Genomic DNA, 72,089 nt, shown 5'->3' with positions numbered 1-72,089 from the left:
AACCTTACAGCAGTGCCCTGCACCAAAATGTTGTAAATAAGGCCCTTAGTACCTCTCTGAATCAGATGTTTACTAGTAAATCTCATTGGCCCAACTGTACAAATTAGAACTATGCTTTAGCATTCTCAACTGTCTGCCCTGTTCTTAATACTTTACTTGTTGATAGCCCTTTTGACTTCCATAATTCGATTCCCAGTTTTCTGGATAAGAATATTCCAGTAAAAACCTATCCAAGTGCGTCATTCACAACTTCTACCCCCCTGGCTTAGCCGAAATGCCAAATGTAACTAAAAAACTACAACATATTTGGTGCCTAGCTTCTTCATCAGTCAGCTGATCTGCTCATCTCCAGGCACTTTTAATCCTATAAAAAGTAGTATGCATTATGTACTTTGCCTAAAATGCTTCACCAATTTCTCTGGTCAAATATTTGTCATAGGAGCTTTTCAAAATTATGAATTATTTTATTATGTTCAGAGTGCTGTTTTCTATCCTTTGCTTTGGTGACTTTCTATATTTTTTTTATACAGAATCAACAACATTTACATGTACTTTCCTGCCTCTACCTTCTTACTGGGATCTAAATTCATTACCAATTACATAGATCTTTACTGAAAGACTCTCCCGCTGCAGGAGAGAATGCTGAGAGCCAAAAGGAGGAATTATTTGCTAGTAAAAGGAAAGAGGAAAGGCTGAAGAAGCACCCCACAAGCAAGATATCCACACAAGTGAGAGGTTGGGGGGTAAGTCCAGGTGGGGAGAAACAATTTACAGGCAAGCTTAAAACTGTGCAAAAGGAGAAGGTCATTAATTTAATGGAAAGAGGTAAAAAACAACTCCCAGACCAGCCCTTAAATACTCCCCCCAATTTGTTTGACTGCTGATTATAGTGTGGAAGGGACTTACCCCCAAACCCAGGTGTGCAGATCCAAGGAGAGGGCTAGGAAGGAGTTGCAAAGGAGAGAGAGAATGCAAAAAAGGAATGAAATCTTAGTAAGTTAAAAACTACCCCTACATTAATATCCTTCTTTAATGTTTTACCCTCGTGGTGACTCTCCGAGAGTAAGAGACAAGTGTTATAGAGAGGGTGGGGGATAAACCAGTTCTATCAATGATGGCAGTGGAGGGGAGTAAACCTAGCCCAGAGTGGACTAGTCAAGAAACAGCTCTAATGGTGTTAGTATAGGGCAGGCTAGGCTCCAACTGGTTGATACTACACAAGATAAGGATAAGGAAAAGGAGAAACTTCTATCGAACATAGCTTCAAAAGTACTAGGGAAAGAAAAAACAGATGTAGAGGTTCCTGCTAGCTCCTTAGAATCAAGGGGGCTTATGCATGAGAAACTAACGCAGCGCGGTGCCGCAAGTAATTTTGTTGCGCCATTCTAGGTTAGTTTCGAGGCACAGAGATGAAACATTTTTACAACACCATATTGCATATCTGTGCTCTTCCCTGCGCTGGCAGATAAACTGCTGCCATGCGACGGCGCAGGCAACCTTGCACCATGGTGCAAGGATGACTGCATTGTCGGGAGATTGTTTTTGTGCAAGAAGGGGCACCTTTCGGCACAAAAGAAATCACTTGAGGTGATTTACTCTTCCAATGCGTGCTGTAGAATGCAGGATGGCTTTAAGTGTGCTTGTAAATATCACGCAGGAGGTTGTGCCTCTGGTGCGTCACACACCATGAGGTACCGATGGCACAAGGGGCTCATGAATTAGCCCCTATGTTTTCTTTGCTTACCGTTGATATTAGGAAGGGTTTCGTGGTATCAGAAGCAAATCAAGGTGAGATATGGAGTTTTTGTGAGGCCCTTGAGAAAAATATTGATATTTTGTTTGTAAGGACGCGAGCGCTTGAGACTATGGTGGAGGTGTTGAAAGAAGATCTAAGCAATAGTAAAATGGAGATACGGGCACTACGGTGGGATGAGCAAAAACTGCAGGAGAAACTGGAGCCTCTGGAAAATAACTCAAGAAGAAATAATTTGAGGATTTTGAATGACCGGGAGGGGAAGGAAGGTGATGACCTATAAGCTTTTGTGGTCTCCCTTACAAAGACAACAGTTCAGATTGATGAGAGTGAGGAGGATATCGCAATGATTTTCAACAGTTACACCGAGATCCCTTCAGAAACAATCCGAACAGAGTAAAGCCGCGGAAGATCCTCCTCACCTTTCAGACATATGCTCTAAGAGAAAAAAATCCTTTTATGTGCATTAAAATTGGAGATATTAAGGGGAAAAGACTTCTCATTTGAGATTACATCAGATCTATCACAGGTCATCATCATCATCATCATCAAAGCCACTTTAATCGATTGATTAAAATCACAAAAGTACATCACAATATTACAAATTGTTAAAAACACAGGTACAATACAATAACAACATTATAAAAATTCATCCCGACAAATACAAATAACACTAAGTTCATAAGATAGACTGTACATCAAGTTTTTTCCTTGCCCGAGCTGCAGCAACCAGGAAATTGGCAATGTTGAAAATAATCCAAGGGGATCTATCACAGGTCACTTTAGATAGACAATGGGAAATGGGAAAGTGCTTAGACGCATTTAAAAAAGTATGGGCGACAGCACAGCTTAAATTCCCTGCATCCCTTAGAGTTTTGCACAATAATAAAAAGCATATGTTAGGAAGTTCAAAAGTGGCAGGCGACCTATTAGAGGTTATCAAGATGGGAGAAGCGGGAAAACTAGGTGATTATATATGTAAAAGTAGAGTCATAGGCCAGGGGGTGCCCTGGTTTTCTATCAAGGAGGTAAAGGGGGTATCAAGGTGGTCATATTAATTATATCTATGTTTATGGTTCGGTGGTGGGGGCCTGTGGTGCTGGAAAAAAATGGGACTAACATCAGGTCCAGAAGGAAGTATGGATGGGTTCTCTAAGGGAAGGTGGGGGGTTAAGGGGGTGCACTGGATGGGGAGCATGCGGGAGAAAATGTATAAAACTTACCTCAAAAACCCCAGGGAGACATCAGGTATTTAACAGAGATATATGTGCCCAGGTGAAAGGTAGGGAGAGAAAAGCAGGGACATGACGATCCAGGTATTAACATGGAATGTCAATGGGTTACATACGAAATGGAGGAGGCACAAAATATTACAGTACCTTAGAGATTCTCCTTAAGACATTTTGATGCTAGAGGAGACACATCTGGTAAAAAAGGAGTGTGTTGAAATATTTAGAAAGCAAAGATGGGTACAACAGATGGTATGTACAGATCAGAGCTCTAATATAAGAGGGGTAGTAATAGTGGTGAAAAAGGAGACAAAAATATGGATCTTGAATGTGAGGGTGGTAACATAACATAAGTATTTGTAAAGTGCACGTTCACCCCTGACGGGGCATCTTGGCGCTGAATGACAAATGTTTATTGTTACCCAACTCAATGGTACTCATTTTATCAACCTCAAATGGGTGAAAGACTGGGTGTACCTGCTGGGATTTGAACCTGTGACCATGAGGTCGAACACAGGCCCCTGCAGTGGATGCATTAGTCAACTGAGCCACCAGACTCGGCTGGTAGGTGAATCATAGCAAACATAAACATTGGTGATAGATTACTAACATTAGTAGGATATTACGGTCCAAACTACGATGACTCTGAGCCACTATAAACTGTGTTCATCAATCAGTTAGACTTTCCATGTCCCGTAATTGTGGCAGAAGATTTTAACATGATAATGGACCTGAACTGATATAAATAAAAAAAGCAGAGTTAGACCTACTCCCAAATCGCATGCATTTTTTAAGTCTATGCTAAAACAACATGCTCTTTGTGATTTGTGGAGACAGCGGGTCGGGTGTTTGCAGGGTGCCTCATTTCATTATAAGAAATATGGGCGTAGATCAAGGATAGACAACTTTTTAGTAGATTGGAGCCTTATAGTGGATATCCTAGATATTATGTATAAGGCTGGAATGGCAAGATGAGCATGGTGGCATGGTGAGCAAAAAAACGATGGATTTAGGTCCAGATCTCTGTACTGGGGTGAATGTATGACATTGTTCTGCATTCTGTCCATCAATTGCTGTATTTGCATTTGTCACCCGAGTGGGACGGGTATGGCCTGACGTGGGTCCCGTGCTCTCTGTGCCACTGGAATCAAGCTATCCTGGCTGAAGAGGGGTGAAACCCCAAAACCGGTCCTAGGATGCTTGTTTCCAGTCCAGGGAGGACCTGGCTTGGCAGTTCGGGCTGGACTGTTCCCATAAGGCACAGGGTCAAGACTAATTTGCATATGGCTGGGTTCAAACTGGAATGGCATGGTGAACAAAACAACAATGGATTTAGGCCCACATCTCTGCACTGGGGTGAATGTATGACATTGTTCTGCATTCTGTCCATCAACTGTTGTTTATGCATTTGTCACCCCGAGTGGGACGGGTATGCCCAGACATGGGTCCCGTGCTCTCCATGCCACTGGAATCAAGCTATCCTGGCTGAAGAGGGGTGAAACCCCCGAAACCGGTCTTAGGATGCTTGTTTCAATTTAAGGGAGGACCTGACTTGGAAGTTCGAGCTGGACTGTTCCCATGAGGCACAGGGTCAAGACTGATTTGCATATGGCTGGGTTCAAACTGGAATGGCGAGCAAAAAAAAGGATTTAGGCCCAGATCTCTGTACTGGGGTGAATGTATGACATTGTTCTGCATTCTGTCCATCAACTGTTGTTTTTGCATTTGTAACCCTGAGTGGGACGGGTATGCCAGACGTGGATCCCATGCTCTCCATGCCACTGGAATCAAGCTATCCTGGCTGAAGAGGGGTGAAACCCCGAAACTAGTTCTAGGATGCTTGTTTCCAGTCCAGGGAGGACCTGGCTTGGCAGATCGGGCTGGACTGTTCCCATGAGGCACAGTGTCAAGACTGATTTACATATGGCTGGGTTCAAACTGGAATGGCATGGTGAGCAAAAAAACGATGGATTTAGGCCCAGATCTCTGTACTGGGGTGAATGTATGACATTGTTCTGCATTCTGTCCATCAACTGTTGTTTTTGCATTTGTCACCCCGAGTGGGACGGGTATGGCCTGACGTGGGTCCCGTGCTCTCTATGCCACTGGAATCAAGCTATCCTGGCTGAAGAGGGGTGAAACCCCGAAACCGGTCCTAGGATGCTTGTTTCCATTCTATGGAGGACCTGGCTTGGCAGTTCGGGCTGGACTGTTCCCATGAGGCACAGGGTCAAGACTGATTTGCATATGGCTGGGTTCAAACTGGAATGGCAAGGTGAGCAAAAAAACGATGGATTTAGGCCCAGATCTCTGTACTGGGGTGAATGTATGACATTGTTCTGCATTCTGTCCATCAACTGTTGTTTTTGCATTTGTCACCCCGAGTGGGACGGTTATGCCCAGACATGGGTCCAGTGCTCTCCATGCCACTGGAATCAAGCTATCCTGGCTGAAGAGGGGTGAAACCCGGAAACCAGTCCTAGGATGTTTGTTTCCAGTCCAGGGAGGACCTGGCTTGGCAGTTTGGGCTGGACTGTTCCAATGAGGCACAGGGTCAAGACTGATTTGCATTTGACTGGGTTCAAACTGGAATGGCATGGTGAGCAAAAAAACGATGGATTTAGGCCCAGATCTCTGTACTGGGGTGAATGTTTGACATTGTTCTGCATTCTGTCCATCAATTGCTGTATTTGCATTTGTCACCCCGAGTGGGACGGGTATGGCCTGACGTGGGTCCCGTGCTCTCTGTGCCACTGGAATCAAGCTATCCTGGCTGAAGAGGGGTGAAACCCCGAAACCAGTCCTAGGATGCTTGTTTCCATTTTATGGAGGACCTGGCTTAGCAGTTCGGGCTGGACTGTTCCCATGAGGCACATGGTCAAGACTGATTTGCATATGGCTGGGTTCAAACTGAAATGGCAAGGTGAGCAAAAAAACGAATGATTTAGGCCCAGATCTCTGTACTGGGGTGAATTTTTATTTTATTTATTTATTTATTTAGTGTTTTCTATAGCGCGAACATGACCCTGCGTAGGGTATCAGAGCGCTTTACAGCTGTATTTCGGTGAAACAGAACCATATACGTTACAAGTCATTAGATGCCTACCAAGTTTAGAACAGAACATTAGGCAACAGAAGATAATATATACACATATAGTCATCGGTCAACAATTGAATTACCAAGAGTAGTTTAAAGTCATAGGCTACATTTTGAACAAGTATATACAAGCCCATATAAGGTTAGTGAGCGGCTAGCGGGCACATGGAATAGTCATGATAGGTTTGTAGACAGTGACAAAGCTACTGCTCTATGTACTTATGGGAGAAATGTCCTCATATAAAATGCTTTTGCTTCCTTTTTGAATACCGTGATGGATGGAATTCTTCTAATGTTAGGGGGGATAGCGTTCCAGATTCTTGGAGCTGCCCCGGAGAATGCTCTATCGTAAGTTCTTTTCTTACAAAAACTAGCTGGTTTCAATAGTAGGTCTGCATGGCTCCTGGAGAATCGGCACCCTCCTGATAGCGTGAGTTTTTGTGCAAGGTAAACTGGAGTTTTGTGGTGTAATGCTTTGTGCGTGATGCATGCCAACTTGAATTGAATTCTTGCTTCGAAGGGAAGCCAGTTAAGGGCTTTCAAGTGCGGGGTGATATGGTCGAATTTTTTGGATCCAGATATAAGTCTTGTGGCAGCATTCAGACATGCTTTCAGTGGTGCTGTTGAGATCTTGGGGAGCCCGGCCAGAGTTGTGCAACCATACTCAATCCTTGATATGACCAGTGCCTGAACTGCTATTTTGAGATCTGTTTCATTTAGGAATGGTTTTAGTTTCCGCAGGTAACTTAAATGGAAACGGGCGTTTTTTGCCATTGTGTTAATATGTGCTAACATGTTCAGGTTTTTGTCCAGAGTAATTCCCAGGGATTTAGTGGAGTCGACAATCTTCAGAGTACATTTTAGAGCAGTGATAGTGTTGGTCCATTCTACTATATTAGATTTGCTTTTTTGGGGTGTAATCAATAGGAATTCTGTTTTCTTGGGGTTTAGCTTCAGGTGGTTCGCCGTTAACCATTGGATGGTTCTCGATAGTGCATGGTTCATGGTCTTTATCTCTTCTGATGATGTGACCTTGATGTACAGCTGGGTGTCATCTGTGTACATGTGAATGTATGACATTGTTCTGCATTCTGTCCATCAACTGTTGTTTTTGCATTTGTCACTCCGAGTGGGACGGGTATGCCCAGACGTGGGTCCTGTGCTCTCCATGCCACTGGAATCAAGCTATCCTGGCTGAAGAGGGGAGAAACCCCAAAACTGGTCCTTGGATGCTTGTTTCCAGTCCAGGGAGGACCTGGCTTGGCAGTTCGGGCTGCAGTGTTCCCATGAGGCACAGGGTTAAGACTGATTTGCGTATGACTGGGTTCAAACTGGAATGGCATGGTGAGCAAAAAAACGATGGATTGAGGCCCAGATCTCTGTGCTGGGGTGAATGTATGACATTGTTCTGGATTCTGTCCATCAACTGTTATTTTTGCATTTGTCACCCAGAGTGGGACGGGTATGCCCAGGCGTGGGTCCCGTGCTCTCCATGGCACTGGAATCAAGCTATCCTGGCTGTAGAGGGGTGAAACCCCGAAACCAGTTCTAGGATGCTTGTTTCCAGTCCAGGGAGGACCTGGCTTGGCAGATCGGGCTGGACTGTTCCCATGAGGCACAGGGTCAAGACTGATTTGCATATGGCTGGGTTCAAACTGGAATGGCATGGTGAGCAAAAAAACGATGGATTTAGGCCCAGATCTCTGTACTGGGGTGAATGTATGACATTGTTTTGCATTCTGTCCATCAACTGTTGTTTTTGCATTTGTCACCCCGAGTGGGACGGGTATGCCCAGACATGGGTCCCGTGCTCTCCATGCCACAGGAATCAAGCTATCCTGGCTGAAGAGGGATGAAACCCCGAAACCAGTCCTAGGATGCTTGTTTCCAGTCCAGGGAGGACCTGGCTTGACAGTTCGGGCTGGACAGTTCCAATGAGGCACAGGGTCAAGACTGATTTGCATATGGCTGGGTTCAAACTGGAATGGCATGGTGAGCAAAAAAACAATGGATTTAGGCCCAGATCTCTGTACTGGGGTGAATGTATGACATTGTTCTGCATTCAGTCCATCAACTGCTGTTTTTGCATTTGTCACCCCGAGTGGGACGGGTATGGCCTGACGTGGGTCCCGTGCTCTCTATGCCACTGGAATCAAGCTATCCTGGCTGAAGAGGGGTGAAACCCCGAAACCGGTCCTAGGATGCTTGTTTCCATTTTATGGAGGACCTGGCTTGGCAGTTCGGGCTGGACTGTTCCCATAAGGCACAGGGTCAAGACTGATTTGCATATGGCTGGGTTCAAACTGGAATGGCAAGGTGAGCAAAAAAACGATGGATTTAGGCCCAGATCTCTGTACTGGGGTGAATGTATGACATTGTTCTGCATTCTGTCCATCAACTGTTGTTTTTGCATTTGTCACCCCGAGTGGGACGGTTATGCCCAGACATGGGTCCCGTGCTCTCCATGCCACTGGAATTAAGCTATCCTGGCTGAAGAGGGGTGAAACCCGGAAACCAGTCCTAGGATGTTTGTTTCCAGTCCAGGGAGGACCTGGCTTGGCAGTTTGGGCTGGACTGTTCCAATGAGGCACAGGGTCAAGACTGATTTGCATATGACTGGGTTCAAACTGGAATGGCATGGTGAGCAAAAAAACGATGGATTTAGGCCCAGATCTCTGTACTTTGGTGAATGTTTGACATTGTTCTGCATTCTGTCCATCAATTGCTGTATTTGCATTTGTCACCCCGAGTGGGACGGGTATGGCCTGACGTGGGTCCCGTGCTCTCTGTGCCACTGGAATCAAGCTATCCTGGCTGAAGAGGGGTGAAACCCCGAAATCGGTCCTAGGATGCTTGTTTCCATTTTATGGAGGACCTGGCTTGGCAGTTCGGGCTGGACTGTTCCCATGAGGCACATGGTCAAGACTGATTTGCATATGGCTGGGTTCAAACTGGAATGGCAAGGTGAGCAAAAAAACGAATGATTTAGGCCCAGATCTCTGTACTGGGGTGAATTTTTATTTTATTTATTTATTTATTTAGTGTTTTCTATAGCGCGAACATGACCCTGCGTAGGGTATCAGAGCGCTTTACAGCTGTATTTCGGTGAAACAGAACCATATACGTTACAAGTCATTAGATGCCTACCAAGTTTAGAACAGAACATTAGGCAACAAAAGATAATATATACACATATAGTCATCAGTCAACAATTGAATTACCAAGAGTAGTTTAAAGTCATAGGCTACATTTTGAACAAGTATATACAAGCCCATATAAGGTTAGTGAGCGGCTAGCGGGCACATGGAATAGTCATGATAGGTTTGTCGACAGTGACAAAGCTACTGCTCTATGTACTTATGGGAGAAATTTCCTCATATAAAATGCTTTTGCTTCCTTTTTGAATACCGTGATGGATGGAATTCTTCTAATGTTAGGGGGGATAGCGTTCCAGATTCTTGGAGCTGCCCCGGAGAATGCTCTATCGTAAGTTCTTTTCTTACAAAAACGAGCCGGTTTCAATAGTAGGTCTGCATGGCTCCTGGAGAATCGGCACCCTCCTGATAGCGTGAGTTTTTGTGCGAGGTAAACTGGAGTTTTGTGGTGTAATGCTTTGTGCGTGATGCATGCCAACTTGAATTGAATTCTTGCTTCGAAGGGAAGCCAGTTAAGGGCTTTCAAGTGCGGAGTGATATGGTCGAATTTTTTGGACCCAGATATAAGTCTTGTGGCAGATCTTGGGGAGCCCGGCCAGAGTTGTGCAACCATACTCAATCCTTGATTATGACCAGTGCCTGAACTGCTATTTTGAGATCTGTTTTATTTAGGAATGGTTTTAGTTTCCGCAGGTAACTTAAATGGAAACGGGCGTTTTTTGCCATTGTGTTAATATGTGCTAACATGTTTAGGTTTTTGTCCAGAGTAATTCCCAGGGATTTAGTGGAGTCGACAATCTTCGGAGTACATTTTAGAGCAGTGATAGTGTTGGTCCATTCTACTATATTAGATTTGCTTTTTTGGGGTGTAATCAATAGGAATTCTGTGTTCTTGGGGTTTAGCTTCAGGTGGTTCGCCGTTAACCATTGGATGGTTCTCGATAGTGCATGGTTCATGGTCTTTATCTCTTCTGATGATGTGACCTTGATGTACAGCTGGGTGTCATCTGCGTACATGCGAATGTATGACATTGATCTGCATTCTGTCCATCAACTGTTGTTTTTGCATTTGTCACTCCGAGTGGGACGGGTATGCCCAGACGTGGGTCCTGTGCTCTCCATGCCACTGGAATCAAGCTATCCTGGCTGAATAGGGGTGAAACCCCAAAACCGTTCCTAGGATGCTTGTGTCCAGTTCAGGGATGACCTGGCTTGGCAGTTTGGGCTGGACTGTTCCAATGAGGCACAGGGTCAAGACTGATTTGCATATGGCTGGGTTCAAACTGGAATGGCATGGTGAGCAAAAAAAATATGGATTTAGGCCCAGATCTCTGTACTGGGGTGAATGTATGACATTGTTCTGCATTCTGTCCATCAATTGCTGTATTTGCATTTGTCACCCCGAGTGGGACGGGTATGGCCTGACGTGGGTCCCGTGCTCTCTGTGCCACTGGAATCAAGCTATCCTGGCTGAAGAGGGGTGAAACCCCGAAACCGGTCCTAGGATGCTTGTTTCCATTTTATGGAGGACCTGGCTTGGCAGTTCGGGCTGGACTGTTCCCATGAGGCACATCGTCAAGACTGATTTGCATATTGCTGGGTTCAAACTGGAATGGCAAGGTGAGCAAAAAAACGAATAATTTAGGCCCAGATCTCTGTACTGGGGTGAATTTTTATTTCATTTATTTATTTATTTAGTGTTTTCTATAGCGCGAACATGACCCTGCGTAGGGTATCAGAGCGCTTTACAGCTGTATTTCGGTGAAACAGAACCATATACGTTACAAGTCATTAGATGCCTACCAAGTTTAGAACAGAACATTAGGCAACAAAAGATAATATATACACATATAGTCATCGGTCAACAATTGAATTACCAAGAGTAGTTTAAAGTCATAGGCTACATTTTGAACAAGTATATACAAGCCCATATAAGGTTAGTGAGCGGCTAGCGGGCACATGGAATAGTCATGATAGGTTTGTCGACAGTGACAAAGCTACTGCTCTATGTACTTATGGGAGAAATGTCCTCATATAAAATGCTTTTGCTTCCTTTTTGAATACCGTGATGGATGGAATTCTTCTAATGTTAGGGGGGATAGCGTTCCAGATTCTTGGAGCTGCCCCGGAGAATGCTCTATCGTAAGTTCTTTTCTTACAAAAACGAGCCGGTTTCAATAGTAGGTTTCATGGCTCCTGGAGAATCGGCACCCTCCTGATAGCGTGATTTTTTGTGCGAGGTAAACTGGAGTTTTGTGGTGTAATGCTTTGTGCGTGATGCATGCCAACTTGAATTGAATTCTTGCTTCGAAGGGCAGCCAGTTAAGGGCTTTCAAGTGAGGGGTGATATGGTTGAATTTTTTGGATCCAGATATAAGTCTTGTGGCAGCATTCAGACATGCTTTCAGTGGTGCTGTTGAGATCTTGGGGAGCCCGGCCAGAGTTGTGCAACCATACTCAATCCTTGATATGACCAGTGCCTGAACTGCTATTTTGAGATCTGTTTTATTTAGGAATGGTTTTAGTTTCCGCAGGTAACTTAAATGGAAACGGGCGTTTTTTGCCATTGTGTTAATATGTGCTAACATGTTCAGGTTTTTGTCCAGAGTAATTCCCAGAGATTTAGTGGAGTCGACAATCTTCGGAGTACATTTTAGAGCAGTGATAGTGTTGGTCCATTCTACTATATTAGATTTGCTTTTTTGGGGTGTAATCAATAGGAATTCTGTATTCTGGGGGTTTAGCTTCAGGTGGTTCGCCGTTAACCATTGGATGGTTCTCGATAGTGCATGGTTCATGGTCTTTATCTCTTCTGATGATGTGACCTTGATGTACAGCTGGGTGTCATCTGCGTACATGTGAATGTATGACATTGTTCTGCATTCTGTCCATCAACTGTTGTTTTTGCATTTGTCACCCCGAATGGGACGGGTATGCCCAGACGTGGGTCCTGTGCTCTCCATGCCACTGGAATCAAGCTATCCTGGCTGAAGTGGGGTGAAACCCCGAAACCGTTCCTAGGATGCTTGTTTCCAGTTCAGGGATGACCTGGCTTGGCAGTTTGGGCTGGACTGTTACCATGATGCACAGGGTCAAGACTGATTTGCATATGGCTGGGTTCAAACTGGAATGGCATGGTGAGCAAAAAAAATATGGATTTAGGCCCAGATCTCTGTACTGGGGTGAATGTATGACATTGTTCTGCATTCTATCCATCAACTGTTGTTTTTGCATGCTAGTAAGTTAGACCGTTTTGAGTTTGTGGATAAAGCAGGGAAGTTATTAGCTTGAAAGATTAAGGCAGATCAATATAAAAATCAGGTTAAGAAAATCAAAGGAGGGGCAGTCAGGGGCTATGCTGACCAGTGAGACAGAGATGGAAGAAGCATTGAAAGACTACTTCTGGGATTTGTATTCGGAAGAGGGGATGGTACTAAAAGAGGAGGTGAATGACTGGTTGGCAGACTCTTTTAAACTCCTGGACTCAACGCAAAAGAAAATTCTAGACCAGGCTATCACAGAGAAGGAGGTTAGGATGGCAGTACAGTCAAGTAAGGTGGGTAAAGCTGCAGGGCCCGATGACATACCGGTGGAGCTATATACAATTTTAGGGAAGGTGTTACACCCATTTTTGACAGCAATGATCAGGGAGATTTTAGATCAAGGTGCACACCTATCGAAATTACGGGATGAGGCAATATTTACACTTATTTTGAAGCCAGATAAGGATCCCACTAGCTGTGAATCATATGGACCAAAATCACTTCTGAATACTGATTATAAAAATCTTTACAAAAACCCTGGCAGGGTGAAAAAATAAGATAGCCGTAGAGATGATAAACAAGGATCAGAAGGGATTCATTAAAGGAAGATACTTACATGAGTTACACACAGACTTGTAGAAGCTATCGATTTTGCAACTACTCATTCGACCCCCCTAGCAGTTACAACTTTAGATGCTTCTAAAGATTTTGATAGGGTAAGGTGGTCATACCTGTTTATTGTTTTGAAACCATACAAGCTCAGAGATACATTTTGTAGACCAATCCAACTAGTATATCAGGATCCCTCAACAAGAGTTTTAGTGAACGGGAGCCTATCCTCATCTTTTAAAATATTTTGAGACGCACAATAGGGTTGGCTCCTACCCCCCTCTTGTTTAATCGCTATATGGAGGCCTATGAACATAAACTTAGGATAGCAGCCTACATTCCTCCTTCTTCACATGGTGGTTAGGTAAAGAAGGTAGCATTATATGCGGATGATCTCATGCTTTTCTCCTCAGACCTTGCAGTGGCTCTGCCGGCCACCTTACAGTTGGCCTCAGAGTTTGGCAAAGTGTCCGGCTACCTAATGACTGAGAAAAAAACAGAGGTTATGGTATGGAATCAAAGAAAGGATAACCCGTTAATTAGGAAGGAAATGAGATATCTCGGTTTAAAAATTGAGCACCATATAAATAACATTTCAGAACTAAATCTGGGCAAAATATCAAGAGAAACAGTGAAGTTTATGAAGGGCTGGGAACACCTTCCTTTAACGATTCTTGGGCGGGTTAATCTGGTCAAGATGGTGTTACTGCCAAAAATTACTTTTGTATTCAATACCATCCTCCTGAGTTTTGAGAAAGCCTCAATAGATAAAATCCAGCACGTGATAAACATCTTTATTTGGGCATATAAGGGGATTAGGATCTCATGGAAAAAGTTGCAGAGATGAAGGGAGAAAGGGGGATTATCCCTATCAGACATTCAATATTATGCTTGGGCCTTCCAACTAACAAACTCCAAAATGCTTTTTAACATACCGGATACATCAGAAGTAGAAACTATGCTCTTGTCAATGATATAAGAAAACAAGGTGGGTGTAAACAGATTTCTTTTGAAATTTGGAGACCGAAAATGCTAATTTAGATATGAACACAACAGCAGCGGTTTATTTGTTCAATTACATTAATAATGACTAATACCTGCATCCCAAGCCATTCATCTGGCTTTGGGGGCCTGGAATAGTCTGACTTGTCACAAATGTAGGAGTGTGAAGGATATTAACTATGTATGTACTGTCATTGGCATCGCTGGCATGGGTTATGTGAGGTACAAGCCGCAATGGCCTCCTGACGAGAGCCCCAGCATTTATCCTTTCACATATTAAGCATTGGTCAAAACTAGACTATTATTCCTACTCAGCCCCTATTTGGGAATCTCCAGGGACACCGGAGTGTCTTAAAGACAAATTGTTGCTACAGATAAGAAATGCAGGTGTATGTGCCTGGGGAGATCTTACTCAAGATGGAAACCTGAAACCTGATACCATGGAAGGAGTTAAATGAGCAATTGGGGAGCATACTATCAAGATTTAAATATATACAATTGAAAAGTTGGGAACAAAGTCAGAAGCTGCCCTTGGGTATTGAAAATGGCTTGGAAGAGTAACTGGTTGGAAAACCCACAGGAAGCAGAGACGTTTCTTTTTGGTATTGGGAACTACAAGATACCTTGGATGGAGACTTCAGTTTGGCAGAAGATGCTTGCCCAGGGAGCAATTACTAAATACATGGCAAGTTTTGATGCGCACATTATATTCCAATGTTTTTAAGGAGAAATCACATCTTTTCACTCCATAGGGCATATATAACACCTGAGAAGCTGTCAAACATGGGGAAGGGAAGAACAATGGTATGGTAAAGTGTGGTCTTGAAAACGCGACGGATGTTCATATGTTTTACCAATGCCTGGGAATCAGAAGATTTTGGGATGAAGTACAATTGACGGTTTCAGGTATTTTGGGGCTACATATTAAGGTAAGCCTTTCATGGATCATTTTTGGGGTAATGGAAGGAGATCTAGGAATTGCTAGAGACCTGCTGTTTTATGCAATTTTGTTGGCCAGAAGAGAAATCTGTTGAAATTTTGTGGGAGGCACCCCTCCTCAACACTCGGAGTGATTAGATTTCCTGTATTATATGTCTAAAATGGACTTATTAGGGACAGACTCTAAGAAGAAAAGATTTTGGGCTCTGTTACAAAATTGGGCTAGGGTGCAGTGGGAAGTAATGCTTATTGAAGATGCAAGTGACTACAGTTTTGCCCAATGATAACACCTGTATAACTATCTTTTTTGCTGCAATGTCTCTCCCCCTGCTCAAAATTGACGCATCTGCCATACATCGGACACTCTGAGAGAGATGTACCTGCAGGGAGAAAATCTCTATTTTCTGATGCCTGCTTGAGGTCTGCCTCTTTCCCGCATTAATGGGCTAAGTTACTAGACATTGGAACCTGAGGTGAAAGAGGACACAAAAAAAGAAAAGAAATGAAAAACTGTGGGCAGTCAGTGCTAAAACATGCAATGGATCTAGGGGTGATATCTGAGCCACTGATCCCTCTCTGAGCCTTTAAATAGTCTAGTCTACAAGCAGGCAGCTCTGAACGCAGCCCAGTCCTATCCGCAGCTCCCTGCCTCACTGCTGCCTGTGCCTGGCTCTGGGTGTCAGTGACAGCCTATGCCTTAAGAGCCAAGAAGACCATGAGTCCTATTACTTAAGTAACGTTACGCAAGTTACTTTGTTGTCATGTATTTATTGCGAAAGAGTGACCGCTGACACTGGAGATGGAAAATGCAGGAGTCTACTGAAAATTAAAGGAATGATACGTCAATTCAGGGTTTGTGCCCCAGTATATATTTTGATAGGGGTGGGTGGACCTCCGTGGAATCTTGCTGAGTTTTTTTGTAAATCAGCAGAATTTTGTGAAGTAAAACATTGCAGGTTCTGCCCACCCCTACACAGAATGCTCATAGATGAAGGCAGTTGTGCTGCTACGATAAGACACATACTTTTCAGTATCCATGTCCTTTCCCTGGCCCACATCATCCTCTCTTTTGGTTTCAAGCTTATGTTCTATTTATATGATACTCAGCTCTCGATCAAACTTGATGACCAATCTTTGCAGCTATTGCTAACTTTCAGCATTATTTACTAGTCATGGTTTCATGGAGGAATCAAAACCTATTGAAACTCGACACAGACAAACATAGATTTTTATGGCCAGTGGCAATACCAATCTCTCCGTCTTGCTCCTGATTACTTGTCTCCACAGCTGGGTTCTCACCACCACCTTGTTCTTCACCCTCACATTCTTGGGCCTAAAATAGTCATGTTTAAATGAATGTCTATTGTGCAAATAAGCTTTTCATAACACTGTCGCTGTTATCTTGAAGCCAGATTCACACATCATACTAATAATCATCCTCTCTGCTACTCTTCTTCCAGGTTGTTAACAATTCCTCAGCTTAACTATGCACTTATAGAGAGCCATGGGATTTCCTTCTTGGTGGCCAGATACTGGAATCCTCTGACTCAAAATCTTTGGTCTTATGATCGTATTCTCCTTTACTGAAAAGCCTTAAAAATGTGTCTCCTACAGTTCCTGGTAGATCATGTATTCTTGACCATGACTGGTGTGATCACTTGCATGATCCTAGCTCCAAGCTATCATTCTGAATGATCATGTGCTCTTCAAAATGTTATCAGGTTAGGGGTATCAAAGGAGGCTTTGACTTCGAATACCAGGATGTGAAACAGTTATTTGAAAACTTCACAGAGGTCTGTTAAAGGACACTCCCCATTTTTATGTCATCTAGAATACACTTAAAGAACAACCCTCTGTTCTATGCTCAAATGCACATGTAGCTCAGCTAACACACTGAAACCATTCCAAAGTATTCAACAGGCATCCTACACAATGTCCCTGTTCAGTATCACCAACTCATTATCTTTGTGTATATGGATCAACAGTTAGACACAAAAACAACTAGAGGAGGATGGGCTCCAGAAGCCAAACTGTTCCCCTGCAATATATCTTACAAGATTTACAAGGCTTATATATCAGTTTTCAGCACTAGTCATACCAGAGCCCTGGAGTGTCAAACAGAGCAGTTTCAGTCTGCACCCTGTGTATGCAGTGTAACTATCAAGCATGAAAGTGTCCCAGCGTAAACTTGCTGAAGATCACACAGGTTGTGACCAGTGGTGAAATTTATAGAACATGCATTAACATCACAGAGCAATGACCAGGGATGCTGGTATCACACAAATGTATCAACACTGACTACATGTCAAATACAACTTACAGGCATCATCTGTGTACTGAACTTGGTATAGACAGACTGCTCAGTGTTACACAAACAACCTTCCAACTGATGAAACAGAGCCCTTCTTCAGGCTTGTTATACAGCCACGCAGTGGCAGCAGCTGCCTCCACAATCAGTGTCCCACCTGGTATGTGTCTCAGTGCCCTAGGGCTTTCTGCCACACCTGCCCCATGCATCACTCAGGTTATTGCACACTACCAGATGCAGGAGCTAGGATGGAGCAGAAACCTTCATGGAGCTACATGGTACATTACCTTTCTCTGCTGTACGTCAGAGAGTATGCTTCCACACATGCTTCTCCTCCCACCTTTCACTTTTGCTGGAGTGCTATGCAGGTGATGCTGAAGGGAGTGCCCATCCTGTTGAGCCTCACGCTGATGAGTGCAGGGAGACCCATTTAGACTCTCCATGGGTAAATGCACAAGGCTTTAAGGGACTGTTGTTGCAATCAGGATTGACTCAGATTCTCCACATTACCCAAGTCTATAGGATAAGCAACCCATAGCCCATATCACTTCCTGTGGTTTCCTCTCACTTTAGTAATGCGACATTGGAGCCACTGGTGGCTTTGCTGGTCATCACGTCATCATAGCCTTGGCCCTTCTAAGTGAAGGGGATTCCCATCAAGATCCTCTTGGGTTTGCTGAACTGCTTTTTTGAATGCTGCTGTGAAAATATCATGATGTTTCTAGTGGCCATCTTTCATGCAGTAATTGCCTGGCAAATCATGCTGCCTCTAATCAGCCATACTTCTTATGACTGAAGTAACATGAAACTCTTTTTAATGAAACAACACAATTTTCTTTTCTTTTCCTTGAAAAGGTGGTGTGTGTCATAGCCAATGATATCTAACAGAGGTATGAGGTTTGAGTATTGCTTATTGAAAAGATGGTGTATATAGCAGCACAATCATGTTGCAGCTCATGGTCTTTTCAAAGTGCATGAACTGAACTGCAAAGGAACTTTTTGAGAAGTGAAAGCACACTCCTAATGTCCTATCACAAGTTTGTAGAGATCAATATCAACATGTGGGGGAAGCCCAATCTCCTCTTTCAGTGCTGTTTCCTAAAGCTCTTTTTTTGCTCTTCACATAAGGCTGTCAAGCTCAGACAGCAAAATTAAAATAAATATTAATTGGATTTTTTTCTGTAGAAACAAGTATTTAAACAGAACATACCAAATAAAGCCAATGAAATCTGTATTGTAAAATTTGAAATAAACAAATGTTGAGGGTGGGTTCAACATGTGTAGACATTAGACATTCAAAAGGACCCTCACTCACCAACCTAGTTGGTGACATGCTTCATCATCGGGTTCCCACCAGAGAGGCCGAGTGCCTCTCTGGTGTGCTGCGACGCCTGAATTACAGCGGAGCTGGTTTTTGAATGTGAAAGGAAGTGAAATTAAAAGGTAAATGATTTTAACCAAAAACAAATTTAATCATGGCAAACCAAAGACCAATAAAAACACGTGAGTTGGACAAGAGCTGGTTGGTTAGGTTAACCAGAGCTCAACCAATTTACAACAAGGTCGACATGTTTCTGCTTATCATGCCCAGTTGGCTAAGCTTTCATCAGGACCACAAGGACCTCCACGGTGGTATGCGCACGCTAAGGCGCACCCTAACCTGTGGAGATCAGATGGTAAAACTTACAGTTCTACCGAAAAGCCATCCTATTATTCCGGGGCTAAAAACGTCTGTAAGAGAGAAAACAGACAAAACACACATAAAGACATGAAGAGACATAACTTTGTTGGTTGCATTATTATTCTTTACGTGATTGGGTGAACAAATAATTTGATAATCCCGTGCTGTGGAGCGGGAGTGGGTGTCAAAATAGCAATTATAGCCAAAGAACGCCCAAACACGAGTGATTACTCGTCGCAAGCAGGGGACCAATAGAAATATCAAGGTGTTTCTATAAGGCCCTATACACTGATTGTGCCTGCGTTTGATTACATTGTGTGGTGTCAAGTCAGCAGACAATGTGCAGGTCTTTTGCGCCGGGATGCCCCTGGGTAAGCTGAGCGCATTATAAATTTCATATTATTATTATTATTATTATTATTAGTAGTGGCTATTTAGCCGCTGTGTATGCCGAAGAAATAGCGGACTCATGAAGGTGATAGGCATGCTAAAAACGAGTGTCTGAGGTGTTTGCCAGGCGCCGTTGCACCAGAGCATGTCTAGCGTTAAAAAGTTGTTAAAAGCAGCTGCATGGAAGAATAATATTGATCCTCTTACTCATGTACTTGGTGCTACTAACATCATGGGTCCGAGAGGGGGGTAGTGAGCTATAGTATCTGCCAGGATGGAAGACAAACAATAAATTATTTTTATCTGTTAAGATACTCAATACAAGCTGAAAGGAACCTAGTGCTGTATCAAGGAATGGTTCGCCAACTTACTTCCATGCTCACACACTCCCGCGATGGTTTTTGCCTGTGCTCTTTTGCTCCTTTTTCCCTTGTCACTCTTCTGTTGTTTAACTAAATTAACCAGGGGGAACAAGAGTGATTTTCCCTCACCCTCTCTTTGTTTTTGTGACATTAGACATTCAACATCTGAAGGAGCCCACCCAAACAAGCCAAAGGCTGAAAAAGACCGATAAAAGCATGTTTTTGTGTATTGCTCTTAGTGCTGATCTTTGTTAAGAATATGAGATTCATGGGACAGCTAAAGCTACCAGTAACCTCACCTAAAAAAGAGGGACAACTTTAGTGACTCCATGGAGTAGTAGAAAATCATTGCTGTGATTCAGTGCAATGGGCAGTGTTTTGTTCAGTGCCACATTGCAGCTGTCATCTGTGAAAGCCCTCAAACATGCATATCCCAGGCCCCATTCTACTAGTGTAATCTACGGTGATCATATTTTCCAAGGATGTTCTATTATCTTTACCTCATATGCACCGTGCTGGGGTCCCAGACTCTCACATGACACAGCTCCCATATCTTCACCTGCCTTGAAGCCCTCCCAAACAGCAATGCACTTGAAGCCTTTTCCACAGGCTCTTGACCAAGAAGCGTTGGATTTGTACAGTCAGACAAAGTTGTGATCTAAACCTAGATTCCTAAATGCCATATTTTCAAATTTGCTGGAAGTTACAGCAAAGGTTTTACTTTCACCCTCTTCTGGTTGTGGTGCCAATATATGACATCCCAGAGAAATTGAAAAACTGTATCTTCCATTGAATGTTGTACATTGTCACATGACAAAGTTTCTGTGTTTTCTTCAATATGTAAATTGCTATTCTTTCTAACCTCCAATATATCTCCAGGTGTACATCAATTACTGATCATCATTCACCAAAGCCTACAACAGTGTAGAATGTGTTGCTGCACCATGTAAACATAGAGCTGCGGAGGTTATGTATTAGTGATGCACTCTGGAAGGAATAACTGACCCTAAACATTTTATGTGGATACTTCATTGGTACCTTCCATAAAAGTAACTTAGGCAGATGTCTTGCAAAAGTGGCATTTTGCAAGACATACTGTGCCTCATTTACAAGGATTGACATATTGCTGCATTGGGGCAGCGATGCGTCAACATTTCTTGTGCTGTGTCAAGACAGATTACAATGCCATGGATGCTTTGTATGTACAATATGAGGAACCATGTCGTAAGGCCCCAAGGATGTGTCAGAAATTCTGATGCATCAGTGGGAAGGCTGACGCAATGCATCAGCCTCAAGAGTTTGCATTGCTGAAGTTGGCCTTACGACCTATGCAACTTTAGCAATGTGTCAAAAAATAGAGGTAATATGTCAGTTCTAGCTGACGCAAGTAGCCTAATGTGTGGGGAGCAAAGTAATGGCCTGTAAAATGGTGGAATAGTCACCTTGCACAACATTACAATGGTCCTGGATGTAATGCGGACAAATATGAAGTATGGCTAAGTGTCACATTACAGTGGGCATAGTCTACTTATGTGGATGTAGAGGCCTGAGTATTTGTGACTAAGGGGCTAATTCAGAGTTTGGCAGTCCGTAGAACGCAAAACCCGGGGTGACAGAACAGTGGTGGTCTTACTACCCGATTACAAGTATGGAGGACGGACCGCCATAGGACATCTGCTAACGCCATAGGGCAGTGGTGAGCTCGCCATGAAAAGTGTGGTGATGGGAAAACTTAAGGGGCCCTAAAGGGCCCTATGTTGCATCAGGGCCTGGAGATGTATACAGGGAGGCGCATGATGTGCCCCCCTGTGTGCATGCACCCCCTGTTCCTTCACAGCACGGATGCACAGTCCATGCCTTGTTGGAACAGGCTTTGGCGTTCCAATTGCTGTGCCTTTCTAAGGCTCACTGCCTGGGACCGCAAAAGCACCAGCTGCCAGACCAGTAGAAAACTCCCCATATGGCGGGCGGTTGAGTTTGGCTGTATGGGAGTTGGTCAGTGGCATGGTGGCCCTCTCCCACACTGCCAAACCTGTAATCAGGCCTTTAGTGAGTGACACTTGATTGTGAGGGGATACAAGTATATGTTGTAATGTAAAGTGGCAATTTATGTGTTACCTATCTTATGTGTATACTTACCTGTTGTGCTTAGGAGTATGCTTGGTTGGACTTGTGGACCCATTCTTCCAAGGAAATGGGACAATCCTGGCATGTCCCCTACATGGAGTTCACAACATAACAATGCCTTGCTGCAGTGGATGATGGTATCATAGGTGCCATGGTCCCAGGTTGGTCAAGAGGTCCTACAACATGATTGTCACATGTGTAGATCTACTACTAGTAGAGGGGATCTGATTTAATAACTTATTTTGGTGTGTAAAGTGACTTCAGCTGGTCAGATTCCTATTGAAAAGCCACTGCGTCATTTCCCATTCCTGGGTTGAAGAGGTGTAGGAATTTTGATGCATTCCAGGCTTAGTGCTGATATCTCAAAGAGGTGTCACACATTGAAAAACTTGTAAATATCACTGTGTCAGTTCTAAGTAGGCTTTAACCAGAGAACGCCTACCCTGCATACATTATAAACTGCATGGCACAGCCGGTTCCAATTAGGCGTGGGCGGAAAACTACGCTACACTTGCGGAGTGTGCGGAGTTTGCGCAACTACGCGCTAATCGAATCGCCCGTAGCACAGTGCAAAAGCATGTAGCGTTTCGGGCATTTTTTGCTCGCTCGCGGTCCTCAACGTCAAGTTGGCGACCGTGAGCGAGCAGAATCAACATCCCGGCGAGACTTTTTCCTCATTCGCGAACGGCAACATCAAGTTGCCGATCGCGAGCATAGAAACTAAACCTCTCGGTAAGATTCTCAACGCGGGGAGGTCAGGTTTCTCATTGCGAGTGGTCGTGAATGCTCGCAACCGCTCGCGATGTGAAACTACCAATCCACTTTGAGAAAGCTGCCGCTCGAGTACAAATCTACTCGAGCGGCAGAAAACGACTGCTTGCACTGTGCATAATGCTGTTCGCAATGATTGCACAGTGCGGACAAGCATCCCGCACTGTGCAATCATTGTGAACAGCATTTCCCTACCGGACTACGCAGTTAGCGGAGCTACTCGTAGCACACGTAGTGCAAAGTGGACTTTGCGTAGCTACGCATGGCGCGAGTATGCGAACTACGCCCAGGGTTAGTTCCAACGCAGACATATTTTGACGCAAGTCTACGAAAACTGACTCATTGGGCCTACTGCATCTCTTTATAAATATGGGGAAACATGGAGCAGAGAATACGCTGACGATGCATAAAAAAATATGACGCAACGGTGGTTCAAGCTCCTTTTAAATGAGGCTCACTCTTTGGACAGGTACATTATCATAGGGAGCAGGTGTAATGTGGGGCTACACTCAATATTATTTCTAAACAGTATAGGAAACATTTCAAGAACATCAACAGATGGAGATCCCACGCCTATGTAAATATACCTAAGGAAAAATATTATATTTCTTTATGTGTTGTAATCATATTACTAGCTATTGCTTGAGAGTATTTGTTATTTACATTATTTCACAGTACTTGCGTTCCTCTATTAATTAAAACTTTTTAAATATATTTTTCTTCTTGCTTTTCTGTACTTCCCCTTCCTATTCTCTCCTCTACCATCTTAATAGAGATATAATTACTTATAAAATCTTATGGGTCCTATTCACAAAAGTAAATGTGTGTAAATCTATATGAGCACGTTTATTCTTAGACTTTTGATAAACTTTTTTAGTTTTGCCTATTCACCATTTACAAGTGTAGCATTACTCAAAAGTTAGACTTGCATGTCCTCACCACCTAAAGTAGAGGAGTCAGTAAAAATTACTGACATGACTTTATGACTGTACTACATTCCACACCCTTGGCGGAGACCTCTGCAACTGGGGCAGAGACTGTCTTTGGTGTGGTATTGATCATTTTAAAAAGTTGTTTAAGTTAATTAAATGTAATATATGTATGTATTTTAAAAGTAGAATATTCTTAAAAACAAATACTACAGCACTATTACATTTATTTTAAATTAACCCCTTCGCTGCTAGGCCTCCCCCCCTTTGCTAAGCCTTTTTTGGGCTATTTCGGGTAGTTTGAGATTAGGCCACTGTAACTTTTTGTCCACATAAGGTATCCATGCCAAATTTGTGTCTTTGTCTTCCAAAATCCTACCCAGGGTTTGTAGATTTCCCTGAAGGGGACCCAGAATTAGCCAAAATACAGCAACGTTTTGTTTTTGGGGGGGAAAAATGGGCAAAAAGTGCTGCAGAAGAAAGGTTCTGTTTTTTTCGCTGTGAATGGTATCAACAAAGGGTTTGTGGTGGTGCCACACCTGGGCCTTAACAGTAGAGCAAACCCCACTGTCTACACTAGATTGATTTCATACGGCCCAACAATAGGGTCAACTTGATAAACAAAACCAAGGGCCAGGGCAGACACCGAATCCATTACTCGTGCCATCTTTGCACTTGAACCCTGCGCTCCTCAACGATCCTTCATCCCATGAATCAACGCTTTTGAGCCTGACTGCATCTATGATTATTTACCTGAATTGATTCTCCAATGTACTGCTCTCCATTAACGGCCCACTAGTTATTTGAAACACCGTCTGCACACCCCGCGGACAGCCTAAGACATTCTCACCTATCTGACCCCAGGCTACCCTCTCGGGACGGACCTTCTCAGTCTTCAGAACCCCAACTACCTCTGATAGGAGCTCAAATCTGAATGTATGTGCCCTATCTTACGCTCGCTTAGTGTTTCCCACTCTTCATACTGAAGAATCGATGTGTAAAGAACTCCGTTTGATGGAAAGGCCTCCTCTGTATTTGTCCCACACGCCTTACATCGCCGTTGCCCTGATGAAGGTGTAATTTACACCGAAACGTACGTTGGCTTCTGCACTCTCGTGTTCAATGAAAGAAACAAACTACCTCTACGAACTGTTTATGCACGAGCCAATCTGAATTGTTACTTGTTTTGAACTTCTACTCTTTGATGTGCTTTTTAACTCTATGGACAAATTTATGTATGTCATGAGTATGTTCGCATTAATTTGTTTTGAAAATGAATGTCCTGTCTGAATGAGTGTTTGTATGTCTGTCGTTTTGTTGTGGGACTTTTGTTTATTGATTTAAAAACAATCTGTATGTAATAGTGTTTATCATTCGGTGTCCATGGAAAAATTATCATTTTGAATATTGTAAATTAAATAAAGTACGTTTTTTAATTATTTTGTTTGTCTGCCCTGGCCCTTGGTTTTGTTTATCAAGTTGACCCTATTGTTGGGCCGTATGAAATCAATCTAGTGTAGACAGTAGGGTTTGCTCTCCTGTTAAGGTTCTTGTTGTTCCCTATTTCCCCTGTCTACCCATCATACTCCTAGGGACCCCCCTTCTTTTGAAGGGGTGCCACACCTGGGATCACAAACACAGGTGAGTCCCTCGCAAAACCAGATAGTTTTGCGATCGATAATTTTGAAGTCTTCACAGTACATTTTGGACTATTTTCTGTCGCTAGCATTAGGCCTACCCACACAACTAAGGTATTGGAAGACCTTTGGAAATGCTGGGTGGTAGGAAATTTGTGGCGTCCGGTGATCCCACAACTTTCCCACACAGCAACATTGAAAGAAAATTGACTTTATTAGCTACATTCAAGGTTTGCAGGGGGTTCTGGGTAGGCAAATGTTGGGAGATCCAAAACAAGCCACATCTCCCTAGATTCCCCTAGGTGTTTACTTTTCTGAAATGTTTGGGTTTGGTAGGTTTCCCTAGATGGCCGCTGAGCCCGGGAACAACAATGCAGGTGACTCCCTGGCAAAACCAGATAGCTTTGAAATCAATAATTTTGAAGTCTTCACAGTACGTTTTGGTCATTTACTGTTGCAGACACTAGGCCTACCCACACAACTAAGATATTGGAAGACCTTTGGAAATGCAGGGTGGTAGGAAATTTGTGGTGCCTGGTGATCCCACAACTTTCCCACACAGCAAAAGTGAAAAATATTGACTTTATTAGGAAAATTTGAGGTGTGCAGCAGATTCTGGGTAGGAAAATAATGGGATATCCACGCAAGCCACACCTTCCCGGACTCCTAGGTGTCTAGTTTTCAGTAATGTCTGAGTTTTGTAGGTTTCCCTAGATGGCTGCTAAACCCAGGACCAACGACGCAGGTGAACCCCTCGAAAAACCAGGTTGTTTTGTGATAGATAGGTGGGCACCTGTGTTTTTGGTCCCATGCTTGCAGATATCAGGGGAACCTAAAAAATGTCTGAAAACAAGACACCCGTGGGAGTCCAGAGATGTGTGACTTGCATTGATCCTCCAACATTTTCCTTCCCAGAATACGCTGCAAACCTCAAACTTAGCTAAAAAGTCTCATTTTCCTCTAATAACTGTGTGGGCAAGTTGTGGGATTATCGCACAGAAAACTTTTCTACTGCTCAGCGTTCCCCTCAGTCTCCAGATAAAAAGGATACCTTATTTGTGGGGATGGGCCATGTGCCTATGACAATGAAGGGCCAAAAATGTTTAGAGATTAACGGGGGCTCAAAGCAGGTCCAAAAGGGCAGTTTCTTTATACGTTTTTAGGCTGGCGATACTTTAGGCACTCACGCAATTGAGGTATAATTTTTCTCAGGATACCAAGGGGAACGCTCGGTGGTAGGAAAGTTGGGCCTGGACAGTGATCCTACAACTTACTCACACAGAAATGTGAGGAAAATTTGACTTTGTAAGTAAATTTGAGGTATGCTGGGATTCTGGGTTAAACAAAAAGGCTGGGGGATCCATGCAAGCCACAGCCAGGAGTCAGTACACACCACCACCATCCACACACTTCACCAGCCAACTGCCATCCACGCACACAGTCAATCAAGCGCCATCCACACACACCACCAGCCAAGCATCAGCCATGCACAGCACCAGCCAAGCACCATCCATGCACACTGCTAGCCAAGCGCCAGTCCATGTACACCACCTGCAAAGCGCCACTCCACGCACACCACCAAGCAAGCGTCAATCTACACACACTGTCATCAAGCGCAAGTCCACACTAGGGGTGGGCGGAATTTGCGGAATTAACCTTCGCAAATTATCGCGAGAATGTTTAAAATTATCGCAAACAAGCAGAAATATCGCAAAGATGCGGAAGTTTTTTTCCGGCATGTTCGCGAGATTTTCTGCATGGTTGCGGGTCGCCAACTTACCCATGTGGTTGCTTGCGGGCGCGGCCATCTTGTTTTGAGTTGTTCTCGCGGTGCATGATCGCGAGAAGAAAGACGTGATCGCGCGACGCATGACGTCACTGCGGGCGCGAACTGTCGCGAGACAGCGCAAATGGCTAAAAACAATACAACATCTCATGGAGAACGCGACCGGATCAAGAAAACTTGTCGGCGAACGCAGGGATTCAGGTAAGGCGATCGCGCGCGCGCGAGAATGTATCATTTTACAGCGCGAGCAAGAAACAAATTATCGCCAAGCTGCGGAAACCGGAATTTTTGACATTTTCGCGCTCTCCGCGGAACGCAAAAATGTAAAATTATCGCAATTTCCGCGAACGGAACGAAATTTTTGCCCAGGCCTAGTCCACACACACACTGCTAGCAAAATGCCAGCCAAAGGTCAGTACACGCAGACCATCACACAAACTCACCCTGGTTTCTAGTAGGTTTTCTGACCCCGCTTGGGGGCAGATAAGACTGAAAATATCACTGAAACAGCAAAAATGTGTACCTAGAAAAAAGGGAGTGACCCTAGCCTATGGAGCTTCTCCTTAACATGACCATCAACATATCCCTGGCGCCTAGTGGGCTTTCTGCCTCCTGGGAGGGCAGATAAGGGGCTATATCCCTAATCTGCCTTCCAGGGGGGCAGAAAGACTTTTTTGGGGGTGGAGGTACTAGCATGCCCATTCAGGGCAGCTCCCACCCATATGTATTAAAACAACATAATCCCTGGTGCCTAGTGGGCTTTCTAGCCCTGGATATGCCCCAAAGGAGGCAAATCAGGGGCTATTGCCCCCATCTGACTCCCAGGGGAGGCAGAAAGACTGTGGCCATTTCTTTTGTGAGGTGGGGGCATTGGCATGCCCATTTTGGGCAGCACCCACCCATAGGTATAAAAAACACAAAATCCCTGGTGGCTAGTGGGCTTTCTGCAGTCCCCAGGCACGATTAGGAGCCGAGGCCAGACTGACCATAGCAGGCACAGGGCTTTTCCCCAATGGGCCGCCATGGTGTGGGCTGGTTTTAGACCCCCGCTTTTGTAACCGAGGGCCTGTTTCGCAGCTTACCTGCAATCTCAGCTTCCTGTAACAAAAGCCAAAAGCTTCCTACTAGCCCCCCGGCCCGCCGGACTCTGCCAGGGCCATTTTCGGTTCCCAGTCTGACCCTGTCAGGAGCTATTACCCCCATCTGCCTCCTGGGGGGGCAGGAAGACTGTGGCATTTCTGTGGGGTTGGGGGCATTGACATGCCCATTGTGGGAAGCCCCCACCCCTATATACATGAAAACAAAATCCCTGGTGCCTAGTTTGCTTTCTGCCCTTTCCAATGATACCCCTCCCATCTGCCTTGGTGTTTAGGGGGCTGAAATAGCCCCATGAGCACAGAGGCAGTGAAACTGAAATGAGCCGATCAGCTAATTTCAGTTTCAGTTTCTCTGAAATTACATCAGAGTGACATGCGCGCTGATCGTCATTTCAGAGAAACAATCAGAACAGCCTCGGGAGCTGGGGAAGCTCTTCCGACGCGCATGAGCACTGTGACGTTGGACGGCTCATAGCCGTACGATGTAAAGAAAGGTTTAAAATGTGAATTTGTCACGTGCATTAATTTAATTAAAATTACTTTTTAAAGGTTTATTAAAAACACCCACATAAAGTAAAATGTTTATATTTGATAATTTTTTATGAAAAGCTGCCGAAAGTTGAGTAAAGCATTTATTTAAAATATTTTTTATTATATTTATTTTTAAATTGAAGAAAGATATTGAAATGTTTCTAATAAAATATGTAGTTATATTTTATATCTTTAACACTAAAATCAAAGTGTTTATAGTTTAAAAAAAATGTAAATACATATATTTTAGCATTATTTCCTATTTGGATTTATTTTAAGCCCCTACCACCATTACTTTCTATGTGATTGTAAGCTGTTATTGGTTGTGCTTGCTCCAACTCTGAGTTGGGATACATTTATGATTGTGTTGGTTTCTCTTAGGCTTTAGTAACTATAGAATGCAGTTTCTGAATACAAACAGGGTTAGGGCCTGATTATGAGTTTTGGCGGTGCAGGAGTGGGCAGCACGCCACTGCTGTGCTCGGCACCGCCAATCCACCAGATGACAACTATTTTTGAGGTCTGGCTGGGGGTGGGCAACGTGGCGGTCTCGCAGCAGTGCAATTTAAAGGCTCATAGTGAGCCTTAAACTGCACTGCTGCAGGACTGCCAGTGCACGTTCCTGCATGGGAAGGAATGCACTCTGTCTTGCATTCCTTCCCATGCAGGAACTGGGGGTGAAAAACTATACGGGGACACAACATATGCCCCCCTGCATGCAACCCCATGCACAGGGGCAAGAGGGGCCCTGTAGGGCCCACTTTCTTTCCTCTTAGCCAGCAGTTTCATGGAGGAAGAACCACTAGGAGACCACTGGTGGTAAGGGAAGCTGTGCAATACTTGGTGGTACCTCAGGGCACTACCAAGCATACTGCTGGCTTTATACCACCATGCTATCACCAGGGATCTCTGGTAGTTGTTGTGGTGCAATGGCAGGCTAACCACCCAAGTTGTAATAGAGTGCTCAGACCGCTGATGTGGCTGGACTACCACTGCTGTGCCACTGTGAGTTTGGCAGTCCTTGAACTGCCAAACTCATTATTAGCTCCTTACTCTTTTGTAGGTGGGTGTATGTCCATCCACAAACCCCTCCCTACTCCTCTTTTAACTCCTCCTTACTCCTCCCTAGGCCCTCCCTCTTTTAGTAAGTATTCCCCATTTTCAGCCACTGCCCCTCCCACTTTTACTAATTAAACGTAGGAACATGTGTAAGAAGATATCAACTGCTTGGTCAAAGATCGCTGCACTTAAAAGATAGGAGAGGCGGAGTCCTTCACAGGTTTGTGAATAGAATTGTGCAGTAAGTTAGTCGTAGTTTTGTAGTGCTACTGAATGTACTACAAAATGCAACTGGTGAATAGATCCCCATGACTTAATTCTCTATTATATGTAATGGATTCATATTCATATTTGCAATATATCTAATTCCTTTTTAATATCCAAGTATCTAATTACTTTAAAGTCATATTGTTTAAAATATATTATAGTTCTTGGGAGAAAGAACATAAACATATACTAATGTGCTACTATTACTTGCCAAAATATGTAGTTATCTTCATTTGATCATTTTATATATATTTGCTATCTTTTACTTTAAAATGAACAAAGAGTATTGACACCTGGTTCACACAGATATATAAAACAGAACTAATACAGTAGGAAGTTGGGAGGTTATTCTTCAAACTTTGCACTTGTTGTGAAGTTGAAAAAAATCACAGAAATAAATATCAAAGATTTACTCAGGGCCTGATTAGGAGTTTGACGGACCCAAAACCACTGTGGCGTCAGATTGACCGCCGCCCCGCTGGAGGTCTGACCAGCGTATTCTGAAACATGCGGTTACATAGATAAAAATCCGCCATGGTCCCACCACCTCCAACAGGCAAACCCAACCGCTGCAGCATCAGAATAAGTCAATGAGGCTCGAGCCTTTGGTGTAACTGCAGTCCAGCCCATTTCTGAGTTCCTTACAGGCGGCGTGACATTGGAGGTCCAACCTCATCTGAGCAAGTGGAAAGGGAAGGATAAAAACTCACCTCTACTCACCTCAACACGTCCTGTGCCGCCATGGAACTGATCGTACTCATCCTGCCGCTGCTGTACCTGCTTGATCACATCATGAAACTGATGGTAAGTCATACTACTACCTGTTTCCATAGACTCCTAAGCAAAGAAATGCCTCCCATGGACCAGGCAATTGTGTTGGGGTCCCTTGGTCAAACATATTTTCTGGGTCCCTGTTTGGGATTATTTTACTTGTATATCCCAAATACATCTCTATGATGCCCTCCTTGGCCAAATCACTGATACTGCACAGGCACACTATACACAAATGGATATGTGTTTACAACTCATAATAAGTGATAGTCATGTGTACATAAATTTGTGTGACACAACAGCACCTCCTCATCAATATCACACCTATTAATCTCGATGACATACTCACATTGCACACATCCCAGTTCCTGTTTTGATATCAAAGATACATCTATGTGGATGTGTCATTAAAGTGAAACACCTTGTCTGCTACAAATCTATGGGGGAACTATCAACCACATGAAAAGGCAAAAGGTGAATGGGATTACAAAGAAGCAGTGTGAGACGCATTCTAATGGCACAATGGAAACACTCTCTGCAGACTACATATGCCTCGATCAGGGGGAACACTGAAAGGCTGGGGCTGTGGGGCACAGTACATTTTGCACATGCCTGAAAAACTCAATGTACACAGGACCTTTGAATTGAAGTATATCAGAGACAACAATAGCATAACTAAGTGCCATGTATGTGTAGGTAATGTGTTAAGTGCAAGTCATGAAAGCAAACCCAGCACTAACAGCATTTGTCACACATTTAGATAAAGTAGATGTAAGGTAAACACAAGAAAATGGACACGTCCATACATAACTCCACAAATGTATGACAATTAAACACCGTCCATGTGTGGGAAAACAAATATCTGATTTGAACACATCAAACACATATCCAACCTACTTCGTAGGGAAAAGTGCAACCTAAATGATGTTGACAAGCTGGAATATTTACCAAATAGTATGTCACCCAGGCAATATCTGCCCCATTTGAAATTCATCCCACATAAATATCCATCCAACATTTCCCCTTGTCCTCAAAAATGTTACCACTGGGTCCAAGGTGCCATCATACTAACCACTTCAACTGAATCAGCAATGAGGGATGAAACAGACACAACTGTAGTCACACATCACTAAACATATAAAAACAGCAAATATTTAGAAAAGTGATGGCAGTACCCATGTCTTCAAAACTATGAAAAGGTTTTAATGACGGTATGTCAAACAGGATGTAAAACAAAGGCCAATGCCCAGTCCATTGTGGATCCACAGTGCCACAGCACAAGCCTGCCCCACCAAATATGCCCTTACTGGCACTGCCAGGGAACCTCCTCACAATGGGGCGTCTATTGGGCATAGAAGGCACCCCAAATATGGTACTTGGGAGGGGTGGCTATGGTTTAGGGAGGTTTGAGTTTTGTTTTGGGGGAGGTTGTTTGGTTTTTTTGGGGTCTTGGGCTGGGATCAGTGGAGTGGAGTGGGAATCCAGAGTGGAATGTGGAAGGGATGGGTTGGACTTTGGGAGGATATTCTTTTTTGTATTTTTGGATTGTGGGCTGGGTGTAGTTAGGTGGTATTTGGTTTCTCAGGGGTGGAGTGGAATATGGTGAAAGGGAAGAGTTGATGTTTGGGAGGATTTTTATGTCTTTTTGATTTTTGGGCTGGGTGTAGTTGGGTGGGTAACCAGTTTCCCAGGGTGGAGTTGGATGTGGAAGGGATGGATTGGGCTTTAGCAAGGTTTTTGGAACTTTGGGAGAGGTGGGCTCGGTATTGATAGGGTTAAGGGCAAGGGCAAACAACACATCTTCAGGGAGAAAATTGGTAGTCTGTTTTGTTTGGGAGGTTGAGGGAGTGGAAGTGTGAGCTGTTTGTGCTGTCTGAACTGTGTGTTGTGTTGGTGTCTGTTTTGTGGAAGACTGTGAGCATTTGCATTTTTCACCGTGTTTGATGTAGACATGCTGAGTGTTGTGGAGAGGTCTGTGCCTGTTGGTGTGGTATCTGGGGATATGGTGTGGGTGTGGAGGTATCTGTGCCTCTTGATGTGATGTCTGGGAGTATGCATGTAGTTGTGGAGGAGTCTGTGCCTGTTGCTGTTGTGACTGGGGGTATGCATGTAGTTGTGGAGGGGTCTGTGACAGTTGCTGTGGTGCCTGTGGGTACGCTGGAGGAAGTGTGGGACTAGGAGTGCCAGCATGTTTGTGTTTTTTGTATGTTTTGTTTTTGTCTGTGGTGCTTGTGTCTGATGAAGTGTGTGCTTGCTCAGCTGTGTGTGTGCTTGAGACAGGTATGGGAATAGGGAATTTGGATGGGGAAGAGACAGAAGGCGGGGTGAACGGTTGTGATGGGTGGAAGGCTGCCATGAGGGAGGAGGCCATAGCTTGAAAAGGCCTCTTGTAGGCCAGACATTGCAGTGTGAATGTCTTCCAGGTAGGCCCCCATCTGTGCCAGTTAGTTGCCTTGCCCCAGGATGGCATTCAGGATTGGATTCTGACCCACAGAGATGGTCCTCAGGAGGTCAATAGCCTCCTTATTCAGGGTAGCCGGGGTAACAAGGGCAGGAGCGGAGGAATCCGGAATGAAGGAGACTGCTCCCATCTTATGGGAGTGGTGCCAGACAAATGGTTGGGGTACAACAGAGAGGGTGGTGATGGAGCTGGGGGTGGCGGATATGGATGAAGTTGGTAGTGAACCTGTGGGGTTCGACACCACTCCAGAGTGTCACCAGAGGATGACTTTGATGATGACAAACTTGAGCTTAATGGCACTCCCCACACCCTCCTGGTCTCTGAGTCCCTCCGTGTCTGAGGTCTCATGTACAGAACCACTGTAACCAGCTGTGGCCCTAAAGATATTGTCCCCTTCTCCTTCACTTGCTGTAGTGCTAGAGGCACTCTTATGGTTTGACACCACGTGATGACCTTTGACTACCATCATTTTAATTGACTTTTGGTGCGTTACTTTACCCTAGGCTGAATGTACATCCTTTTCCTTGAAAATTTAATCTTGCAGTCTTGAAGTGGGAGCTGTCACAGAGTAGAACAGCTTGCCAAGAACAGAACGTGTGGGATGTGTATTTAAAAGGCATGAGAGAGAGAGTTGTGGAATGTACTTCTTTGTCTCAAAGTGCAGTTTTATGAGCAGTGGTGCTCAAATGTGCATTGTGTTGTACATTGAGAGATGAAGTATGTGATGCTATAGGCAGTGGTGCACAAATGTGTATTGTGTTGTACATTGGGAAGTATTATGAAGTTTTTACTATTGGCTTTGACATGCCCTCATCTCATCTTGAATCCTGACTCTGTTTTAATCTGCGTGCACAGGCAGATTGCTCAAGTTGTTTATCCACGTTCAAGGTTTTGTTTTCTGCTGGGTGGAGGCTTTTGTAAGTGTGCTTGGTGCCTTTCAGGGCAGAGATTGTTGTTGCCAGAGAAATACGTGGAATGTGCATCTCTATTCTTGGAGTCAAAATACAGGGCCAGCTTCTGTCTTGACCTTGACACAGACCAGTTCAGTCAGCTCAGTTTTTTGTAACAGAAGAGGGTGAGGTTTCTAGAACATTCACCTAAGGTTGAGTAAAAGGTATTAAAGGCGGAGGGTCTTGGCAGGCAGCTAAGCAGCTAAGGAGCTCACCTGCGGGGGTAGATGTGCTGTCACAAGAAGAATCTGTATTTGAGTCTTGATTGTGAGTCCATGCCTGGATGTCAACGGGCTCCTCCAGTTTGAGTTGGCAAGGACATCGAGTGAACAATCAGGTGTGGTGATTTTTTTTATTTGATTGATTTATTTCTGACTAGTGTCATTGTGATGCGTGGCTGTTTGTCCTTTGAGGTGTATTCTTTGTGATCTGTGAGTGAGACAGAGTGCACATTCAAAGTTATCACCCCGTGGGGGTGATTCCAGTGCTTTATAAATCCCATACATACATACATACACACATACAATCATTTGATATATTTAATGTATATATCTTTCTGATTTCTTGCAGGACGTCCAGTATTATTTGCTGCTTGTTTATTCATAATATTATTCATGCGTTTAACAATTGCATTTGCCAAGTGTGTTATTATTGCTTGTATATATATATATATATATATATATATATCAATAAATATGGAAAAACTCTCTCGTGTGTAGGAGTTTTCACATGGGCAACTTTCTTTTTCTTGGATTAATAGCGGCGCGCCTCGCGGCGAAAACACCCCGCCGCATTGAAGCGGACCTGTGGTGTCTGGAGTTCCGGGGACTGCGAGGACTAGTGAGTCCAGTAATGTGGGACCTGTTATTTGCAGCAATTCGAGGTTTTACCCCTGAAGTAACCCACTTGGGAAATGTACTTTTTAATGCACAAAGACCCGACAGCACCCACTGTGGTAAATGTAAAGGAACTATTGGGACCACAAGGCATTGCGACATGACGCCCATTGGGGCGGGTCTAAGCAGTATTTATATCATTCCTCTGGGCTGCCGGGTCTTTGTTTTCAGCCAGTGATCAAGGGCAGAGTGCTGCCCGAAACGCGTATGGCATTTGATGAACTGAAGGAGTAAGCACAACTTGTCTGTATCACACATCAATAAACATGGAAAAACTTGCTCGTGTGTAGGCGTTTTCACATGGGCAACTTTCTTTTTCTTGGATTAATAGCAGGGCGCCTCGCGGCGAAAACACCCCGCCGCATAGAAGCGGACCTGAGGTGCCTGGAGTTCCGGGGACTGCGAGGACGAGTGAGTCCAGTGAGTGGGACCTGTTATTTGCAGCAATTCCAGGTTTTACCCCTGAAGTAACCCACTTGGGAAATGTACTTTTTAATGCACAAAGACCCATAGAGCACCCACTGTTGTGAATGTAAAGGAACTATTGGGACCACAAGGCATTGCGACATGATGCCCATTGGGGCAGGTCTAAGCAGTATTTATATCGTTCCTCTGGGCTGCCAAGTCTTTGTTTGCAGCCAGTGATCAAGGGCAGAGTGCTGCCCGAAAAACGTATGGCATTTGATGAACTGAAGGAGTAAGCACGACTTGTCTGTATCCCACATCAATAAATATGGAAAAACTCTCTTGGGTGTAGGCGTTTTCACATGGGCAACTTTCTTTTTCTTGGATTAATAGCGGCGCGCCTCGCCGCAAAAACACCCCGCGGCATAGAAGCGGACCTGTGGTGCCTGGAGTTTCGGGGACTGCGAGGACGAGTGAGTCCAGTGATGTGGGACCTGTTATTTGCAGCAATTTGAGGTTTTACCCCTGAAGTAACCCATTTGGGTAATGTACTTTTTAATACACAAAGACCCGACAGTACCCACTGTGGTGAATGTAAAGGAACTATTGGGACCACAGGGCATTGCGACATGACGCCCATTGGGGCGGGTCTAAGCAGTATTTATATCATTCCTTTGGGCTGCCGGGTCTTTGTTTGCAGCCAGTGATCAAGGGCAGAGTGCTGCTCGAAACGCGTATGGCATTTGATGAACTGAAGGAGTAAGCACGACTTGTCTGTATCCCACATCAATAAACATGGAAAAACTCGCTCGTGTGTAGGCGCTTTCACATGGGCAACTTTTTTTCTTGGATTAATAGTGGCGCGCCTCGCGGCGAAAACACCCCGCCGCATAGAAGCGAACCTGTAGTGCCTGGAGTTCCGGGGACTGCGAGGATGAGTAAGTCCAGTGATGTGGGACCTGTTATTTGCAGCAATTCGAGGTTTTACCCCTGAAGTAACCCACTTGGGAAATGTACTTTTTAATGCACAAAGACCCGACAGCACCCACTGTGGTGAATGTAAAGGAACTATTGGGACCACAAGGCATTGCAACATGACACCCATTGGAGCGGGTCTAAGCAGTATTTATATCGTTCCTCTGGGCTGCCGGGACTTTGTTTGCAGCCAGTGATCAAGGGTAGAGTGCTGCCCAAAATGCGTATGGCATTTGATGAACTGAAGGAGTAAGCACGACTTGTCTGTATTCCACATCAATAAATATGGAAAAACTCTCCCGTGTGTAGGCGTTTTCACATGGGCAACTTTCTTTTTCTTGGATTATTAGCGGTGCGCCTCGCCACGAAAACGCCCCGCCGCATAGAAGTGGACCTGTAGTGCCTGGAGGTCCGGGGACTGCGAGGACGAGTGAGTCCAGCGATGTGGGACCTGTTATTTGCAGCAATTCGAGGTTTTACCCCTGAAGTAACCCACTTGGGAAATGTACTTTTTAATGCACAAAGACTCGACAGCACCCACTGTGGTGAATGTAAAGGAACTATTGGGACCACAAGGCATTGCGACATGACGCCCATTGGGGCGGGTCTAAGCAGTATTTATATTGTTCCTCTGGGCTGCCGGGTCTTTGTTTGCAGCCAGTGATCAAGGGCAGAGTGCTGGCCGAAACGCGTATGGCATTTGATGAACTGAAGGAGTAAGCACAACTTGTCTGTATCCCACATCAATAAATATGGACAAATTCTCTCGTGTGTAGGCGTTTGCACATGGGCAACTTTCTTTTTCTTGGATTAATAGCGGTGCGCCTCGTGGCGAAAACACCCCGCCGCATAGAAGCGGACCTGTGGTGCCTGGAGTTCCGGGGACTGCGAGGACGAGTGAGTCCAGTGAGTGGGACCTGTTATTTGCAGCAATTCCAGGTTTTACCCCTGAAGTAACCCACTTTGGAAATGCACTTTTCAATGCAAAAAGACCCGACAGCACCCACTGTTTTGAATGTAAAGGAACTATTGGGACCACAAGGCATTGCGACATGATGCCCATTGGGGCAGGTTTAAGCAGTATTTATATAGTTCCTCTGGGCTGCCAGGTCTTTGTTTGCACCCAGTGATCAAGGGCAGAGTGCTGCCGGAAACACGTATGGCATTTGATGAACTGAAGGAGTAAGCACAACTTGTCTGTATCACACATCAATAAACATGGAAAAACTTGCTTGTGTGTAGGCGTTTTCACATGGGCAACTTTCTTTTTCTTGGATTAATAGCGGCGCGCCTCGCGGCGAAAAAACACCCCGCCACATAGAAGCGGACCTGAGGTGCCTGGAGTTCCGGGGACTGCGAGGACGAGTGAGTCCAGTGAGTGGGACCTGTTATTTGCAGCAATTCCAGGTTTTACCCCTGAAGTAACCCACTTGGGAAATGTACTTTTTAATGCACAAAGACCGACAGCACCCACTGTTGTGAATGTAAAGGAACTATTGGGACCACAAGGCATTGCGACATGATGCCCATTGGGGCAGGTCTAAGCAGTATTTATATCGTTCCTCTGGGCTGCCAGGTCTTTGTTTGCAGCCAGTGATCAAGGGCAGAGTGCTGCCCGAAAAACGTATGGCATTTGATGAACTGAAGGAGTAAGCACGACTTGTCTGTATCCCACATCAATAAATATGGAAAAACTCTCTTGGGTGTAGGCGTTTTCACATGGGCAACTTTCTTTTTCTTGGATTAATAGGGGCGCGCCTCGCCGCGAAAACACCCCGCCGCATAGAAGCGGACGTGTGGTGCCTGGAGTTTCGGGGACTGCGAGGACGAGTGAGTCCAGTGATGTGGGACCTGTTATTTGCAGCAATTTGAGGTTTTACCCCTGAAGTAACCCACTTGGGAAATGTACTTTTTAATGCACAAAGACCCGACAGCACCCACTGTGGTGAATGTAAAGGAACTATTGGGACCACAGGGCATTGCGACATGACGCCCATTGGGGCGGGTCTAAGCAGTATTTATATCGTTCCTCAGGGCTGCCGGGTCTTTAATGCAGCCAGTGATCAAGGGCAGAGTGCTGCTCGAAACGCGTATGGCATTTGATGAACTGAAGGAGTAAGCACGACTTGTCTGTATCCCACATCAATAAACATGGAAAAACTCGCTCGTGTGTAGGCGCTTTCACATGGGCAACTTTTTTTCTTCGATTAATAGCGGCGCGCCTCGCGGCGAAAACACCCCGCCGCATAGAAGCGAACCTGTAGTGCCTGGAGTTCCGGGGACTGCGAGGATGAGTAAGTCCAGTGATGTGGGACCTGTTATTTGCAGCAATTCGAGGTTTTACCCCTGAAGTAACCCACTTGGGAAATGTACTTTTTAATGCACAAAGACCCGACAGCACCCACTGTGGTGAATGTAAAGGAACTATTGGGACCACAAGGCATTGCAACATGACACCCATTGGGGCGGGTCTAAGCAGTATTTATATCGTTCCTCTGGGCTGCCGGGACTTTGTTTGCAGCCAGTGATCAAGGGTAGAGTGCTGCCCAAAATGCGTATGGCATTTGATGAACTGAAGGAGTAAGCACGACTTGTCTGTATTCCACATCAATAAATATGGAAAAACTCTCCCGTGTGTAGGCGTTTTCACATGGGCAACTTTCTTTTTCTTGGATTATTAGCGGTGCGCCTCGCCACGAAAACGCCCCGCCGCATAGAAGTGGACCTGTAGTGCTTGGAGGTCCGGGGACTGAGAGGACGAGTGAGTCCAGTGATGTGGGACCTGTTATTTGCAGCAATTCGAGGTTTTACCCCTGAAGTAACCCACTTGGGAAATGTACTTTTTAATGCACAAAGACTCGACAGCACCCACTGTGGTGAATGTAAAGGAACTATTGGGACCACAAGGCATTGCGACATGACGCCCATTGGGGCGGGTCTAAGCAGTAGTTATATTGTTCCTCTGGGCTGCCGGGTCTTTGTTTGCAGCCAGTGATCAAGGGCAGAGTGCTGCCCGAAACGCGTATGGCATTTGATGAACTGAAGGAGTAAGCACAACTTGTCTGTATCCCACATCAATAAATATGGACAAATTCTCTCGTGTGTAGGCGTTTTCACATGGGCAACTTTCTTTTTCTTGGATAAATAGCGGCGCGCCTCGTGGCGAAAACACCCCGCCGCATAGAAGCGGACCTGTGGTTCCTGGAGTTCCGGGGACTGCGAGGACGAGTGAGTCCAGTGAGTGGGACCTGTTATTTGCAGCAATTCCAGGTTTTACCCCTGAAGTAACCCACTTGGGAAATGCACTTTTCAATGCACAAAGACCCAACAGCACCCACTGTTTTGAATGTAAAGGAACTATTGGGACCACAAGGCATTGCGACATGATGCCCATTGGGGCAGGTTTAAGCAGTATTTATATCGTTCCTCTGGGCTGTCAGGTCTTTGTTTGCAGCCAGTGATCAAGGGCAGAGTGCTGCCTGAAACACGTATGGCATTTGATGAACTGAAGGAGTAAGCACAACTTGTCTGTATCCCACATCAATAAATATGGAAAAACTCTCTTGGGTGTAGGCGTTTTCACATGGGCAACTTTCTTTTTCTTGGATTAATAGCGGCTCGCCTCGCCGGGAAAACGCCCCGCCGCATAGAAGCGGACCTGTGGTGCCTGGAGTTCCGTGGACTGCGAGGACGAGTGAGTCCAGTGATGTGGGACCTGTTATTTGCAGCAATTCGAGGTTTTACCCCTGAAGTAACCCACTTGGGAAATGTACTTTTTAATGCACAAAGACCCGACAGCACCCACTGTGGTGAATGTAAAGGAACTATTGGGACCACAGGGCATTGCGACATGACGCCCATTGGGGCGGGTCTAAGCAGTATTTATATCGTTCCTCTGGGCTGCCGGGTCTTTGTTTGCAGCCAGTGATCAAGGGCAGAGTGCTGCTCGAAACGCGTATGGCATTTGATGAACTGAAGGAGTAAGCACGACTTGTCTGTATCCGACATCAATAAACATGGAAAAACTCGCTCGTGTGTAGGCGCTTTCACATGGGCAACTTTTTTTCTTGGATTAATAGCGGCGCGCCTCGCGGCGAAAACACCCCGCCGCATAGAAGCGAACCTGTAGTGCCTGGAGTTCCGGGGACTGCGAGGATGAGTAAGTCCAGTGATGTGGGACCTGTTATTTGCAGCAGTTCGAGGTTTTACCCCTGAAGTAACCCACTTGGGAAATGTACTTTTTAATGCACAAAGACCCAACAGCACCCACTGTGGTGAATGTAAAGGAACTATTGGGACCACAAGGCATTGCAACATGACACCCATTGGGGCGGGTCTAAGCAGTATTTATATCGTTCCTCTGGGCTGCCGGGACTTTGTTTGCAGCCAGTGATCAAGGGTAGAGTGCTGCCCAAAATGCGTATGGCATTTGATGAACTGAAGGAGTAAGCACGACTTGTCTGTATTCCACATCAATAAATATGGAAAAACTCTCCCGTGTGTAGGCGTTTTCACATGGGCAACTTTCTTTTTCTTGGATTATTAGCGGTGCGCCTCGCCACGAAAACGCCCCGCCGCATAGAAGTGGACCTGTAGTGCCTGGAGGTCCGGGGACTGCGAGGACGAGTGAGTCCAGCGATGTGGGACCTGTTATTTGCAGCAATTCGAGGTTTTACCCCTGAAGTAACCCACTTGGGAAATGTACTTTTTAATGCACAAAGACTCGACAGCACCCACTGTGGTGAATGTAAAGGAACTATTGGGACCACAAGGCATTGCGACATGACGCCCATTGGGGCAGGTTTAAGCAGTATTTATATCGTTCCTCTGGGCTGCCAGGTCTTTGTTTGCAGCCAGTGATCAAGGGCAGAGTGCTGCCTGAAACACGTATGGCATTTGATGAACTGAAGGAGTAAGCACAACTTGTCTGTATCACACATCAATAAACATGGAAAAACTTGCTCGTGTGTAGGCGTTTTCACATGGGCAACTTTCTTTTTCTTGGATTAATAGCGGCGCGCCTCGCGGCGAAAAAACACCCCGCCACATAGAAGCGGACCTGAGCTGCCTGGAGTTCCGGGGACTGCGAGGACGAGTGAGTCAAGTGAGTGGGACCTGTTATTTGCAGCAATTCCAGGTTTTACCCCTGAAGTAACCCACTTGGGAAATGTACTTTTTAATGCACAAAGACCCGACAGCACCCACTGTTGTGAATGTAAAGGAACTATTGGGACCACAAGGCATTGCGACATGATGCCCATTGAGGCAGGTCTAAGCAGTATTTATATCGTTCCTCTGGGCTGCCAGGTCTTTGTTTGCAGCCAGTGATCAAGGGCAGAGTGCTGCCCGAAAAACGTATGGCATTTGATGAACTGAAGGAGTAAGCACGACTTGTCTGTATCCCACATCAATAAATATGGAAAAACTCTCTTGGGTGTAGGCGTTTTCACATGGGCAACTTTCTTTTTCTTGGATTAATAGCGGCGCGCCTCGCCGCGAAAACACCCCGCCGCATAGAAGCGGACCTGTGGTGCCTGGAGTTTCGGGGACTGCGAGGACGAGTGAGTCCAGTGATGTGGGACCTGTTATTTGCAGCAATTTGAGGTTTTACCCCTGAAGTAACCCACTTGGGAAATGTACTTTTTAATGCACAAAGACCCGACAGCACCCACTGTGGTGAATGTAAAGGAACTATTGGGACCACAGGGCATTGCGACATGACGCCCATTGGGGCGGGTCTAAGCAGTATTTATATCGTTCCTCTGGGCTGCCGGGTCTTTGTTTGCAGCCAGTGATCAAGGGCAGAGTGCTGCTCGAAACGCGTATGGCATTTGATGAACTGAAGGAGTAAGCACGACTTGTCTGTATCCCACATCAATAAACATGGAAAAACTCGCTCGTGTGTAGGCGCTTTCACATGGGCAACTTTCTTTCTTGGATTAATAGCGGCGCGCCTCGCGGCGAAAACACCCCGCCGCATAGAAGCGAACCTGTAGTGCCTGGAGTTCCGGGGACTGTGAGGATGAGTAAGTCCAGTGATGTGGGACCTGTTATTTGCAGCAATTCGAGGTTTTACCCCTGAAGTAACCCACTTGGGAAATGTACTTTTTAATGCACAAAGACCCGACAGCACCCACTGTGGTGAATGTAAAGGAACTATTGGGACCACAAGGCATTGCAACATGACACCCATTGGGGCGGGTCTAAGCAGTATTTATATCGTTCCTCTGGGCTGCCGGGACTTTGTTTGCAGCCAGAGATCAAGGGTAGAGCGCTGCCCAAAATGCGTATGGCATTTGATGAACTGAAGGAGTAAGCACGACTTGTCTGTGTTCCACATCAATAAATATGGAAAAACTCTCCCGTGTGTAGGCGTTTTCACATGGGCAACTTTCTTTTTCTTGGACTATTAGCGGTGCGCCTCGCCACGAAAACGCCCCGCCGCATAGAAGTGGACCTGTAGTGCCTGGAGGTCCGGGGACTGCGAGGACGAGTGAGTCCAGCGATGTGGGACCTGTTATTTGCAGCAATTCGAGGTTTTACCCCTGAAGTAACCCACTTGGGAAATGTACTTTTTAATGCACAAAGACTCGACAGCACCCACTGTGGTGAATGTAAAGGAACTATTGGGACCAAAAGGCATTGCGACATGACGCCCATTGGGGCGGGTCTAAGCAGTATTTATATTGTTCCTCTGGGCTGCCGGGTCTTTGTTTGCAGCCAGTGATCAAGGGCAGAGTGCTGGCCGAAACGCGTATGGCATTTGATGAACTGAAGGAGTAAGCACAACTTGTCTGTATCCCACATCAATAAATATGGACAAATTCTCTCGTGTGTAGGCGTTTGCACATGGGCAACTTTCTTTTTCTTGGATTAATAGCGGTGCGCCTCGTGGCGAAAACACCCCGCCGCATAGAAGCGGACCTGTGGTGCCTGGAGTTCCGGGGACTGCGAGGACGAGTGAGTCCAGTGAGTGGGACCTGTTATTTGCAGCAATTTGAGGTTTTACCCCTGAAGTAACCCATTTGGGTAATGTACTTTTTAATGCACAAAGACCCGACAGTACCCACTGTGGTGAATGTAAAGGAACTATTGGGACCACAGGGCATTGCGACATGACGCCCATTGGGGCGGGTCTAAGCAGTATTTATATCATTCCTCTGGGCTGCCGGGTCTTTGTTTGCAGCCAGTGATCAAGGGCAGAGTGCTGCTCGAAACGCGTATGGCATTTGATGAACTGAAGGAGTAAGAACGACTTGTCTGTATCCCACATCAATAAACATGGAAAAACTCGCTCGTGTGTAGGCGCTTTCACATGGGCAACTTTTTTTCTTGGATTAATAGCGGCGCGCCTCGCGGCGAAAACACCCCGCCGCATAGAAGCGAACCTGTAGTGCCTGGAGTTCCGGGGACTGCGAGGATGAGTAAGTCCAGTGATGTGGGACCTGTTATTTGCAGCAATTCGAGGTTTTACCCCTGAAGTAACCCACTTGGGAAATTTACTTTTTAATGCACAAAGACCCGACAGCACCCACTGTGGTGAATGTAAAGGAACTATTGGGACCACAAGGCATTGCAACATGACACCCATTGGGGCGGGTCTAAGCAGTATTTATATCGTTTCTCTGGGCTGCCGGGACTTTGTTTGCAGCCAGTGATCAAGGGTAGAGTGCTGCCCAAAATGCGTATGGCATTTGATGAACTGAAGGAGTAAGCACGACTTGTCTGTATTCCACATCAATAAATATGGAAAAACTCTCCTGTGTGTAGGCGTTTTCACATGGGCAACTTTCTTTTTCTTGGATTATTAGCGGTGCGCCTCGCCACGAAAACGCCCCGCCGCATAGAAGCGGACCTGTGGTGCCTGGAGTTCCGGGGACTGCGAGGACGAGTGAGTCCAGTGAGTGGGACCTGTTATTTGCAGCAATTCCAAGTTTTACCCCTGAAGTAACCCACTTGGGAAATGCACTTTTCAATGCACAAAGACCCGACAGCACCCACTGTTTTGAATGTAAAGGAACTATTGGGACCACAAGGCATTGCGACATGATGCCCATTGGGGCAGGTTTAAGCAGTATTTATATCGTTCCTCTGGGCTGCCAGGTCTTTGTTTGCACCCAGTGATCAAGGGCAGAGTGCTGCCTGAAACACGTATGGCATTTGATGAACTGAAGGAGTAAGCACAACTTGTCTGTATCACACATCAATAAACATGGAAAAACTTGCTCGTGTGTAGGTGTTTTCACATGGGCAACTTTCTTTTTCTTGGATTAATAGCGGCACGCCTCGCGGCGAAAAAACACCCCGCCACATAGAAGCGGACCTGAGGTGCCTGGAGTTCCGGGGACTGCGAGGACGAGTGAGTCCAGTGAGTGGGACCTGTTATTTGCAGCAATTCCAGGTTTTACCCCTGAAGTAACACACTTGGGAAATGTACTTTTTAATGCACAAAGACCCGACAGCACCCACTGTTTTGAATGTAAAGGAACTATTGGGACCACAAGGCATTGCGACATGATGCCCATTGGGGCAGGTCTAAGCAGTATTTATATCGTTCCTCTGGGCTGCCAGGTCTTTGTTTGCAGCCAGTGATCAAGGGCAGAGTGCTGCCCGAAAAACGTATGGCATTTGATGAACTGAAGGAGTAAGCACGACTTGTCTGTATCCCACATCAATAAATATGGAAAAACTCTCTTGGGTGTAGGCGTTTTCACATGGGCAACTTTCTTTTTCTTGGATTAATAGCGGCGCGCCTCGCCGCGAAAACACCCCGCCGCATAGAAGCGGACCTGTGGTGCCTGGAGTTTCGGGGACTGCGAGGACGAGTGAGTCCAGTGATGTGGGACCTGTTATTTGCAGCAATTTGAGGTTTTACCCCTGAAGTAACCCACTTGGGAAATGTACTTTTTAATGCACAAAGACCCGACAGCACCCACTGTGGTGAATGTAAAGGAACTATTGGGACCACAGGGCATTGCGACATGACGCCCATTGGGGCGGGTCTAAGCAGTATTTATATCGTTCCTCAGGGCTGCCAGGTCTTTGTTTGCAGCCAGTGATCAAGGGCAGAGTGCTGCTCGAAACGCGTATGGCATTTGATGAACTGAAGGAGTAAGCACGACTTGTCTGTATCCCACATCAATAAACATGGAAAAACTCGCTCGTGTGTAGGCGCTTTCACATGGGCAACTTTTTTTCTTGGATTAATAGCGGCGCGCCTCGCGGCGAAAACACCCCGCCGCATAGAAGCGAACCTGTAGTGCCTGGAGTTCCGGGGACTGCGAGGATGAGTAAGTCCAGTGATGTGGGACCTGTTATTTGCAGCAATTCGAGGTTTTACCCCTGAAGTAACCCACTTGGGAAATGTACTTTTTAATGCACAAAGACCCGACAGCACCCACTGTGGTGAATGTAAAGGAACTATTGGGACCACAAGGCATTGCAACATGACACGCATTGGGGCGGGTCTAAGCAGTATTTATATCGTTCCTCTGGGCTGCCGGGACTTTGTTTGCAGCCAGTGATCAAGGGTAGAGTGCTGCCCAAAATGCGTATGGCATTTGATGAACTGAAGGAGTAAGCACGACTTGTCTGTATTCCACATCAATAAATATGGAAAAACTCTCCCGTGTGTAGGCGTTTTCACATGGGCAACTTTCTTTTTCTTGGACTATTAGCGTGCGCCTCGCCACGAAAACGCCCCGCCGCATAGAAGTGGACCTGTAGTGCCTGGAGGTCCGGGGACTGCGAGGACGAGTGAGTCCAGCGATGTGGGAGCTGTTATTTGCAGCAATTCGAGGTTTTACCCCTGAAGTAACCCACTTGGGAAATGTACTTTTTAATGCACAAAGACTCGACAGCACCCACTGTGGTGAATGTAAAGGAACTATTGGGACCACAAGGCATTGCGACATGACGCCCATTGGGGCGGGTCTAAGCAGTACTTATATTGTTCCTCTGGGCTGCTGGGTCTTTGTTTGCAGCCAGTGATCAAGGGCAGAGTGCTGGCCGAAACGCGTATGGCATTTGATGAACTGAAGGAGTAAGCACAACTTGTCTGTATCCCACATCAATAAATATGGACAAATTCTCTCGTGTGTAGGCGTTTGCACATGGGCAACTTTCTTTTTCTTGGATTAATAGCGGTGCGCCTCGTGGCGAAAACACCCCACCGCATAGAAGCGGACCTGTGGTGCCTGGAGTTCCGGGGACTGCGAGGACGAGTGAGTCCAGTGAGTGGGACCTGTTATTTGCAGCAATTTGAGGTTTTACCCCTGAAGTAACCCACTTGGGAAATGTACTTTTTAATGCACAAAGACCCGACAGCACCCACTGTGGTGAATGTAAAGGAACTATTGGGACCACAGGGCATTGCGACATGACGCCCATTGGGGCGGGTCTAAGCAGTATTTATATCGTTCCTCAGGGCTGCCGGGTCTTTGTTTGCAGCCAGTGATCAAGGGCAGAGTGCTGCTCGAAACGCGTATGGCATTTGATGAACTGAAGGAGTAAGCACGACTTGTCTGTATCCCACATCAATAAACATGGAAAAACTCGCTCGTGTGTAGGCGCTTTCACATGGGCAACTTTTTTTCTTGGATTAATAGCGGCGCGCCTCGCGGCGAAAACACCCCGCCGCATAGAAGCGAACCTGTAGTGCCTGGAGTTCCGGGGACTGCGAGGATGAGTAAGTCCAGTGATGTGGGACCTGTTATTTGCAGCAATTCGAGGTTTTACCCCTGAAGTAACCCACTTGGGAAATGTACTTTTTAATGCACAAAGACCCGACAGCACCCACTGTGGTGAATGTAAAGGAACTATTGGGACCACAAGGCATTGCAACATGACACCCATTGGGGCGGGTCTAAGCAGTATTTATATCGTTCCTCTGGGCTGCCGGGACTTTGTTTGCAGCCAGTGATCAAGGGTAGAGTGCTGCCCAAAATGCGTATGGCATTTGATGAACTGAAGGAGTAAGCACGACTTGTCTGTATTCCACATCAATAAATATGGAAAAACTCTCCCGTGTGTAGGCGTTTTCACATGGGCAACTTTCTTTTTCTTGGATTATTAGCGGTGCGCCTCGCCACGAAAACGCCCCGCCGCATAGAAGTGGACCTGTAGTGCCTGGAGGTCCGGGGACTGCGAGGACGAGTGAGTCCAGCGATGTGGGACCTGTTATTTGCAGCAATTCGAGGTTTTACCCCTGAAGTAACCCACTTGGGAAATGTACTTTTTAATGCACAAAGACTCGACAGCACCCACTGTGGTGAATGTAAAGGAACTATTGGGACCACAAGGCATTGCGACATGACGCCCATTGGGGCGGGTCTAAGCAGTATTTATATTGTTCCTCTGGGCTGCCGGGTCTTTGTTTGCAGCCAGTGATCAAGGGCAGAGTGCTGCCGAAACGCGTATGGCATTTGATGAACTGAAGGAGTAAGCACAACTTGTCTGTATCCCACATCAATAAATATGGACAAATTCTCTCGTGTGTAGGCGTTTGCACATGGGCAACTTTCTTTTTCTTGGATTAATAGCGGTGCGCCTCGTGGCGAAAACACCCCGCCGCATAGAAGCAGACCTGTGGTGCCTGGAGTTCCGGGGACTGCGAGGACGAGTGAGTCCAGTGAGTGGGACCTGTTATTTGCAGCAATTCCAGGTTTTACCCCTGAAGTAACCCACTTGGGAAATGCACTTTTCAATGCACAAAGACCCGACAGCACCCACTGTTTTGAATGTAAAGGAACTATTGGGACCACAAGGCATTGCGACATGATGCCCATTGGGGCAGGTTTAAGCAGTATTTATATCGTTCCTCTGGGCTGCCAGGTCTTTGTTTGCACCCAGTGATCAAGGGCAGAGTGCTGCCTGAAACACGTATGGCATTTGATGAACTGAAGGAGTAAGCACAACTTGTCTGTATCACACATCAATAAACATGGAAAAACTTGCTCGTGTGTAGGTGTTTTCACATGGGCAACTTTCTTTTTCTTGGATTAATAGCGGCGCGCCTCGCGGCGAAAAAACACCCCGCCACATAGAAGCGGACCTGAGGTGCCTGGAGTTCCGGGGACTGCGAGGACGAGTGAGTCCAGTGAGTGGGACCTGTTATTTGCAGCAATTCCAGGTTTTACCCCTGAAGTAACACACTTGGGAAATGTACTTTTTAATGCACAAAGACCCGACAGCACCCACTGTTGTGAATGTAAAGGAACTATTGGGACCACAAGGCATTGCGACATGATGCCCATTGGGGCAGGTCTAAGCAGTATTTATATCGTTCCTCTGGGCTGCCAGGTCTTTGTTTGCAGCCAGTGATCAAGGGCAGAGTGCTGCCCGAAAAAACTATGGCATTTGATGAACTGAAGGAGTAAGCACGACTTGTCTGTATCCCACATCAATAAATATGGAAAAACTCTCTTGGGTGTAGGCGTTTTCACATGGGCAACTTTCTTTTTCTTGGATTAATAGCGGCGCGCCTCGCCGCGAAAACACCCCGCCGCATAGAAGCGGACCTGTGGTGCCTGGAGTTTCGGGGACTGCGAGGACGAGTGATTCCAGTGATGTGGGACCTGTTATTTGCAGCAATTTGAGGTTTTACCCCTGAAGTAACCCACTTGGGAAATGTACTTTTTAATGCACAAAGACCCGACAGCACCCACTGTGGTGAATGTAAAGGAACTATTGGGACCACAGGGCATTGCGACATGACGCCCATTGGGGCGGGTCTAAGCAGTATCTATATCGTTCCTCAGGGCTGCCAGGTCTTTGTTTGCAGCCAGTGATCAAGGGCAGAGTGCTGCTCGAAACGCGTATGGCATTTGATGAACTGAAGGAGTAAGCACGACTTGTCTGTATCCCACATCAATAAACATGGAAAAACTCGCTCGTGTGTAGGCGCTTTCACATGGGCAACATTTTTTCTTGGATTAATAGCGGCGCGCCTCGCGGCGAAAACACCCCGCCGCATAGAAGCGAACCTGTAGTGCCTGGAGTTCCGGGGACTGCGAGGATGAGTAAGTCCAGTGATGTGGGACCTGTTATTTGCAGCAATTTGAGGTTTTACCCCTGAAGTAACCCACTTGGGAAATGTACTTTTTAATGCACAAAGACCCGACAGCACCCACTGTGGTGAATGTAAAGGAACTATTGGGACCACAAGGCATTGCAACATGACACCCATTGGGGCGGGTCTAAGCAGTATTTAAATCGTTCCTCTGGGCTGCCGGGACTTTGTTTGCAGCCAGTGATCAAGGGTAGAGTGCTGCCCAAAATGCGTATGGCATTTGATGAACTGAAGGAGTAAGCACGACTTGTCTGTATTCCACATCAATAAATATGGAAAAACTCTCCCGTGTGTAGGCGTTTTCACATGGGCAACTTTCTTTTTCTTGGATTATTAGCGGTGCGCCTCGCCACGAAAACGCCCCGCCGCATAGAAGTGGACCTGTAGTGCCTGGAGGTCCGGGGACTGAGAGGACGAGTGAGTCCAGTGATGTGGGACCTGTTATTTGCTGCAATTCCAGGTTTTACCCCTGAAGTAACCCACTTGGGAAATGCACTTTTCAATGCACAAAGACCCAACAGCACCCACTGTGGTGAATGTAAAGGAACTATTGGGACCACAAGGCATTGCAACATGATGCCCATTGGGGCAGGTTTAAGCAGTATTTATATCGTTCCTCTGGGCTGCCAGGTCTTTGTTTGCAGCCAGTGATCAAGGGCAGAGTGCTGCCTGAAACACGTATGGCATTTGATGAACTGAAGGAGTAAGCACAACTTGTCTGTATCCCACATCAATAAATATGGAAAAACTCTCTTGGGTGTAGGCGTTTTCACATGGGCAACTTTCTTTTTCTTGGATTAATAGCGGCTCGCCTCGCCGGGAAAACGCCCCGCCGCATAGAAGCGGACCTGTGGTGCCTGGAGTTCCGGGGACTGCGAGGACGAGTGAGTCCAGTGATGTGGGACCTGTTATTTGCAGCAATTCGAGGTTTTACCCCTGAAGTAACCCACTTGGGAAATGTACTTTTTAATGCACAAAGACCCGACAGCACCCACTGTGGTGAATGTAAAGGAACTATTGGGACCACAGGGCATTGCGACATGACGCCCATTGGGGCGGGTCTAAGCAGTATTTATATCGTTCCTCTGGGCTGCCGGGTCTTTGTTTGCAGCCAGTGATCAAGGGCAGAGTGCTGCTCGAAACGCGTATGGCATTTGATGAACTGAAGGAGTAAGCACGACTTGTCTGTATCCCACATCAATAAACATGGAAAAACTCACTCGTGTGTAGGCGCTTTCACATGGGCAACTTTTTTTCTTGGATTAATAGCGGCGCGCCTCGCGGCGAAAACACCCCGCCGCATAGAAGCGATCCTGTAGTGCCTGGAGTTCCGGGGACTGCGAGGATGAGTAAGTCCAGTGATGTGGGACCTGTTATTTGCAGCAATTTGAAGTTTTACCCCTGAAGTAACCCACTTGGGAAATGTACTTTTTAATGCACAAAGACCCGACAGCACCCACTGTGGTGAATGTAAAGGAACTATTGGGACCACAAGGCATTGCAACATGACACCCATTGGGGCGGGTCTAAGCAGTATTTATATCGTTCCTCTGGGCTGCCGGGACTTTGTTTGCAGCCAGTGATCAAGGGTAGAGTGCTGCCCAAAATGCGTATGGCATTTGATGAACTGAAGGAGTAAGCACGACGTGTCTGTATTCCACATCAATAAATATGGAAAAACTCTCCCGTGTGTAGGCGTTTTCACATGGGCAACTTTCTTTTTCTTGGATTATTAGCGGTGCGCCTCGCCACGAAAACGCCCCGCCGCATAGAAGTGGACCTGTAGTGCCTGGAGGTCCGGGGACTGAGAGGACGAGTGAGTCCAGTGATGTGGGACCTGTTATTTGCTGCAATTCCAGGTTTTACCCCTGAAGTAACCCACTTGGGAAATGCACTTTTCAATGCACAAAGACCCAACAGCACCCACTGTTTTGAATGTAAAGGAACTATTGGGACCACAAGGCATTGCGACATGATGCCCATTGGGGCAGGTTTAAGCAGTATTTATATCGTTCCTCTGGGCTGCCAGGTCTTTGTTTGCAGCCAGTGATCAAGGGCAGAGTGCTGCCTGAAACACGTATGGCATTTGATGAACTGAAGGAGTAAGCACAACTTGTCTGTATCCCACATCAATAAATATGGAAAAACTCTCTTGGGTGTAGGCGTTTTCACATGGGCAACTTTCTTTTTCTTGGATTAATAGCGGCTCGCCTCGCCGGGAAAACGCCCCGCCGCATAGAAGCGGACCTGTGGTGCCTGGAGTTCCGGGGACTGCGAGGACGAGTGAGTCCAGTGATGTGGGACCTGTTATTTGCAGCAATTCGAGGTTTTACCCCTGAAGTAACCCACTTGGGAAATGTACTTTTTAATGCACAAAGACCCGACAGCACCCACTGTGGTGAATGTAAAGGAACTATTGGGACCACAGGGCATTGCGACATGACGCCCATTGGGGCGGGTCTAAGCAGTATTTATATCGTTCCTCTGGGCTGCCGGGTCTTTGTTTGCAGCCAGTGATCAAGGGCAGAGTGCTGCTCGAAACGCGTATGGCATTTGATGAACTGAAGGAGTAAGCACGACTTGTCTGTATCCCACATCAATAAACATGGAAAAACTCGCTCGTGTGTAGGCGCTTTCACATGGGAAACTTTTTTTCTTGGATTAATAGCGACGCGCCTCGCGGCGAAAACACCCCGCCGCATAGAAGCGAACCTGTAGTGCCTGGAGTTCCGGGGACTGCGAGGATGAGTAAGTCCAGTGATGTGGGACCTGTTATTTGCAGCAATTCGAGGTTTTACCCCTGAAGTAACCCACTTGGGAAATGTACTTTTTAATGCACAAAGACCCGACAGCACCCACTGTGGTGAATGTAAAGGAACTATTGGGACCACAAGGCATTGCAACATGACACCCATTGGGGCGGGTCTAAGCAGTATTTATATCGTTCCTCTGGGCTGCCGGGACTTTGTTTGCAGCCAGTGATCAAGGGTAGAGTGCTCCCCAAAATGCGTATGGCATTTGACGAACTGAAGGAGTAAGCACGACTTGTCTGTATTCCACATCAATAAATATGGAAAAACTCTCCCGTGTGTAGGCGTTTTCACATGGGCAACTTTCTTTTTCTTGGATTATTAGCGGTGCGCCTCGCCACGAAAACGCCCCGCCGCATAGAAGTGGACCTGTAGTGCCTGGAGGTCCGGGGACTGCGAGGACGAGTGAGTCCAGCAATGTGGGACCTGTTATTTGCAGCAATTCGAGGTTTTACCCCTGAAGTAACCCACTTGGGAAATGTACTTTTTAATGCACAAAGACTCGACAGCACCCACTGTGGTGAATGTAAAGGAACTATTGGGACCACAAGGCATTGCGACATGACGCCCATTGGGGCGGGTCTAAGCAGTATTTATATTGTTCCTCTGGGCTGCCGGGTCTTTGTTTGCAGCCAGTGATCAAGGGCAGAGTGCTGCCCGAAACGCGTATGGCATTTGATGAACTGAAGGAGTAAGCACAACTTGTCTGTATCCCACATCAATAAATATGGACAAATTCTCTCGTGTGTAGGCGTTTGGACATGGGCAACTTTCTTTTTCTTGGATTAATAGCGGCGCGCCTCGTGGCGAAAACACCCCGCCGCATAGAAGCGGACCTGTGGTGCCTGGAGTTCCGGGGACTGCGAGGACGAGTGAGTCCAGTGAGTGGGACCTGTTATTTGCAACAATTCCAGGTTTTACCCCTGAAGTAACCCACTTGGGAAATGTACTTTTTAATGCACAAAGACCCGACAGCACCCACTGTTGTGAATGTAAAGGAACTATTGGGACCACAAGGCATTGCGACATGATGCCCATTGGGGCAGGTCTAAGCAGTATTTATATCGTTCCTCTGGGCTGCCAGGTCTTTGTTTGCAGCCAGTGATCAAGGGCAGAGTGCTGCCCAAAAAACGTATGGCATTTGATGAACTGAAGGAGTATGCACGACTTGTCTGTATCCCACATCAATAAATATGGAAAAACTCTCTTGGGTGTAGGCGTTTTCACATGGGCAACTTTCTTTTTCTTGGATTAATAGCGGCGCGCCTCGCCGCGAAAACACCCCGCCGGATAGAAGCGGACCTGTGGTGCCTGGAGTTTCGGGGACTGCGAGGACGAGTGAGTCCAGTGATGTGGGACCTGTTATTTGCAGCAATTTGAGGTTTTACCCCTGAAGTAACCCACTTGGGAAATGTACTTTTTAATGCACAAAGACCCGACAGCACCCACTGTGGTGAATGTAAAGGAACTATTGGGACCACAGGGCATTGCGACATGACGCCTATTTGGGCGGGTCTAAGCAGTATTTATATCGTTCCTCAGGGCTGCCGGGTCTTTGTTTGCAGCCAGTGATCAAGGGCAGAGAGCTGCTCGAAACGCGTATGGCATTTGATGAACTGAAGGAGTAAGCACGACTTGTCTGTATCCCACATCAATAAACATGGAAAAACTCGCTCGTGTGTAGGCGCTTTCACATGGGCAACTTTTTTTCTTGGATTAATAGCGGCGCGCCTCGCGGCGAAAACACCCCGCCGCATAGAAGCGAACCTGTAGTGCCTGGAGTTCCGGGGACTGCGAGGATGAGTAAGTCCAGTAATGTGGGACCTGTTATTTGCAGCAATTCGAGGTTTTACCCCTGAAGTAACCCACTTGGGAAATGTACTTTTTAATGCACAAAGACCCAACAGCACCCACTGTGGTGAATGTAAAGGAACTATTGGGACCACAAGGCATTGCAACATGACACCCATTGGGGCGGGTCTAAGCAGTATTTATATCGTTCCTCTGGGCTGCCGGGACTTTGTTTGCAGCCAGTGATCAAGGGTAGAGTGCTGCCCAAAATGCGTATGGCATTTGATGAACTGAAGGAGTAAGCACGACTTGTCTGTATCCCACATCAATAAATATGGACAAATTCTCTCGTGTGTAGGCGTTTTCACATGGGCAACTTTCTTTTTCTTGGATTAATAGCGGCGCGCCTCGTGGCGAAAACACCCCGCCGCATAGAAGCGGACCTGTGGTGCCTGGAGTTCCGGGGACTGCGAGGACGAGTGAGTCCAGTGAGTGGGACCTGTTATTTGCAGCAATTCCAGGTTTTACCCCTGAAGTAACCCACTTGGGAAATGCACTTTTCAATGCACAAAGACCCAACAGCACCCACTGTTTTGAATGTAAAGGAACTATTGGGACCACAAGGCATTGCGACATGACGCCCATTGGGGCGGGTCTAAGCAGTATATATATTGTTCCTCTGGGCTGCCGGGACTTTGTTTGCAGCCAGTGATCAATGGCATAGTGCTGCCCGAAACGCGTATGGCATTTGATGAACTGAAGGAGTAAGCACGACTTGTCTGTATCCCACATCAATAAATATGGAAAATCTCTCTCGTGTTTAGGCGTTTTCACATGGGCAACTTTCTTTTTCTTGGCTTAATAGCGGTGCGCCTCGCCATGAAAATGCCCCGCTGCATAGAAGCGGACCTGTGGTGCCTGGAGTTCCGGGGACTGCGAGGACGAGTGAGTCCAGTGATGTGGGACCTGTTATTTGCAGCAATTTGAGGTTTTACTCCTGAAGTAACACACTTGGGAAATGTACTTTTTAATGCTCAAACACCCGACAGCACCCACTGTGGTGAATGTAAAGGAACTATTGGGACCACAAGGCATTGCGACATGACGCCCATCGGGGCGGGTCTAAGCAGTATTTATATCATTCCTCTGGGCTGCCGGGACTTTGTTTGCAGCCAGTGATCAAGGGCAGAGTGCTGCCCGAAACGCGTATGGCATTTGATGAACTTAAGGAGTAAGCACGACTTGTCTGTATCCCACATCAATAAATACTGAAAAATTCTCTCGTGTGTAGGCATTTTCACATGGGCAACTTTCTTTTTCTTATATATATATATATATATATATATTCACTGAAAAAAACATGGGTTTCACACACGTTATAGTTAGGAATTAGCATTTAAAAAACCTTAGAAATTCAATGAAAAAACCAAAGGTTTCACACATGTTATAGTTAGCTGGACATTTCACTTGTAAAAAACCATTGAAATTCCCCCGTTATAGTTAGTTCAGCTAACTATAACTCGCGCGCCCGCAATGCACTACTGATGACGTCACATATTACATCACTCATGACATGGTCACTGACATCACTCATGACATCACTGATGACATCTCAAATGACATCACTGATGACATCATCCAGTGATTGTGTGTTTTTCTGAAAATTAAATATGTTTTATATTTATGTATATCTCAAGGTCAATGGAAGAATAAATGGGTATATAAGTGTCTAAATGGATGCTTTTTAAAAAAAAAAAAAATTGTGTAACTGACTGATTAAGTGTATCATAGTGAATACATGGCTTACTGAGTAATCTTTAAATATGAAAATATCTCTATCAGTTTCTTACTTTGTGTATAAGTGGCTGCATGGGTTGGTGAGTAGCTACATGAGTGTCTATATAGGTTATTAGTTGGTTTTTTATCAGTATGAGTGGGGGGTATTACTTAGTGCATAGGTGCATGAATGAGTGACTCACTGTTTGTATGTGTTGAATACAGCATGTGTGCAGGACTGTATGGGTGGATGAGTGTGTGCATGGGTGTGTTAGTGAGTGAATGACTGTCTCTATAGTGTCTTTATGAGTTCTACATATGTTTTAAACTAGTATATGTGACTATTGGTGTATATAAGTGAGTATATGTGAGAGTGAGAGATTGGAAGAGTTCCTGTATGAATAAGTATGTGTTTCTATAAGTTATTGTTTAAAAGAGTAAGTATATGTAAGTTTCTGTAGAAGTAAGTGTGGTGGTGTGTGTATAACTGTATATGCAAGTAAATGGATGTTTGATTCTTTATTAGCATGAGTGACTATGTGTGTGAGTAACTCTATGGATGAGTGGCGTTGTGTAACAGGATGTATAGGTGTATGAATACATATGATGAGTGAGTACATGTATGAGTGACTGTAGAGGACTGTTGGTGAATGACTGTATGTGTATGTGGTTCTTAGAATTACTGATTAGGTTGTTGTAACTGATATTGATATGTTCATTATTTTGAACATTTTAGTTTCTATTTTTGAATGTGTGTTTCAATGGTTATATTAGGGGAAGAGGAGGTCTGCCACTCTATCACAAGGATGATGTCATCAGTGATGTCATCAGTGATGTCATTTGAGATGTCATCAGTGATGTCATGAGTGATGTCAGTGACCATGTCATGAGTGATGTAATATGTGACGTCATCAGTAGTGCATTGCGGGCGCGCGAGTTATAGTTAGCTGAACTAACTATAACGAGGGAATTTCAATGGTTTTTTACGAGTGAAATGTCCAGCTAACTATAACATGTGTGAAACCTTTGGTTTTTTCATTGAATTTCTAAGGTTTTTTAAATGCTAATTCCTAACTATAACGTGTGTGAAACCCATGGTTTTTTCAGTGAATTTGCAAGGTTTTTTAAATGCTAATTCCTAACTATAACGTGAGTGAAACCCATGGTTTTTTCAGTGAATTTGCAAGGTTTTTTAAATGCTAATTTTATTTTTTTTTTATTTATTTTTTTACATATTTTTATTTTAATTTTCTATCCTTTTTTAAAGACTATGGTTAAATTTTAAAAATTCTACAATATGTTTTTATTTTACCATTTTTTTAAAATAAACAGGTAAAATGTATTAGTATTACATATTTTTTTTTTTTTCCTTTTTTTATTTTTATTTTTTTTTTTTAACGTGCGCGTACAGTAAGCGCACGTCTTGCTTTAATTACGTTAGATTTCTACGCTGTTTGCGTTCATTTACGCAATTTGCGTAGACACACGTCACGCGCGCACAGCGTGTAACGCGTACGCTGCACGCGCACCTTACGCGGAAGTGAAGGGGCGTGCCTGTTTTGCGCATGCGCGCGTGCGCGTGTCTTTTTTACGCGCATGCGTACTTTTGCCGTAAGCGTACCGTAAGCGCACCGTAAGCGTACGGTGGGTCATGTGATCATGAAACACAACTTTTGATTGGTTGAAACTACTTTCAGTTCTAGAACTCTCCTACACCACACCCATTCCCCTCATTTCTGCTTGTGATCCCTTCGGAGAAGGAGCTGGGTTGTCTTTGTGATACGATGGCAGAACAGCAGAGCCCTTCTGAGAGTGAGGCTAGCAGCACTACCTTGAGGCAGAGAACGAGGAAACAAAAGACCTCTTTCATATGGGAGTATTTTTCTTTTCCAGAGGGCCAGCAAAAGGTAAATGCACCCTTAGTGACTTGTAAGCTGTGTAAGCGTGTACTTTCAAGAGGGAATCCCAACAAGAAGTATTCCTTCGGGAATCACACCATGTTGAGACACCTTAAGGATGTCCACAGAAGGACACATGCTCGACATACTGAAGGTAACCCTTCAGTAAGTCAACCAAGCACATCCACAGCAGCTCAGCCTGGACCATCATCTGCAGGGCCGAGTCCTTCTTCTGCAGGTCAGGTGAGCCCTTCATCTGTGGTGGGAGCATCTCCTTTTTCTTCTCCTCAGGAAATTAACCCTCGGTTTCTGAGGGTTGAAATACGGTGCGCCACTTGTCATGATCTAATTTGTTATAGGGAGACCAGTATTTCCCTAGTGAACAATAAAATAGATCAGCACATTTGTCGTACCGTCTAATATTCCCATTCTTTCTTTCCTCTGTCCCTGCATGAACACAACGCCTCTTTTAAGAGCCAACCTTACCTTTCATCTATTTTTTATATATGTTTTTAAAACTTTTTTTTGATGTTTTTTTTTACCGTACGCGTACGGTACGCGTAATTATTATTATTTTTTTTAAAAAAAACACTAAAAATCAATTATCACATTACAAGGTCCTTGAGAGACTACAATGAAAAACTGAAAATGTGATTGTGGAGAAGTGGAAAAAGGGACATGTCCAAACTGCTTTTTCAGACCAGCACCATGTGTAACCTGGGTGACTGACTACACTCCAGCAAGGGCAACCAGCCTTAGTGATGCTGAATGTATTTGCATTACTGACTGAAACCTCAAACCCCACTCACTTGTGAATACTGTGCATGATTCCACAGGGTAAGCAGCTGGGTGTGTGCTAAGAGTCTGCTTCTGCACCAAAAAATGGCTCCCCCTTTCCATCTAATGCAACTGTGAAATCACCAGAGCAATACGCAATAAATCTCTGCCTGTAATTCCTATATGCACACAGAGTCATGTTTTCACATTAGTCACAAAACGAAATTTCTTTGCCATTTTGAAAGCACACTTACTACTCTTTTTTTTGGCAAGTGATAAACACTTTTACAGTCTGTCACATTTTGAATCCACTTTTCAGATTCTTAAAAAAGCACATGTCCAAACTGCTTTTTCAGACCAGCACCATGTGTAACCTGGGTGACTGACTACACTCCAGCAAGGGCAACCAGCCTTAGTGATGCTGAATGTATTTGCATTACTGACTGAAACCTCAAACCCCACTCGCTTGTGAATACTGTGCATGATTCCACAGGGTAAGCAGCTGGGTGTGTGCTAAGAGTCTGCTTCTGCACCAAAAAATGGCTCCCCCTTTCCATCCAATGCAACTGTGAAATCACCAGAGCAATACGCAATAAATCTCTGCCTGTAATTCCTATTTGCACACAGAGTCATGTTTTCACATTAGTCACAAAACGAAATTTCTTTGCCATTTTGAAAGCACACTTACTACTCTTTTTTTTGGCAAGTGATAAACACTTTTACAGACTGACACATTATGAATCCACTTTTCAGATTCTTAAAAAAGCACATGTCCAAACTGCTTTTTCAGACCAGCACCATGTGTAACCTGGGTGACTGCCTACACTCCAGCAAGGGCAACCAGCCTTACTGATGCTGTATGTATTTGCATTACTGAGTCCAACCTCAAACCCTTAAAGTATTCTTTATTTTTACCAGTACACCTTAATTTATCGTGAAAACATAGTCCATATTATTTTACATGTTCCTCACATTTAAATTTCTCCCAAAACAGAAAATAATAAACACAACTTCAACAAAAGGAATTCCATTTCTATTATTCATTTCTTAATTTACCATATACATCCCCTCTCAAACTCTAAACTCACCTTTAAAATTAGTTAGCTGTGAAAGAAATGTGGCACTCAAACAGCAGATTATCAGAGCCAGGATCTCTGTTCTTTACACCTCTCTCCTCTCAGCAGAACCAGATAATGGCAAACTTTCCCTCTCTTTTTCCACACATATACATGTTAATTTCAAATCTCAGTGCTTCCCCCTTTTTTTCAAATGTAATCACACATTTCTATTGGTTGAAAACCAACCCTTTTCCAAAAGTACCCTTCCCCCAACTTGACTTCTGCCTAGTACCCTTCCCCCAACTTGACTTCTGCCTGCTACCATAGCAACAGCTCATGGAACACTGCTGTGTGGAGTTAGGTCAGAAGTTCACCAAACAATGTTTCAATTCCACAGAGCAAGAGTGCTTGACTTTTCAAACCTAACAGCAAATCCATAGTACTGTTCTTTGGTAACACATTTTTCTGTACCAATACAAAACATGCTTCTATTAATTTACACATACAGCCTAGTTTTTATTCTAGAATGGTATGAAACAGCCAATCAGTTCTTTTTTTTATGAAAAAAATATGTATGCCTCCATTTCCAAACTGTCTTTCATTTCTTTTTACCATTCTACTGAATTACACCTCCTGAGTGCATCCAGTTCTCCTTTGAAGATGTTCACAGTGTGGATTGTAGGGCACAGCTATGTCTTCTGGAGTGAAAAGTATGCAGAGAAAACAGATATGGTGAGAGACCTTGCTTTGCCAAATGTAGACATTAAATGGATTGGTCAGAGAGGGTTAAAGTGGCACCAATTGATGCCATTGGTGAAATCCTTCATGCAAATCCAACACCCTGACCTCATAATAGTGCACTGTGGTGCCAATGACCTAGGCACTTTGACTGGGGTAGGTCTGGAAATGCTTATGAAGGACACCTTTGCACAACTGTTTTCACTTTTCCCTAAAACTGCCTTTGTGTTTTCTAACATATGCCAAAGGCAAAAATGGAACTGGTCCAATCATTTCTGTCCGCAGATTGACAAAGCAAGAAAGCACGTCAACAAATCTGTTTCTGCTTTCCTCCGTGACTATGGTATGGGTTCCATTTACCACAACAACTTGCGTTACGACATGCAAGACATTTATAGAGGAGATGGTGTGCACTTCAATGATGAAGGGAACAGAGTCTTCCTCTTGAACCTTAGACTCTGCATCGGTACTTACTTGTAGGTACCACTAAAAAATCACTTCATAAACACAACGGCTCTTTTTAGAGCCCCCTAATATCTAAACTTTTAAATCTGCATTTCATTTCTTTTATTTTATTTTTTTTCTACCGTACGCGTACGTTGAGCTTACCGTACGCGTACCCCGTGATTTTTTTTAAAATCAATAAATGTTTTCTTTGTACTTTTCTGTCCTTCTTTGACCCCCTTACAAATGTTAGGGGGTCTGTAACTCTCCTCCTTGCCCCCTTTTCAAGATATCACTCTTTTTTTTCTGAGTGAAACACACGAAATGGCGGCCGCCGCTTCCTGGTTTCGACCGATTCGAATGTTTACTAAGATCTAAGAGCCAATCAGAATCGCGCTCGCGCACGCCACCGTACGCGTACGGTAAGCGCACCGTAAGCGCACCGTAAGCTGGCTCAGATATATATATTGATTTAAAGGCTATTTTCTCAGAATCTACTGAACAGATTTACACCAAACCTACAAAAGGCACTTCCTTGACCTGAGGACTACCTCTCTGCCAAATTTCTAGTAATTCTGTTCAGCCGTTCGGGCTGTAGCTGTGTCTAAAGGTCCTATGGAAAAATGCATGGGAAAAACGCGTTTTGGGACCCCCCTTTTATCTCAGCCCCCGCTTGACGAATCCCCCCGAGACTTTCAGGGTAGGAGCGGAGCGTAGCGCCCCACCTATTTTAAAATATTCGCGAGGTTTAAGCAGTATTTATATCGTTCCTCTGGGCTGCCAGGTCTTTGTTTGCAGCCAGTGATCAAGGGCAGAGTGCTGCCTGAAACACGTATGGCATTTGATGAACTGAAGGAGTAAGCACAACTTGTCTGTATCACACATCAATAAACATGGAAAAACTTGCTCGTGTGTAGGCGTTTTCACATGGGCAACTTTCTTTTTCTTGGATTAATAGCGGTGCGCCTCGCGGCAAAAAAACACCCCGCCACATAGAAGCGGACCTGAGGTGCCTGGAGTTCCGGGGACTGCGAGGACGAGTGAGTCCAGTGAGTGGGACCTGTTATTTGCAGCAATTCCAGGTTTTACCCCTGAAGTAACCCACTTGGGAAATGTACTTTTTAATGCACAAAGACCCGACAGCACCCACTGTTGTGAATGTAAAGGAACTATTGGGACCACAAGGCATTGCGACATGATGCCCATTGGGGCAGGTCTAAGCAGTATTTATATCGTTCCTCTGGGCTACCAGGTCTTTGTTTGCAGCCAGTGATCAAGGGCAGAGTGCTGCCCGAAAAACGTATGGCATTTGATGAACTGAAGGAGTAAGCACGACTTGTCTGTATCCCACATCAATAAATATGGAAAAACTCTCTTGGGTGTAGGCGTTTTCACATGAGCAACTTTCTTTTTCTTGGATTAATAGCGGCGCGCCTCGCCGCGAAAACACCCCGACGCATAGAAGCGGACTTGTGGTGCCTGGAGTTTCGGGGACTGCGAGGACGAGTGAGTCCAGTGATGTGGGACCTGTTATTTGCAGCAATTTGAGGTTTTACCCCTGAAGTAACCCACTTGGGAAATGTACTTTTTAATGCACAAAGACCCGACAGCACCCACTGTGGTGAATGTAAAGGAACTATTGGGACCACAAGGCATTGCAACATGACACCCATTGGGGCGGGTCTAAGCAGTATTTATATCGTTCCTCTGGGCTGCCGGGACTTTGTTTGCAGCCAGTGATCAAGGGTAGAGTGCTGCCCAAAATGCGTATGGCATTTGATGAACTGAAGGAGTAAGCACGACTTGTCTGTATTCCACATCAATAAATATGGAAAAACTCTCCCGTGTGTAGGCGTTTTCACATGGGCAACTTTCTTTTTCTTGGATTATCAGCGGTGCGCCTCGCCACGAAAACGCCCCGCGGCATAGAAGTGGACCTGTAGTGCCTGGAGGTCCGGGGACTGAGAGGACGAGTGAGTCCAGTGATGTGGGACCTGTTATTTGCAGCAATTCGAGGTTTTACCCCTGAAGTAACCCACTTGGGAAATGTACTTTTTAATGCACAAAGACTCGACAGCACCCACTGTGGTGAATGTAAAGGAACTATTGGGACCACAAGGCATTGCGACATGACGCCCATTGGGGCGGGTCTAAGCAGTATTTATATTGTTCCTCTGGGCTGCCGGGTCTTTGTTTGCAGCCAGTGATCAAGGGCAGAGTGCTGCCCGAAACGCGTATGGCATTTGATGAACTGAAGGAGTAAGCACAACTTGTCTGTATCCCACATCAATAAATATGGACAAATTCTCTCGTGTGTAGGCGTTTTCACATGGGCAACTTTCTTTTTCTTGGATTAATAGCGGCGCGCCTCGTGGCGAAAACACCCCGCCGCATAGAAGCGGACCTGTGGTGCCTGGAGTTTCGGGGACTGCGAGGACGAGTGAGTCCAGTGAGTGGGACCTGTTATTTGCAGCAATTCCAGGTTTTACCCCTGAAGTAACCCACTTGGGAAATGCACTTTTCAATGCACAAAGACCCAACAGCACCCACTGTTTTGAATGTAAAGGAACTATTGGGACCACAAGGCATTGCGACATGATGCCCATTGGGGCAGGTTTAAGCAGTATTTATATTGTTCCTCTGGACTGCCAGGTCTTTGTTTGCAGCCAGTGATCAAGGGCAGAGTGCTGCTTGAAACGCGTATGGCATTTGATGAACTGAAGGAGTAAGCACAACTTGTCTGTATCCCACATCAATAAATATGGAAAAACTCTCTTGGGTGTAGGCGTTTTCACATGGGCAACTTTCTTTTTCTTGGATTAATAGCGGCTCGCCTCGCCGGGAAAACGCCCCGCCGCATAGAAGCGGATCTGTGGTGCCTGGAGTTCCGGGGACTGCGAGGACGAGTGAGTCCAGTGATGTGGGACCTGTTATTTGCAGCAATTCCAGGTTTTACCCCTGAAGTAACCCACTTGGGAAATGTACTTTTTAATGCACAAAGACCCGACAGCACCCACTGTGGTGAATGTAAAGGAACTATTGGGACCACAAGGCATTGCAACATGACACCCATTGGGGCGGGTCTAAGCAGTATTTATATTGTTCCTCTGGGCTGCCGGGACTTTGTTTGCAGCCAGTGATCAAGGGTAGAGTGCTGCCCGAAATGCGTATGGCATTTGATGATCTGAAGGAGTAAGCATGACTTGTCTGTATTCCACATCAATAAATATGGAAAAACTCTCCCGTGTGTAGGCGTTTTCACATGGGCAACTTTCTTTTTCTTGGATTAATAGCGGTGCGCCTCGCCACGAAAACGCCCCACCGCATAGAAGCGAACCTGTAGTGCCTGGAGGTCCGGCGACTGCGAGGACGAGTGAGTCCAGTGATGTGGGACATCACCCACTGTTTTGAATGTAAAGGAACTATTGGGACCACAAGGCATTGCGACATGACGCCCATTGGGGCGGGTCTAAGCAGTATATATATTGTTCCTCTGGGCTGCCGGGACTTTGTTTGCAGCCAGTGATCAATGGCAGAGTGCTGCCCGAAACGCGTATGGCATTTGATGAACTGAAGGAGTAAGCACGACTTGTCTGTATCCCACATCAATAAATATGGAAAATCTCTCTCGTGTGTAGGCGTTTTCACATGGGCAACTTTCTTTTTCTTGGCTTAATAGCGGTGCGCCTCGCCATGAAAATGCCCCGCTGCATAGAAGCGGACCTGTGGTGCCTGGAGTTCCGGGGACTGCGAGGACGAGTGAGTCCATTGATGTGGGACCTGTTATTTGCAGCAATTTGAGGTTTTACTCCTGAAGTAACACACTTGGGAAATGTACTTTTTAATGCTCAAACACCCGACAGCACCCACTGTGGTGAATGTAAAGGAACTATTGGGACCACAAGGCATTGCGACATGACGCCCATCGGGGCGGGTCTAAGCAGTATTTATATCATTCCTCTGGGCTGCCGGGACTTTGTTTGCAGCCAGTGATCAAGGGCAGAGTGCTGCCCGAAACGCGTATGGCATTTGATGAACTTAAGAAGTAAGCACGACTTGTCTGTATCCCACATCAATAAATACTGAAAAATTCTCTCGTGTGTAGGCATTTTCACATGGGCAACTTTCTTTTTCTTATATATATATATATATATATATATATATTCACTGAAAAAACCATGGGTTTCACACACGTTATAGTTAGGAATTAGCATTTAAAAAACCTTAGAAATTCAATGAAAAAACCAAAGGTTTCACACATGTTATAGTTAGCTGGACATTTCACTCGTAAAAAACCATTGAAATTCCCCCGTTATAGTTAGTTCAGCTAACTATAACTCGCGCGCCCGCAATGCACTACTGATGACGTCACATATTACATCACTCATGACATGGTCACTGACATCACTCATGGCATCACTGATGACATCTCAAATGACATCACTGATGACATCATCCAGTGATTGTGTGTTTTTCTGAAAATTAAATATGTTTTATATTTATGTATATCTCAAGGTCAATGGAAGAATAAATGGGTATATAAGTGTCTAAATGGATGCTTTTTAAAAAAAAAGAAAATTTGTGTAACTGACTGATTAAGTGTATCATAGTGAATACATGGCTTACTGAGTAATCTTTAAATATGAAAATATCTCTATCAGTTTCTTACTTTATGTATAAGTGGCTGCATGGGTTGGTGAGTAGCTACATGAGTGTCTATATAGGTTATTAGTTGGTTTTTTATCAGTATGAGTGTCTGAGTTTCTTTATGGTTCGGTGGGGGGTATTACTTAGTGCATAGGTGCATGAATGAGTGACTCACTGTTTGTATGTGTTGAATACAGCATGTGTGCAGGACTGTATGGGTGGATGAGTGTGTGCATGGGTGTGTTAGTGAGTGAATGACTGTCTCTATAGTGTCTTTATGAGTAACTACATATGTTTTAAACTAGTATATGTGACTATTGGTGTATATAAGTGAGTATATGTGAGAGTGAGAGATTGGAAGAGTTCCTGTATGAATAAGTATGTGTTTCTATAAGTTATTGTTTAAAAGAGTAAGTATATGTAAGTTTCTGTAGAAGTAAGTGTGGTGGTGTGTGGACTGTATATGCAAGTAAATGGATGTTTGATTCTTTATTAGCATGAGTGACTATGTGTGTGAGTAACTCTATGGATGAGTGGCGTTGTGTAACAGGATGTATAGGTGTATGAATACATATGATGAGTGAGTACATGTATGAGTGACTGTAGAGGACTGTTGGTGAATGACTGTATGTGTATGTGGTTCTTAGAATTACTGATTAGGTTGTTGTAACTGATATTGATATGTTCATTATTTTGAACATTTTAGTTTCTATTTTTGAATGTGTGTTTCAATGGTTATATTAGGGGAAGAGGAGGTCTGCCACTCTATCACAAGGATGATGTCATCAGTGATGTCATCAGTGATGTCATTTGAGATGTCATCAGTGATGTCATGAGTGATGTCAGTGACCATGTCCTGAGTGATGTAATATGTGACGTCATCAGTAGTGCATTGCGGGCGCGCGAGTTATAGTTAGCTGAACTAACTATAACGAGGGAATTTCAATGGTTTTTTACGAGTGAAATGTCCAGCTAACTATAACATGTGTGAAACCTTTGGTTTTTTCATTGAATTTCTAAGGTTTTTTAAATGCTAATTCCTAACTATAACGTGTGTGAAACCCATGGTTTTTTCAGTGAATTTGCAAGGTTTTTTAAATGCTAATTCCTAACTATAACGTGAGTGAAACCCATGGTTTTTTCAGTGAATTTGCAAGGTTTTTTAAATGCTAATTTTATTTTTATTTTTACATATTTTTATTTTAATTTTCTATCTTTTTTTAAAGACTATGGTTAAATTTTAAAAATTCTACAATATGTTTTTATTTTACCATTTTTTTAAAATAAACAGGTAAAATTTATTAGTATTACACATTTTTTTTTTCCTTTTTTTTTTTTATTTTTTTTTTTTAACGTGCGCGTACGGTAAGCGCACGTCTTGCTTTAATTACGTTAGATTTCTACGCTGTTTGCGTTCATTTACGCAATTTGCGTAGACGCACGTCACGCGCGCACAGCGCGTAACGCGTACGCTGCACGCGCACGTTACGCGGAAGTGAAGGGGCGTGCTTGTTTTGCGCATGCGCGCGTGCGCGTGTCTTTTTTACGCGCATGCGTACTTTTGCCGTAAGCGTACCGTAAGCGCACCGTAAGCGTACGGTGGGTCATGTGATCATGAAACACAACTTTTGATTGGTTGAAACTACTTTCAGTTCTAGAACTCTCCTACACCACACCCATTCCCCTCATTTCTGCTTGTGATCCCTTAGGAGAAGGAGCTGGGTTGTCTTTGTGATACGATGGCAGAACAGCAGAGCCCTTCTGAGAGTGAGGCTAGCAGCACTACCTTGAGGCAGAGAACGAGGAAACAAAAGACCTCTTTCATATGGGAGTATTTTTCTTTTCCAGAGGGCCAGCAAAAGGTAAATGCACCCTTAGTGACTTGTAAGCTGTGTAAGCGTGTACTTTCAAGAGGGAATCCCAACAAGAAGTATTCCTTCGGGAATCACACCATGTTGAGACACCTTAAGGATGTACACAGAAGGACACATGCTCGACATACTGAAGGTAACCCTTCAGTAAGTCAACCAAGCACATCCACAGCAGCTCAGCCTGGACCATCATCTACAGGGCCGAGTCCTTCTTCTGCAGGTCAGGTGAGCCCTTCATCTGTGGTGGGAGCATCTCCTTTTTCTTCTCCTCAGGAAATTAACCCTCGGTTTCTGAGGGTTGAAATACGGTGCGCCACTTGTCATGATCTAATTTGTTATAGGGAGACCAGTATTTCCCTAGTGAACAATAAAACAGATCAGCACATTTGTCGTACCGTCTAATATTCCCATTCTTTCTTTCCTCTGTCCCTGCATGAACAAAACGGCTCTTTTAAGAGCCAACCTTACCTTTCATCTATTTTTTATATATGTTTTTAAAACTTTTTTTTGATTTTTTTTTTACCGTACGCGTACGGTACGCGTAATTATTATTTTTTTTTAAAAAAAAAACACTAAAAATCAATTATCACATTACAAGGTCCTTGAGAGACTACAATGAAAAACTGAAAATGTGATTGTGGAGAAGTGGAAAAAGGGACATGTCCAAACTGCTTTTTCAGACCAGCACCATGTGTAACCTGGGTGACTGACTACACTCCAGCAAGGGCAACCAGCCTTAGTGATGCTGAATGTATTTGCATTACTGACTGAAACCTCAAACCCCACTCACTTGTGAATACTGTGCATGATTCCACAGGGTAAGCAGCTGGGTGTGTGCTAAGAGTCTGCTTCTGCACCAAAAAATGGCTCCCCCTTTCCATCTAATGCAACTGTGAAATCACCAGAGCAATACGCAATAAATCTCTGCCTGTAATTCCTATATGCACACAGAGTCATGTTTTCACATTAGTCACAAAACGAAATGTCTTTGCCATTTTGAAAGCACACTTACTACTCTTTTTTTTGGCAAGTGATAAACACTTTTACAGTCTGTCACATTTTGAATCCACTTTTCAGATTCTTAAAAAAGCACATGTCCAAACTGCTTTTTCAGACCAGCACCATGTGTAACCTGGGTGACTGACTACACTCCAGCAAGGGCAACCAGCCTTAGTGATGCTGAATGTATTTGCATTACTGACTGAAACCTCAAACCCCACTCGCTTGTGAATACTGTGCATGATTCCACAGGGTAAGCAGCTGGGTGTGTGCTAAGAGTCTGCTTCTGCACCAAAAAATGGCTCCCCCTTTCCATCCAATGCAACTGTGAAATCACCAGAGCAATACGCAATAAATCTCTGCCTGTAATTCCTATTTGCACACAGAGTCATGTTTTCACATTAGTCACAAAACGAAATTTCTTTGCCATTTTGAAAGCACACTTACTACTCTTTTTTTTGGCAAGTGATAAACACTTTTACAGACTGACACATTATGAATCCACTTTTCAGATTCTTAAAAAAGCACATGTCCAAACTGCTTTTTCAGACCAGCACCATGTGTAACCTGGGTGACTGCCTACACTCCAGCAAGGGCAACCAGCCTTACTGATGCTGTATGTATTTGCATTACTGAGTCCAACCTCAAACCCTTAAAGTATTCTTTATTTTTACCAGTACACCTTAATTTATCGTGAAAACATAGTCCATATTATTTTACATGTTCCTCACATTTAAATTTCTCCCAAAACAGAAAATAATAAACACAACTTCAACAAAAGGAATTCCATTTCTATTATTCATTTCTTAATTTACCATATACATCCCCTCTCAAACTCTAAACTCACCTTTAAAATTAGTTAGCTGTGAAAGAAATGTGGCACTCAAACAGCAGATTATCAAAGCCAGGATCTCTGTTCTTTACACCTCTCTCCTCTCAGCAGAACCAGATAATGGCAAACTTTCCCTCTCTTTTTCCACACATATACATGTTAATTTCAAATCTCAGTGCTTCCCCCTTTTTTTCAAATGTAATCACACATTTCTATTGGTTGAAAACCAACCCTTTTCCAAAAGTACCCTTCCCCCAACTTGACTTCTGCCTAGTACCCTTCCCCCAACTTGACTTCTGCCTGCTACCATAGCAACAGCTCATGGAACACTGCTGTGTGGAGTTAGGTCAGAAGTTCACCAAACAATGTTTCAATTCCACAGAGCAAGAGTGCTTGACTTTTCAAACCTAACAGCAAATCCATAGTACTGTTCTTTGGTAACACATTTTTCTGTACCAATACAAAACATGCTTCTATTAATTTACACATACAGCCTAGTTTTTATTCTAGAATGGTATGAAACAGCCAATCAGTTCTTTTTTTTATGAAAAAAATATGTATGCCTCCATTTCCAAACTGTCTTTCATTTCTTTTTACCATTCTACTGAATTACACCTCCTGAGTGCATCCAGTTCTCCTTTGAAGATGTTCACAGTGTGGATTGTAGGGCACAGCTATGTCTTCTGGAGTGAAAAGTATGCAGAGAAAACAGATATGGTGAGAGACCTTGCTTTGCCAAATGTAGACATTAAATGGATTGGTCAGAGAGGGTTAAAGTGGCACCAATTGATGCCATTGGTGAAATCCTTCATGCAAATCCAACACCCTGACCTCATAATAGTGCACTGTGGTGGCAATGACCTAGGCACTTTGACTGGGGTAGGTCTGGAAATGCTTATGAAGGACACCTTTGCACAACTGTTTTCACTTTTCCCTAAAACTGCCTTTGTGTTTTCTAACATATGCCAAAGGCAAAAATGGAACTGGTCCAATCATTTCTGTCCGCAGATTGACAAAGCAAGAAAGCACGTCAACAAATCTGTTTCTGCTTTCCTCCGTGACTATGGTATGGGTTCCATTTACCACAACAACTTGCGTTACGACATGCAAGACATTTATAGAGGAGATGGTGTGCACTTCAATGATGAAGGGAACAGAGTCTTCCTCTTGAACCTTAGACTCTGCATCAGTACTTACTTGTAGGTACCACTAAAAAATCACTTCATAAACACAACGGCTCTTTTTAGAGCCCCCTAATATCTAAACTTTTAAATCTGCATTTCATTTCTTTTATTTTATTTTTTTTCTACCGTACGCGTACGTTGAGCTTACCGTACGCGTACCCCGTGATTTTTTTTAAAATCAATAAATGTTTTCTTTGTACTTTTCTGTCCTTCTTTGACCCCCTTACAAATGTTAGGGGGTCTGTAACTCTCCTCCTTGCCCCCTTTTCAAGATATCACTCTTTTTTTTCTGAGTGAAACACACGAAATGGCGGCCGCCGCTTCCTGGTTTCGACCGATTCGAATGTTTACTAAGATCTAAGAGCCAATCAGAATCGCGCTCGCGCACGCCACCGTACGCGTACGGTAAGCGCACCGTAAGCGCACCGTAAGCTGGCTCAGATATATATATTGATTTAAAGGCTATTTTCTCAGAATCTACTGAACAGATTTACACCAAACCTACAAAAGGCACTTCCTTGACCTGAGGACTACCTCTCTGCCAAATTTCTAGTAATTCTGTTCAGCCGTTCGGGCTGTAGCTGTGTCTAAAGGTCCTATGGAAAAATGCATGGGAAAAACGCGTTTTGGGACCCCCTTTTATCTCAGCCCCCGCTTGACGAATCCCCCCGAGACTTTCAGGGTAGGAGCGGAGCGTAGCGCCTCACCTATTTTGAAATATTCGCGAGGATTCGTCGATCGGCGCCAAAGTTATTCAAAATAGAATGTTGCGGATTTCCCATGGAAACAGGGTCCTAACTATAACTACCTACTGGCGACCGCCAGTAGGTAATATATATATATATGTTGAACAAAGCTCCTGACATTCACTCCTTCCCGGAATCAGGCACTGACCATAACGAGCTAATTTTCAAAAGTGCTTTATTACGGCTTAATCCTCCAGCATGACGTGTTACGACAGGGTCTCCCCGGTCTTGAGCACATCATATATATGGTTCAGCCGTCAGTAAGCACTGCCAGCAAGTGCGCCGAATCTGCCCGAAAATGAACCCTGGTTTTTGGCTCGCGGAAAGCGAAGGGCAATGGCGCCGCCGAAAAATGGCTTAGGCATGGTTCTTGATTACCTTGAAAGTGGGTTTGTCAAAGACGCAACATACCTAAAATTGAATTTAAAATCGGACATCATCCACTGGAGGATTGTGAAATAATGGGAGGGAAAACAGCAAGTACCAGTATGCATTTCATCAACCCATCAGGGCGTCCACTAGGGGGGGATCATTACAAAGAGCTGGAATTAACTGGTTGACTTTTTGCTGCCCCTCATGCAATGTCCAACACTGGCTTACCTCTGAAGAAGGTCAATGGTGACTTGAAATGTATTAGGACTGCCGAGTTGTGTTGCCAATAAAAGCATTTACATTGTGGAGTGCTGCTTCCTCTTTACTGTAGGACACATCTGTAAATGATGTTAAAACGGCGTGGTTCAGCCGTCAGCAAGCAACGCCAGGAAGTGCGCCAAATCTGCCCAAAAATGAACCCTGGTTTGTGGCTCGCGGAAAGCGAAGGGCAACCGCGCCACCAAAGACTGGCTTCGGCATAGTTCTTGATTACCTTAAAAGTGGGTTTATCAAAGACGCAACGTACCTAAAATTGAATTTAAAATCGGACATCATCCACTGGAGGATTGTGAAATAATTGGGACAGAAAACAACAAGTACCAGTATGCATTTCATCAACCCATCAGG

Source organism: Triturus cristatus, chromosome 3_2, assembly GCF_964204655.1.
Source record: "Triturus cristatus chromosome 3_2, aTriCri1.1, whole genome shotgun sequence".
Classification (NCBI taxonomy): Eukaryota; Metazoa; Chordata; class Amphibia; order Caudata; family Salamandridae; genus Triturus; species Triturus cristatus.
The sequence above is the reverse complement of the archived record's forward strand: the minus strand, read 5'-3'. Positions refer to the sequence as shown.